General features: G+C 34.8%; 1 protein-coding gene and 3 long non-coding RNA genes across 5 annotated transcripts; 3 read left to right on the top strand and 1 right to left on the bottom strand.

Moving 5' to 3' along the window:
- Positions 1-10,201: 10,201 nt before the first annotated feature.
- Positions 10,202-13,131, bottom strand: LOC132302226 (uncharacterized). The gene is made up of 3 exons (XR_009480779.1): positions 12,927-13,131; positions 12,064-12,155; positions 10,202-10,417 (listed from the first exon to the last, which is right to left on the bottom strand). It is a non-coding gene; the product is annotated as an uncharacterized LOC132302226 (long non-coding RNA).
- A 6,422-nt stretch (positions 13,132-19,553) lies between these two features.
- LOC132303217 (uncharacterized) lies at positions 19,554-25,323 on the top strand. Of its 2 annotated transcripts, none has more exons than XM_059800381.1 (5): positions 19,554-19,895; positions 20,111-20,356; positions 20,649-20,730; positions 24,645-24,883; positions 24,976-25,323. In XM_059800381.1, exons 1-5 carry the CDS (start codon positions 19,651-19,653, stop codon positions 25,094-25,096), a joined length of 933 nt encoding a protein of 310 aa, XP_059656364.1. In that variant the 5' UTR covers positions 19,554-19,650; the 3' UTR covers positions 25,097-25,323. The 2 variants fall into 2 exon arrangements, with proteins under 2 accessions (XP_059656364.1, XP_059656365.1); XM_059800382.1 differs by having other exon boundaries at positions 19,557-19,895; positions 24,669-24,883.
- Positions 25,324-29,831: 4,508 nt separating this feature from the next.
- LOC132303216 (uncharacterized) lies at positions 29,832-33,662 on the top strand. The gene is made up of 2 exons (XR_009481134.1): positions 29,832-29,969; positions 33,196-33,662. It is a non-coding gene; the product is annotated as an uncharacterized LOC132303216 (long non-coding RNA).
- A 669-nt stretch (positions 33,663-34,331) lies between these two features.
- Positions 34,332-52,349, top strand: LOC132303215 (uncharacterized). The gene is made up of 2 exons (XR_009481133.1): positions 34,332-34,638; positions 51,872-52,349. It is a non-coding gene; the product is annotated as an uncharacterized LOC132303215 (long non-coding RNA).
- The last annotated feature ends 19,740 nt before the right edge of the window (positions 52,350-72,089 follow it).

Raw genomic sequence — 72,089 nt, 5'->3', positions numbered from 1 at the left:
ATTATTTCTACCATTATATTACCTTAGACGTTTCATATATATATATATATATATATATATATATATATATATATATATATATATCTTATGTGTATGGTAATTAGAAAGAGTGATATATGGTAGAGTGATATGCTGTATAATTTCGTATATAAGGCTATGAGCCTATTTCCTTGAGAGTACTTTTACATATTGAGTTTATGAACAGTAGACTTATATACACTTGAACCTAGTCTTTCCGTGGTTGTGCACATGGAGGAGACGTCACTGTGAGTTGATTGGGTTATATCTTAGAGCTGATTAGTTTCGCTAATACCCGCACGAAGGGGAAGACTATCAGCTTTAGGTTAATGTATTTACACATGTCTCAACAATCAGGCCATCACTTTCTTACCCATTTTTAATATTATTTTCATTTCATAATTTCTATTATTATATTAGTTTTCTATTACAGAATTATTATGTTGTTAAATCCTTGTTTATCATTACATTCATGTTGTTCAATTGATGTATTATACAGTTTAATAAAAGAATTATTCTTTGATTATTCATTGGTGTTGTTGTTCATTATTTGAATAATTGTGTATGAGACTTTATATATTTTTATAATTATGTGGAATTTTCACAACAGTCTAAAGCTGATATTTCCTTAATTTATGTATTCCCTTATTTGATTTAATATTTGTCAGGCAAGTTACTTATTAGTATATTTGATCCATGGTATAGAATTTTATTTAAAAGGATTGCATTCATTTTGTGTGACTGTTTTTCATATATGGATGGTGTTATCATATATGGTTAGTCTTTCCTTTAATATAAAACGAGAATACTATTATATTATGTTTTCTATTTATATGTTATTACTATTTCATCATTGTAAATAATGAGTTACCTATTAATCTCTTATGAGTAAAATTGGTAACGGCCATTATTTATAGTAATTGAGTTATTTACATTTTCTTAAATTATATTTAATTCTATTTAATGTTGGTATGCTACATTCTGACCATGCATGCAATGTAATACTCCTACTTTTAAAAGGATAGTCTCAGCATTTTAATTTTAATTTTATTGCATTTTTATTTTTGTTTAAATTGTTAATTTTGTTGGTTTAATTGTTTATTTGCATTTATTAATTGATATTTGAATTAAATTGATTTAATTGTTTTTAGGTGAATTATGTTACTTATTTAAATTGTTTAATTATTGTGTGTTATTTTCTTTAATTGTTAATGGTATTATTTTTATTTGTAATTCACTGTTTTAATATAATTCTTTTAATGTTAAAATTAGGTTATTAAATTTAAGTTACGGTTATAGTTTTAAATTACAATTCACGTATATCTAGCCGACCTATACTATAACTTGGCTGCTCTATGGGCCAACTAAGGTTTACATTAGGGCTCTATCTCTAATATTAAAAGGATTAGGGTTTTAGCGTTAAGCCTATAAATACACCATTATGTGTTAGCCTAGGGTTTACGATCATAACACATAGGACATAAACGTAAAATTAGTTCTATAAAAATAGAGGGTAGAGAGAACAGAGCACCGTAAGGGCTGTCAAGGAGGAAACCAGAGAGGACCAAGGAAGGGTTGTGGTGGATTAAACCAGATCCATAGGAGGCTTGCAAGGATTCAGTGGTTGCCAGAACTTTAGAAACGAAGCCGAGATTTCATAACTGAAATCATAGGCAAGTTCTTTTCTTCCTCTTTCCCGTTGGCTTGTGTTCTGTGCACCTAGATAGTCTCTAGGAGATTAATTGGACATTAATTGAACCATGCATGATTATTATATATTATATTTAAGTATCTGTTATCTGTGAAATTTATCTTAAATAATTCTATCATTTATGGTTTTTATCGTCTTTATTTTAGCATAAAGAGTCGCCACTGTTTTAATCTTGTATTGCATTTTACTGTATTAAATCAAGATTTTAATTAATACTAGATGAGATTTAAGACCTTTAATTTCAATTTAGAGGAAGAATAGTAAGGTTGGAATGGCCGGAGACGGAGCAGTTGGGCTAAAACGGAGCGAAACGGAACTGGAAGCTCTTAAAGGAGGTGAGAGCCGGCTCCATGGAAGTGGGAGCTGGCTCCCACACTCATAGAGCCAGCTCCAAGGTCCTTGGAGCCGGTTCCTAAATTCATGGAGCAAGCTCTCTCCAATTTACACTTTCTGATGTTTATTTTTATGCACTGTTGGTACTGTTTGAGCATGGGAACTGTTCTGATGGTTCTAAGTCTTCACAGAGGGATTAAGAAGTTGTTTTTGGGTGTTATTAAGACCTTAAGTTGATTAAAGTTGACCTCTAAGTCAATGGGACAAATAGTATAAAATTAAGGAACTTTCTATACTGTTAACGGATGGAAGAGAAATTAATTGTTTAACTAAATTTTAGCAATTTAATGGGATCTGGTATGTTTATAAATCTTATTTCAAATGCATGATAGGGTCATTTATGTATTATTTTTGATCTATGCATGCTCTGGATGCTAATTGTTGAAATATGAAACCTTGTCTGCAATTACATGGATTAACGCTTGGATTCTAGTTGCTGAAATATTAAATACTCTTCTCCAATTATTTGGATGATGGTTTTGGACTGTAAATTGCTAAGCTACTAGTTATGTGTTGTAATTTATATGGATATGGAGGATTGTATGCACCGGTATGGAACGGTGGCATATTAGGGGTAATTTAGCTCAAAACGCTAAAACCTAACCTACCGAATTAAAGGAATGGATTGTAAAATATTGAATCCTATTTGTGTTTAAGTCAGATCAACTGGCTAAGTTGAATGACTTCCTAGATTAGTGGGTTGTAGTTAAGTCATATCAACTGAATAAGTTGAGTGACTAACTAGACTGTGTTTTGTATGTCACCTCAATAAATAATTGAATGACATACTCTGGTTTTGGGATGGACTTTAGATATTTGGTTATGATACCACGAGTTGAGCTTAAGTTTCAGGCTCGTTGGTTAGGGTGCGTATATGCAGTGGATACGTAGCTGGTTATGGTAGGTTGAGATGTACTCTTTTAGGTCTAGGTACTCATGCCCACCTTTGGTGAATTTTTGCATATTGTCTTCTATTCAAGTTGAGACCCCTATTGTAGTCCAGTGAATGTCCCTTAGTGTGGATATATATATACTTATGGACTAGATAGCTAATGTGAGCTATCTAGGGTGTATTTGCGTATTGGGTCACTATATGGATTGCAGTTAGATTAGAACTTGTTCGTGGGCCTAACCCACTCTTTTATTCTTTTCAGGTACAGGACGGTTCCAGCCTTAGAGCTTAATCGTGCTTCTCGAGGACAGTCACTTTTTCATCTGCTTATGTAGGACTCTCTCAATGTTCTAGTTTAGTTTTATTTTCTATCATTCAGTTCAGTTGGGATTTTTATTTAGGGGTCCACTAGATGGATTCCCAAGTTGTACTCTTAGAGGTTTTGGAGAATTGGAATATCTTTATTCAGTATTTTTTGAGGATTTATATTTCATAGTTCTTTTCAGTTTTGTTATTTAAATTCTTAAATCTTTATATTCTGTGTTCGCTTTAAAATACTACTATTGTTTGATATTCCCTCGGGTTTGGGCCTGATCCTGATCAACCCGTGTCTCAGATCCGAGGGGTATCACATGCAAGTGGCAGATAGTATAAATCGTTCTTGATTACATTGAATGAATTAAAAAATAAAAAATAAAAAATTGAAACTGACGAGTAAAATGTTTCCATTCATTTTAAAATATGTATATATATAATTATATATTAGCATGTTAATTTGTGCATCTAGCCGTTGCTTTGGTTTTAATACCTATTTTTCATTAATTGTTTATTTGAATATAACCATGTAACTGATTGATAGTTTTAGTTTTTACTTTAATTGCATTGCAAATTATATTTAAAAAGATGTTACGAAATTGAATTAACATAAACTGGTCTGTAATAATATTTGACATCTTGATGATGTTATTTTAGTAACGGTCCAAATTTAAAAGAGAAGTAAATGCAATTTAAATGTAAAAGGATTTGTTTCTCATTTAAATTAGTTTATATAGCAGTTTTTAATTAAATGAAAATTTATGGATACCTATATAATTCTTTGACCATTATAAAGTGAGAAACTAATTGCATCTTTAAAGAATGAAATTAGTACATACATAACATATCATTAATTCTTTATTATTTTGATTATATATGTGATTTATTTTTATAATAAGGTTTTCTAGAATTGGGCTTGTTGTTTAATACCTTATAGAAAACTGATATAATAAGTTTTTATTTTTATGAGGTACAATGTTGAAGCACTTCGAGGAAATTATTAAATCACTGTGTAATGAAGGCTTCAATCTTTGAAGAGAAAATGTTCAAACTCGGTTTAAAGAGAAGCTGTTGTATTGAAGACTTATGGAGCCACATGGAAAGAGAGAAAAAGAAATATGAAATGGAGATCTGATTGGGAAAATAAAATAAAAATGAAGGTGCTAATATTCTGTAATTGGACCTTTACTTAAGACAGGTGCGCTTGCATGGTAGGTCAACTTATAAAATTAAAGTTTAGTATGGTGGAGGGAGATCGCACGGGCTTATCCAGGTTCTCTCGTTGGATGTGTGGTGTGTGTGTGTGTGTATGCTTGCATTCTCTCTTATGCTACTTCTAACAATTGCAATCTTGCAACCAAAGCATATACTAACATTCTATCCAGATAGAATAAACAAAGCTAACTATCAATCTCAAAATTGTCAAACAAGGTGTTATTCAGTGATGTATTATTTTGTGAGAATATATATATATATATATATATATATATATATATATATATATATATATTGAGATTGATAAGAAGGAAGTGGTGGGGTAAAAAAGAAAAAGAAAAAAAATTATAAGAGAAGAAAAATATAAGGAAAAATAAAAAATAAAAAAAAATGAAAAATGAAAAATATGAGGAGAAAGAAAGGATAAACCTAAGAGTTGAGTTGTGAAAAAATATATATATATAGAAGACCAAGAGTCTTCTTAGGACATAATCCTATATAATGTCGAGGGGGATGGGCCTAAGCCCCAAGGGAATCACCTACGGAAGTAATCCAACCTTCTGATTGGCGATTTAATCACATGACAAAAGGTTCAATGGGTAGAAACTATGATGACAGTGTCATCTTTTTCCTTTTTTCTGGCAGAATTTTTTTTATTTTATTAAATATTTAATTATTTTAATCATTTAATTGATTATTTGTTTATTTATTCATTTCCTCTTTCGTTGCCTTAGGGTTTAGTGTTTGGAATTATTTTCTAAGCACCGCATACACTTATATTATTTTAATTTAATGTCAACACATGATTTAATTACCTAGAAAAACATGCTTGTTTAATTTTGTTTTGTATGGGTATGGATGCATAGTTTATTTGTAAACATTTTCATTTCTCAAGGTGCTTTGTATAATTAAGTTCTTGGGATATTTTGTATAATACCCCTAATTTTAAAAGGATAGTCTCGGTATTTTTATTAATTATTTTCATTTATGTTTTAATTCATTAATTGATTTCTTGGTTGGTTGTTAATTATTTAGATGAATAAATTAGTTATGTGTATTTGAAATACCTGTTTAGTTGAATTATGTGTTAGTTAATGTGTGTTTGTGTTCTTAAATGTTAGGTGTTTTCTTGTAATAAAATGGTTAGGAATTAAATGTCTTAAATGGTTGTTTTATTTTATTTTATTTTATTTTAAATTTTAATGGTTATGGATAGTAGTCATGGGCCAACCAATTGGGTTCCATGGATTACTTGAATAAGGGGTAATATGGGTACGGATAAATACCCATGGATAGGGTATATATATATAAATATAATTAAATATACATATATTTATTTAAGGAAAGTCCTTTGGTGATTAATCGAAGGTATTTATTTTACGGAGATAAAAAAATAATATATATAGACTATACGTAACTTATATTTTTTTAGTTATTTTTTTTAGTGTTTTAAATTTCATTATTATTTTCTTTATTAATTGAATGTGGGTGGGGAAAAAGAATAGGGTTAATATGTAGCCTGTAAATATACAACTATAGGGTTGGGAAAAAGGGCTAGAAATATATCACGTATATTTTAGAGAGAGAGAGAGAGAAAGAAGGAGGAAGAGGAAAAAGAAGGAGGCTAGGGTTTTATCAAATCCTAAAGGTAAGTTCTTTGTTCTACACTTCTCTCTTAAATCTGTAATCTATATATCTCTAGTATAACTTTAAGGATGTTTAAAGGATAATTAAAGTTGGAATCCATGTTTTAATTAAATCTAGAACTAGGTTTCATAAATTAGTTTGTTCATGTTGTTCTTGTGTATAAATTGATAAATTTATAATTTGATTGGATTACATTATGTTTTGTACATGTTGTATATAATGTTTTTCATATCTATATATTGATGGAACGTAGAAACATGCCTAAGATTCCTGAAACAAATAAAGAATGAATGCACAGTGAAATTCAGGGTTGATTCGCGTAATAGTGTTCAGACCGCTGTTACAGTGCTCGAGCCTTGGGATGAAATGCTCGAGCTTGTAAGGAAAAGCTCGAGCAATTGGATGTAAAGCTCGAGCCTGAGAAGAAAAGTTCGAGCAATTGGGATTAAAAGCTCGAGTCTAAAATAGGATGCTCGAGACCTGGATAGGGTGTTCGAGCATTTAGGATAAGAGCTCGAGCCTTACTTGGAGAAGTTTCGTAAACAGAGTTGTTTTACTAATCAGTGATTTTGAGGAGTCCTAAAACAACAAATAAGGACTAGGAATGAGTTTAAATAAATCTTAAACAAACTTGAAAATATCAATGCATGCTATTTGAATCTTTGAGGAAGGAATGGATTTAATCTTTAGTTTGTTCTAACAATTAAGATTAATTGTATAACATGAATTGTATACGGAGAATGCTCACTTAACTGTATAATAAAATATCAGTCTATTTAAGATTCGGTATGTGAAGGATATGTGATGTAGGAAGCTTAAATAATTTTATAAGTCATTCTTAATTTGTTATAACATGATATCATACTATTATATTTGTTCTGGATTATTTGATGTACTCCTTTAAATTATTACATCAACTGTTGGATTGTGTGGATGTAGTGCACCAGTATGGGATGGTGGCACTTTAGGGATGGATTAACTTATCAGTTAAGTCCTACCTATTTTATAAGGGATTGAATTAACTAAAAGGTTAAGTCCTGCTTATATTTGTGTCAGGTCAACTAAACAAGTTGGATGACACATAGTAGACTAATTTAGATTAGATATATATATATATATATATATAGACATGTGCCATGATATGAGCTTGAACTTCAGGATCAGTGGATAGGGGGCGTATATTGCCAGGGATGTGTAGCTAAATATAGTTGGTTGTATGCCCTGGTAGGTCTAGGTACTCATGTCCACTATATGTGCGTTTTGCATGTTTGGTATCCCTTGGATCTATGCTCGGACTTGATCACCCGTGACTCTAGAATTGAGGGATATCACATTTTGTCTTACAGACCTTTTTGTAGGTGACAAGTGTAGGGTGGAGATTCACCCATTTGTTGGATCTTGGTCGGTACACATGTTGGCTTAGGATTGTGACAAATGTAGACTTGTGATTAAGCCTAATGAGAAGGCCTTAGCTTGTGACAAGTGGAGGGGTGAGATTAATGTGTGTGTGTGTGTGTGAAAGGTAGTGCTAGTGTAGTGTAATGTGTGTGTGTATATGCCTTAGTGGAAAATTTCTAACTTCTTCATCTTCCACCTTTCCTTTCACCTAAACCTCCATTGTAGACTTGAAACCTAGCATGGTAAAGCTTGATTTCAAACCTCTTCCTCTCACCATTTGGTCTTGCACTTGGAAGACAAAACCTTCCCCACTTCATTGTCTACCTTAACTAGTTCTTGGATTCCCATTTGCTTGCTTTGATCTTGGATTCTAGAGATACATTTCTCTAGTGAGATAGGGGGTGTCTTATGTTTTTACCCTTAGTGTTTTAATGAGTTGTTTGAAGTTAATATTTATTGTATGCATGTTATTTAATTTCTAGGGTTACATATAGATGAATCTTGTATATAACTAGCCTAGGGTTTCATATTGTTTAAGGATTGTGTATAATTTATCACTTGTGTTGAAGCTATTTCATTTTGTGGTAGTTTAAAATCTAGAGATTTATTATAGTGTAACTATAGACATTTTACATGATTCTTGTCAAGGATTAAATTGTGAAATTTATACTATGTTGTTGTGTAATCAAGGATTTGAAACTCACTTTATCTTAGCATGAATAGATTTCTTTAATTTACCACATTGTATTAGTGAAGTATCATTTACATTGTGAATTTGTAATTTCAAATGCCATTGTAGTTTTGAATGACTATTGAGTAGTATGCATTGCTTTAGTGTTGTGAACTTTTTAGTACATTGTCTGTGTGAGTGAACCATAGTGCATGTGTGCCTTTTTGGCCTTAGGGGCATGCGGTCATTATTTTGTTCATAAAGTTCATGAGGTTATAATTTGTACGTTACGACATGCATAACAAGATTGAAGGATAGTCGTTATCCATGCCTTAAAAAACAGTGGACATCAAGTCTGGTGGGTGGGAGCTCCCATATATAGAACACTTGGCCAGTGGGGTGCGGAAGTGCACCAATTTCTTTTTCATGTTCGGGATTTGATTCCGGCATGTTTTATCATCACATTACATCATGGAGTTATATGTATGAGTTGCATCATAGCAAGTCTATGTGTGGGTTGAGTTATAGCTCTTGGAGTGATGTAAGCTTTGTTGTTCAACTAGTTTTGTAGTAGTTATTCTTACAAGTATATTTCCTTGGTTTGATTTCGCATTTGTTTATAAGTTAAGAAGGTTAGGTAATTATAATTTGTTGTTTTGCGTTAGTCATTTCAATATTGTTAAAATGTGTTTCTTGTTGTGGATTACTCTCAATATATTTCAATGATAGCTTTAGGATGATCCCTTAGCTTTCCCTTAAAATTAGACGTTAGGGAGCATGATCCACATGTTGTGCCGTTTATACTATACTTGCAAAGACTCTTAAAACTTTAGGTTATCCGTATGAGTATCATCTTACGAGTAATTTCAAATTACTCACCCCTAGTTGATTGGGTTATTTTCAGATAAGGTGACTCTATTTTTGGATGCACAACATCCTTAGTTTGGTGTGGTAGCAACTAGATATCTTTTGTGTACATTATCATGTAAGTGTTAGCATGTTTTGGTTTATCTTTAGTTGATTATAAAGTGTACATTGTTTAGAAGTATGGTATGCTTCCTTTTGGCAATGTAATATTTACTCAAGTACTTTATTTTGATGTAGTTTCAACATATATGTAATGTACCCAAGAGCCAAACATCTTTATGCAATGGAATGTATACAAATTTTCAGCTTGTTTTAATTACCATAACATAGTTTTTGTTGGGGCATTTTGGGTATTTCACTTTACATTTTAAATTTGATTCAAACAATAATTGATTAGAAGACTTAATTTTAGGGGCGTTTACTTCACAAACTTTTTCTAAAAAATCGCATCTTGGCCCTCAAAACAACACTTTTTTCCAAAAATTCCTGGCAACTGCTTGTTTAACTTCTATGACATAGTTTTTGTTAGGGGCATTTTTGTCATTTTGCATTATTTTCCAACTTTGGTTTAGACCATGGTTGATCAGAAAACATGATTAGGGGGGGGGGGGGTTACTTGACGAAAATTTTCCAAAAAATCTCATCGTGGCCTTTAAAAACCCACTTTTTCCAGAAAAACCCTTGCTGACAGAATGGATTTTGAGTTAAAGTTCATCTGATCGAGTGGATGGATCTTCTAACCAGTTAGATGGCCTTCGGCAGTTTTGCATCCATTCTATTTTGCCATCTAATCAATTAGATGACATTTGGTAGTCTTGTGTCGATTCTGTTTTGTCATCTAATCGGTTAGATGGTCTTGTGTTGCTTTCTTTGTGTGACGACCCTAGATTTTTTAACCCAGTGTGTCCTGTGATTAACCAAAAGAATGACCCGATAACGGATCCGAAATGTGAAAACGAAGAAAACTAAGTGGCCACTAGAGATGTACGTCATCCGTAAGGCATCAAAATAACTCCCAATGGTATGATCAAATTACATTATATGCTATTGTATGATGATGTGAACATACACGCAAGTGTAAAATGGTATTTTAAACATGCTACAATGGCCCATGGCCTTATTACAACTCATTTACAACATTTGACATGTCAGGCCTCCAAGTTAGAAAAATTACATTTCATAGACAAATCATGAACATGCTAACACTTGCATGTGAACAAGAATGCTTCTAAAGAAGCTCAACTCAGCAAATCACCCAAGCAATTGCAATCTCCAATCTTGTATCCTGTACCTGAAATATGCCCCAGTATCGTAGGGGTGAGTAACATAAAGCTACTCGTAGGAAATGAGTATGCATCGACCTAAGTTTTACAAGTTTGCATGATTTAATCATTACGGTTCATTCCACCTAACGTCTATGTCGATGTGAGACTCAGGGAGCATCCTAAGCTACCTAAGATCATTTCTAGCACAAATCACATCCTTTATGCAGTTTCAACAGCACAAGAGCATGCTACATATAGCAGCAAGATATACATGCTTACACAAGGCAACTAGATAGTAACATACTTAGACAAAGCAATTAGATAGAAACATGCTTAGACAAAGCAATTAGATATAGATTCTCAAAGTTATCAATTTGAAATATAAAATGCTAAATCAACTAAATATAGCAATTTAGTATAATTAGAATATCTAATACAACACATCAAGACATAGATTCTCTAGACTATCAACTAGAAATCTAAAAGTATGAAATCAACTAAATATAACAATTTAGTATGGATGTACTTAACAACATCAAATCGCCAATAACCAAAATCACAAGTCATAATTAAACATTTATTGTCAACTTGGAATTGAATGCGAAAACATATATTGGAAGACTTGGACATCAAAGCTCGGATTTCCGCCGAGACAAGGCAAATTTGGAGCTACTAACGCCCAGGCAGCCTACCCAACGCGCGAACTCCTTTGGGCTAATTTGGAGCTACTAACTCCTAGGCGGCCTACCCAACGCGCGAACTTTTGACTTAAAGGACTCACGTCCCCGTACTAGAACCAAACTCTAGCCATCTCATAAAACAATGTCCCAAGACTCCAAAATAATCCAAAAAAGTTCACAACTTATACATAATTATACAATACACGAATTTAACTTTCATGCACAAGTAGGTTGTAACCACACAACACATGCTCCAAATCCATAACTACTAAAGGATGACAAATGTCGAATCTTCAAGTGCAATTCGTTACACGCTATAACAATATAATCCAATGTTGAAAGACAAACTCATAATTTCATTATAAGTCCAAAATCATACTTTAAACATATTATCAATGTCAATTTCATGATTCAATCAATAACGCAAAAGAAACGAAAATTAATTACATAGCCTAATTAATTTCTCTAAGTTTCATATCTCAACCAAATGGTCCTTTATTTATACATGTTATACAACATAGCATAGTATACACATACATTCACTAAAACCTCAATTTGACCAATGGTACAACAAAGTAGAATTTAATTAATCAATTTAATTAAAATCTCTAGATTTTTATACTTGTTCAAATGCCCTCAAATTTAAGTATGTTAAAGAACATGCCAAGACTTAACTTAAAAGCATATTGCAACTCAATTTTATGCAAGGTACGGCCATGAACCTTAATCTTTCACAAAAGATAAATATTAAATAAAAAGTGCAACTCTTATTCAATTAATCCCAATTTAATATATGTTAACAAACATATTAAAACATGATTTTCTAGCATGCCTCAATTCCATTCTAAGTTATACACATCCTTGTGAATTAAATTTTATACAAAGAATAATTAATTCTAATTTTCTAGAATTGATACAAGACATGCAATTAAGTCGTATAATCATGCCAAACACTCAATACAACACACACAAAAGCCTAGAATATCCCCTACCTCAATTGGAATGAAAATCCCAATTACCACCGAAGTGAAATCGCCCCAAATTTTTGGTCCGCAAGACAGATATTTTAACTTGTTACCTTCAACTTGGGAAATTCATAAAAAATTCAATTCTAATCCAAATTGAATGAATCCAAAGCCCAATGAAAGCTTAAATACTGTAATTTGATAATATCAATTTAGTTTAACAAAATATTTTCCCATTTGAAACAGTTTTGACCCATAATTTTGAAACAAATTCTGCCCAGAAAACACATTTTCAGCCTGTAGCTTCCAATTTTGAAAATTCATGAAAAATTCATTTGACATCCAAATTGGGCAAACCTAATTTATTTTGGAAGTAAACATATGAGAGTATAAAACTGAAAATTTAAGTCATGATCCCATGTCAAAAGGTTAGTGAAATAAATCATCTAAAAATATATTTTCCAGCTGCAATAAAAACAAGGACAGCAGATAGTCTCGGATTTTTAAAAAAATTTAGAAATGCTCTCAAATCGTGAAAAAATTTTGCGTAGTGTAAAATCCATGGGGAAAGTTCCAGTAAAACTTTCAAGGTAATTGAAGCACCACAGCTCCATATAAAAATTTGTTTCCGGACCGGATAAGAAAAGATTTAAATTTTCAGCAACTAGCTTGCAACTTCAAAAATTCATAACTAATTCATTTTAAATCCAAATTACATGAAACCAAAACTAAATGGAAGCTAATTGATTATATTTTCATGTTATATATTTAATTTGACAAGATTTATTTCAAGTTAAAACAGTTTAAGGGAAGAATACAAGTCCTTCTCTTCTATGCATGTAAAACACTCAATAATGACATAAAAATACTTCAAAATAATAGATCAATACCTTACTGGAGAATTGAATCTCTAGATACCAAAGAAAAACTAGGAGTTAGACTATATCCTTCAAGGGTTTTGAAGAGAAGGATGAGGGGAACAAAAAGTATTTCAAGCTTTATGGTCTAAAGTAAGTGGAATGGCCTCAAAGATCAAGGTCAATGCCTAAAGCTTCAAGCTTCATCCATGGAGGCTAGGGTTTTGTGGTGAGGAAGAAAGAGATGAAATATGAAAATGTGTGAGTGGAGGAAATAGAAATCCTCCACTCACTATGTGATCCTACACCATGGTCAACACACACATCTATGGTCAATTGCACAAAAACCCTCCTTTAAAACCATAATCCCAAAGTGGCCCAAAGATATTTGCAAGACTAAATTGTGAACCTACACTTGTCACCAATCCATGGCTCCTTCTTAGGCTTAATCCCACACCTACACTTGTCAACTATCCAAGCCAACAAGTGCACCAATCCTAGGCCAACAAGTGGGTAAATCCTCACCCTCCAAATGTCATCATCCAATGCATCAAAGTGTTTCCACACAAATGCCAACAAGTGGACCAATGAGAGAATAACACTTGTCACACTTTTTAAAAATTGCAAAAAGGTCCTTTTTGAAAATATCTTCCAAATTTAATTACAAAATGGTCCCCAAGATGAAAAATAATTACTTTATTTAATTACACTAAAACCCCACAAGTTAAGAAGAATTACACTAAAGTATGCATTAATGCCCCTTTATAAAGGAAGTAAGCAATCAACATGTTTTTCTAGAAAAGTAAAAATACTACTATCATGGAAATCAAATATCATGAATGCATGCAAAACCGGAATCAAATCCGAGCACAAAAAGTGAGGTTGTGAAAGGAAAAAGGATAAACGAGAAAAAGACAAAATGTGAATAGTGTTCAGAAAAATAAAATATGGAAATGACACAATCCCCAAAGGAAGTTATCAATCCAAGGTAAAGAGTCTCAAAAATCATTCCAGAGCACTTGAGACGACATCAAGTGATGAAAAACCGAACCCAAAAAGGAAAAGACAACGGAAAAAAAAATATCCGTTAAAATCTAAGAAAAAGAAAAGGAAGAAAAATGACCAGGTCATTACACTTTGGACCTTTTTCTTCCGTTAGCCATATCTTCTTCGTCCGAACTCCGAATCAGGTGATTCTTGAGTCTAAATTTATTAATTTTTCATTGTCTATGCAATGGTATGCATAGCAGAATCCATTTTAGTGTGAAAAGACCATTTTCCTCCTTTTGGTTCATTTTGTCCGTTTTAAAAACCTAACTTCCGTATTTGTTTTCCTTTGAGTTCGACTTTGGTGTCTTAGAGATGATATCCATCTCTAGAGACCACATCTCTTTCATTGCTTCTGCATTTGGGATCCGTTATCGGATCAGTTTCGGGTCACTTGCTAACGCACCGGGTTTTGTAAAACTTGGGCCGTCACAGAAACAATTTGCACTGCATGACTCATTGACAACACTCTTTTTAGGAGGTTTCTCAAGGAGATTCTTTCTTGCACATCTCTAAGGCATTAGTGTTATGATATGACGTTAAGGAAGGGCTTTGCCCTAAATAAATTCGAGGCGAGCATACTCTCGCTAGGTATAGGTCACATATACCCTTGGAGGATTCACCTAAGTGAAAGTCATCATGAGGCCGCAACAACAGGAGTTGGGTTGCTCCCTAGAGCTTTCATGAGAATCAAGATACCAGCGCATGGCCATTAATCGCGCTAACCCGCCAAACCAAGTCTATTGTCAATACTATGTGTGAGGTATGTTAAAGTTTGGCTCAAGGGACTGAATTCAAGACTTAGTTCATTTAGGTTCCTCAAATGGAGACTATCACACAAATTGTAGGTTCAAGCCTAGAAAGCACCTACGTCGATTGCAGAGTATAAAGTTGCTCAATATTATTTTTCTTATTTTTATTAAAATAAGTGGGGACTGTTATGGATATTTTAATAAAAATATAAATAATATTTAATATAATTATTTATTATAAATATTATTATATGAGTTACATAATATTTATATTAATCACTATTACATGAGTTAAATAATATTTATGGGGTGTATTATTTCAATCATTATTTATACTATTATATTACCTTAGATGTTTCATATTTACTCTCTAGATATATCTCTTATGTGTATGGTAATTAGAAAGAGTGATATATGGTAGAGTGATATGTTGTATAATTTTGTGTATAAGGCTGTGAGCCTATTTCCTTAAGAGTACTTTTACATATTGAGTTTATGAGTAACTAAATTTATATAGACTTGGACCTAGTCTTCCTGTGGTCGTGCACATGAAGGAGACACCATTGCGAGATGATTGGGTTATATCTTGGAGCTGACTAGTTTTGCCAATACCCGCATGAAGGGAAGGACTATCAACTTTAGGTCAATGTGTTTACACATGCCTGAACAATCAGGCCAGCACTTTCTTACCTATTTTTAATATTATTTTCATTTCATAATTTCTATTATTATGTTGTTAAATCCTTGTTCATCATTACATTCATGTTGTTCAATTGATGTATTATACAGTTTAATAAAAGAATTGTTCTTTGATTATTCATTGGTGTTGTTGTTCATTATCTTGAATCATTTTATATAAATATTATACTTTATATATTTCTATAATTATGTAGAATTTCCACAACATGAATCAGATGTAAAGTTGGTGGTGGACGCGTTGGTTGGGGAGAGTTCTTGCTCCATTGAGATTTCCTCTCTGTAATATGACATTTATACATAAGTAAACCATTTTTCATGGGTCTCGACTCTCAATCTCTCATGTTTGACGTAATGGTAATCGGGTGACTCATACTCTTGCAGGATTGTCGAGAGGTGAAATGGATTAAGATATGGTTTTTTATTTGATCCATCCTTTAATATATTGGTTACGTCAGCAAGATGTTGGTGTTGTTAGTTGTTAGTTTTCCTTTGTGTGTGTGTGTGTGTGTGTTTTGTTGTTGCCAAGGAAAAGAAAAAAAGACTACTAAAAGAGATATCTATAATATTAGTGATGCCTCAAATGATGGTAGTTTATCGGTCAAAAGCGTATATCAAGTTGCTTTTTAACAAACTTGTTTGTTTCCCAATGAAGGCTGCATTTTTTATGCTGATAGGATTTATATGTGGCGAAAGTTGTTGTCTGTTAAAACCCATTGGAAAATTCTACTTCTTTTTTATTTTTTATGGCAAAGTCTTCGTAAGAAAATCCCAGTAAATAAGATGCTCTTCTTGCGAGGTTCTTCAGAGATGTCTTGCTATTCCGTTTGTGAAACCTTTGTTGAGACTGTAAACCATCTTCTTTGTACATTCCTATTTGTTCGTACAATATGGAAGCTTTTGTTAAATTTAGGCTGCAAAAATATAAGATGTAAAATAGGAAGATGGAAGAGAGAAAGATAGAGAATACAACATATACATAGTTCGGCACTAAGGCCTGCATCCATGGATCAAGAGCCACTGAGCCTATATTTCTCTTATTGCTTGTAGTACTTGATATGCTTACATTATATTGATATGCAATATATAGAAATAAAGTTGCAGACAAAAAACAAATAAATCAAGGAGGAAAGAAGGGAAAAAGGAAACAAAATATAATATATATATATATATATATATATATATATATATATATATATATAAAATATATTTCAATATTCTCCCGCAAACTCAAGATGGATTTCTCGAAGCCAACTTGAGTTTGGAGATGAAATCTTGAAAATGGTGGTGGAGCGAAAAGTATCCGAAAGGCCGGAATAATGCCGGAACAAAGTTGGGAAATGGGTTGGAAAAAAGCCGAGAAATGGGTTGGAACAAAGTCAAGAAAATGGTCAGAACAAAGCAGAGAAAATGGGCGGGTTTTTTTTTTTTTTTTGTTACAAATTACAAACTCAAAAACAAACCCCACCAAAAACAAACCTAGTAAAATAAGGCAAACACTGCCCCAAAATTTTTCAGGTGGTGGAAACCAACTAAGGAATGAGAAAATAGTCGTTGTGATGGAAGAATGAGATCGCCAGCATGAGAGGTGTCGCCAACGGCGACTGTAAGTAAAGCAAAGGAAGCCTTTACAACCAAAGGCGAATTCGGAGATAACGCCAGATATTCGCCAAATTGAGCATACGTAACAATGGCAGCAAAATGCGTTAAAACGTGGAGAGTGGCAACGAAGGACTTGGCTGGAGATTACACACCTCACAACGGCTAGAACACAAACAACCTCTTTCTGACTAGGAACTGAAATGATGGTGAGTCGGTTACCGTTTCGGAGGGTTGACTATTGTCGGTAAAGGAGGAAAGTGTGGGCGTGTGTAGCGCAAGTGAGATCTACTCACAGGAGCGTGCGGCGCGTGTAGCGTGAGTCAGATCCGTGGGCAGTGATGCACGAGTCAGATCTATTTCGCAAGAGCGTCAGCGCGTAACGGTGCAGGACGTCGCTTGGAAACGCGTGGTTGATCGAAAAAGGAAAAAAAAAGAAGAAGAGAGATTTGAACTAGAAACGGATTAGATTTTACTTGTCTTCTCCTTCACTGCTCTCTGCAATCAGTAAAGGAAAGGGAAAAAAAATGGCAGATCTCCAAATAGAGCCATAGAGAAGACAAGTAAACTTTGGTGCAAACGATCTAGGATCGTTGCTCTGATACCATGTTAAATTTAAGATGCGAAAATATAAGATGTATAATCGGAAGATGGAAGAGAGAAAGATAGAGAACACAACATATACATGGTTCGGCACTAAGGCCTACATTCATAGATCAAGAGCCACTGAGGCTACATTTCTCTTATTGCTTGTAGTACTTTGATATGTTTTCATTGTATTGATACACAATATATAGGAATAAAGTTACAGACAAAGAAATAAATCAAGGAGGAAAGAAGGGAAAATAAATAAATCAAGGAGGAAAGAAGGGAAAATAAATAAATCAAGGAGTAAATCAAGGAAGAAATAAGGAAAAAAGGAAACAGAATATAATACATATATATAATATATATTTTAATAGCTTAATCCTCTTAGGATCAATTTCGATGGTCAGAGTCCTACCTTTTGGCCAAAGCGTTCGAACTCTTCAAAGGCTCATGCAGATTATATAAGCCTAGCTACATTTATTTGTTGGACCATTTGGAAATGTGGAAACAATTTTATTTTTAAACAGAAAAGATGGGATCCATTAACTTGATGTTGCCTAGAAGGCGTTCATAGATTTTCAAGAATTTCAGGAGATTTCTTGCCAACACCGGTTACTCTCTCTACCTCTCTCTTCTATTGCTTCTCCCTCTTCGAGTTGGGTGGTGCAAGCAGTAGGTTGCTTCAAACTTAACTTTGATGCTGCTTATAATTCTTCAAGACAGACCTTGTGGTGGTGCTAAGCTCCTTCGAAACCATCTTGGGCAGCCTATCAAAAATTGCTTAGATTTTTTTTGGCTAATGTCAATGATCTTTCGCTTGTTAAGGGCCTGGTTTTAGGAGAATGTCTGGGTCATCTGAGGGGTTATCTTGACGTTATGATTGAAGGGTATTATCAACATGTGATGAGATTGTAGGCCTCTGTTAAAGCATTGATGGTGGTTTTTCATGATGTCAAGGCTCTTCTTAAGTAATGTATGGGTTCTTTCTTTGCTTGAGTTTCTCTCAGAGGAAATGTAGCTGCTCATTTACTGAGCAAGAAGGCTCTTTTAATCAAATTAGGGGTGGCCACGGATCGGATCAGATCGGATTAGGCATCAATCCTAATCCGATCTGCTCACAACGGATTGGGAGATTTTGAATTCACCACCAATCCGTTAGCCAACAGATCAGATCTGTGAAATGACGGATCGGATTGGATCCAATCCGCGGATTGAATTTTTCAAAATAGTCTATTTTCACCAATTTCATATCCACTTACAAAGCAGTATAAATGTATAACAGAACATAGATAAAACCAATTTAAATGCATAATAGGTGAGGCGATCGCTTTTCTCTCAGCTCTTCTTTAGTGCTTTGAGTTCTTTTATCTTTGGCTAGGTTTAGGTTTTGTTTAAATGAAAAGTCGGTGGTCCATTGCTATTGATTGACTAATAAATATTATAAAACTAATTGAATAATACTTATCAAAAAACAAAAAACAAAAAAAGTAGAGTATGGTATGTTAGGAGATCATATATATATATGCTAGTTACGAAAAAGTAAAGATATTACTATAATATTAATATTATATATATATAGTACAGATTGGCCACGGATCGGATTCACGGATCAGTTCGGATTTTTGACAGCCTAATCTGTGATCCGATCCGTAAACTACGGATTCAATTTTTTTGATCTGATCGGTACAGATTGGACGAATTGGATTCATGGATTCACTATCCACCCCTAAAATGTAACAATCTTGAGTGGAGTATTGACCGTTAGATACACTCTTCCTCCTGTATTTTTTTATTATTATTTTTATTTATTTTTTTATGAATTATATGGTTTGTTTGTTGGTGTTTAAAAAAAAAAAAAAAAAAAAATTGAAAATTGAAGTCGGAAGTCTCTAATTATATTGCCATTAAAGTAGGCAACCCATTTTTTATTTTTATTTTAATACTCATTGACTAGATAATTTATTTATTATTATTATTATTTTTTCATAGCACTTCAGATATCTGAGTTCCCCTCCATAGCACTTCAGATATCTGAGTTCCCCTCCATTGAAATTATTGCACCGAAACAGTGAAAAATGTTCCAAACCTTTGCTTCCAGCACTACACCTCCATCTTCTCCACACCCATCTCTTTTTCCACCTACAAACCCCAAACATGTCCCCAAATCCTTCTCATTCATTGACCGCCGTCACCTCCTCACTTCACTTTCAATATCCATCACCCACTTCTTCACTCACCTCAATTCTCCAAACCCATTTTCCATATCCATCGCTCAAGCTCGCGGTCTCTTCCAAATGCCTCCAGTTCGACTCACCAATCGGTAATTCCTATATATATATATATATATATATTCATACACAAACAATGCATACCTGTATATCTATATATAAAAGTTTTGTCAACAGCACCGAATCAACGTCTTGGAATGGGAATTGGATTAAATTCAACCAATTGCAATTCTAAACCGCCGATTTGGTGCTCCAAACGCAACCTGAATGGGTTTGAATTTTGATTGTTGTGGGTGGACGGGTATAGGTATTTTTTGGTTAGAGCTGGTGAATCTGAATTTGAGAGCTTGGGGATAATCAACACCAACCCAGTTGCGAAAACGTCTATGGACAACGGATTATCGGGGAAAGGGAAGAAGCAGACGGTGAGAGCGGCTTTTGATCTGAAGGCAATGGGGGCTTGTGAAGGAAGTTGTTGGGTTTGGCCTTCTATTACTCAGAGAGCTTATCAGGCTGCTGAGATTATTGCTGCTGTGAATGGGGTTAATCGAAGGTAAACCAATTACTACCAATTTCAACCAATTGAATGATTGATTCATTAAAAGGGGATAATTAATTATGGGTTTCTAAGGATCAGTGGATTTTTTTGGACATGAATGTGTGAATCTTAATTTTTAACTCATTTGTGTACTATAGTTTCAGATGTTAAATTTGGTTAGTGAGGACTATAAGTCTATAATAAGTTGTATGACATTGTTGATGTTAGTAATTGCAATATATATTTAACATATGATACTTTTACTTGCTCTAATTGTGACGAGTGTTTTAATATCTTTTTATCATAGTCATATAGTTCCAGAATACAGCTTTCTGGATGCTCGTGGATTGGGAGCTTATGAAGGAAAGAACTTGGAATCCATTTCCAAAGTATGATTCATATCTCTCTTTAAAATGTAGGATTATTAATCAAGTTTCTTAATGTTTTTGAAGCAAAGGGTTTTTGTGTGTTTGATAAGTACATAATCGCTAATGGCTTTATATATGCATGTTATTATTTTAGTAGATGGACTATTGAGTATTGTGACAATTATATGTTCATGTCTCTCTCTACAATGTAGGATCATTAAATTTCTCACTGTTTTTGAAGTAAGGGGATTTTTTTTTTTTTTTACCTGGCAAAGAGAAATAATATTAATATTAGACAAGAAAATTACAATAGCTTGAACCTCCAAAACAACATCCTGCAGGAGATTCGTAATAGAGTCACAAATAAGTAAATTATGAATAACATGAGCAGCTAATGAATGCGCTGCCTTGTTACCCAAACGTAGCAAACACAATAGACTTGGGCATCTGACTCAAACTCTATTTTCAAGAAAGACCACTGTCGAAGAAGACTGGAAGCCCTACGCATAATCATTGCCTCCGCTACAATGCTTCACAAATATATTCCAAGCAAAAGGTGGCTGCCCGGAGAATCCCGCCAGAACTGTCACAAACAATTAAACTTGGAATGCTGCATCAATATTACGCTTTAGAGTACCCACCAGTGGAGCCACCCAAACCGCAAACCGATCCTCCAATTCTTACCCAACAAATCCAGTGCTATATAACCTTGGTTTGGAAAACTCAGAGGTTCTCTCCACAGCCAGAGGAATTACCTAGTTTACCTGTAATGGTTCCCACCTTCGTTTATTAAAAATCCAATCATTTCTCGCCTTCCAAATGCACCATCACATGTACGCTAGAAGTTCTCAACGCGAGTCACAATCTTCCCCATCTCCAGCCAAACTTGACACCTCAATCCACCACCGTTCAAAGGTTTGATATTGAGAAATATGACCCTCCAACGAGCAGGGGACAGCTTCCAAACGAGTTGGGCATATATGCAGCGGAACAACATATGTTCGACAGACTCCACCTCCTCACCACTGCTTGGACAACACTCTTTCAACCATCATACCTTTTTTTTCTCAAAATTTTCATCACTGGAATTGCACTCATCATACATAACCAAAGGAAATGGTGAACTTTCCCTAGTACTTTACAACACCACAGGTTGTGCCAAATCTGGTGACCTTTGCTTAAATTACTTGATACACCCATGCACTTTTCATTCACCATCCCATGCCGCTGCTATAAATATGCTTTAGCCAGATGATATGGGGATCAAACAAGGAAATTCCCATCTTTACTAGCCTCCCACGCTCTCCTGCCCATTAATTGGTGATGACCCATAAGAATGCTTAAAATTTTTGGCGCAATCACTGGTCCAAAAATTCCCTTTACAACGTCCACTTTACAGCATGGCTGTTCTGCGTCAATGAGGTTGGCTACCCAATTTACCTCCGAGAGAGTATTGGTTGGTCTCATTATCAGTCTTTCCCACTTTGGTATCCAATGATCTTCCCATATTTGAATGGAATTTCTGGAACCCACCGACCATATGCAACCCTTCTTAAGCACTGCTTTCGCTGAGAAAATACTAGGCCACACCCAAGAAGATCTCTTTTGCTCCGGATCTTCCAAGAACGAACAATTTGGAAAATGTTTTCCCTTGAAAAGATGATAACAAAGTCCTTTTTGTTCGACCTCAAATTTTCATGCTTGCTTAGAGAGGATGCTTAATTATTGCTTCTAAATCTTGAAAGCCCTAACCACCAACATCTTTTGTAGAAAACATTCATTGCCACTCAAACCAGCAAACCCGTTTCTTGTCCCCAGTGCCCCACCAAAAATCTCTTATCACCTTGGTTAAACGTTGACAGACTATTGAAAAGATTCGGTAGCATTGCATGGCATATGTCAGCATTGCGGATCATACAACCTTGATAAGAACTTCCTTCGTGGCTTGTGATACATGCTTTTCCAGTCCTTTAATTTAGATAGCATCCTCTCTTCTGTAGTTGAGATTTTTTTCTCCCATATTCTCTCTTACGAAATGGACACCTTTCCAATTTTCGTTTCCGCAGCAGACTCCCCTTTGCCCTCTACCCACATTGCCACATCCCTTGATTTACGGCAGGAGACTTCCAGCAGCACCACAGGTAGTTGGCTATATTCTTCTCTGGCACTGGCGAGCTATCATCACCATCCCGGAGCACTTGCTTTTGACAATTTAGGCTAACCAAAACCTTAACCACAGAACCTAAACTTCCTGATGCTCAAAGGCATGATCCATAGCTATCCTTTACAGTCCCTTGTTTGTTCCTTCTGTCTTTGCAAGAGCTAATTTGATGTCCGATTCCACCGCATTGAAAGCAAAATTGGCAACTTCTCGCAACGAAAAGATTCACGCACATTCTTACAACCCAGAAGGCGAAGTTTAATAACCCCCCTTAGTGGAGCATTCAGATCCACCTCTACGCGAAGACGGAAAATTCAGCCACCATCAAAACCCAAGTCTCTCACTTCCACCTTCTCCCAGCAAATAAAAGAACCAGCAATCTTACGCCCCACATCCAAATATGACATCTGTATTGGCAATTCTGTCACTTTAATCCATATGGAAATGCTGAAAGCTTCATCCCCCAGACGCAGATCCTTTTTCCGCTCCCTCAACACCAATAAGTTATTGTCAAACAACCATGGAGTATCGCCCAAAACCCGGTGCTTGAGTTGATCATCGAGCAATTGAAATTGAAAACAATTTCTTCCTAAATTCAGCACTTGTGATTTATCACTTCCACATAGCTTACCAAACAGATTTTTCAGAACAGCACTATGTACTGGTTTTTCAGTCCAAATTTTCCCAACAACACTCCGTTCGCAAGCCTCAATAACCTCCTGGATGTCATCATTAGACAACTCCAGTTCTTCCTCCTCGACACCAGTTAGAGAGAAGTGCTCTAACTGTTCAAGTAAAGAGCACTCCATAAGGATGCAGGAAGAGGACCCTAAAGACAAAAATTGCAGAGCCTATGGTAGGAAGAAAGAATGGACAACAAAAAAACGGAAAGATAAACAAAAAAAAATCTAAATAAGAAGGATAAAAAGATGATCGGGGGAAATTTACAAGGAAAATATTCGTAAATAAAGAAACACAAAGGAAAGAAATTTACAAGGTAAGCCATTAGATGCCCTACATGACAAAATAAAATTGGAAGGAAAGGAAAAAAGAATCACAAAGGACCCTAACCTAACCTACCAGGAGAAAGGAAGGAAGGGAACACTGAAATATGTGATTCCAGTAGAAGGACCAGCCTACAAAACCTCTGAACTAAGCCCGAGACTTCCCGCGGCACAGCCAAGGAGAAGAGTTATTTGTTTTACTTGTGGATTTTGTGTGGTTGACAAGTACATAATTGTGAATGGTTTTATTTATGCTTGCTAGTGTTATAGTAGATGGACTATTGAGTATTGTGAAAATTATGCTGCTATGATTATATCTCCCTCTACAATGTAGGGTCATTAAATTTCTGAATGTTTTTGAAGTAGGGATTTCATGTGGTTGATAAGTACATAATCGAGACTGACTTTATATATGCATGTTAGTATTTTAGTAGATGGATTGTCGTCGGTCGAGTATTGTGACAATTATATCAAACCCTGCTATGATTCATCTCTCTCTACAATGTGGATCATTAATAAAATTTCTTCATTTTTGGAAGCAAGGGGTTTTTGCGTGGTTGATAAGTACATAATCGCGAATGGCTTTATATATGCATGTTAGTATTTTGGTAGATGGACTCTTGCTTATTGTGACAATTTTATTAAACCCTACTTCATTTCAATTAGCGGGCCTTTGCATCCTACCCGGAAATATTGGCATGTTCGCACTCTTTAGGGTGTAAATTGTTCAGTCAACCAATTTTTTCATGCCAGTAACCTTGTGAATGTAGTATTGTTTACATGAAATGTCTCAGGTATATGCATCCGATAGTCTTTCTATGAACATCAAGCCACCCCCTATTGATGATGGAACACCAAATGAGAGTGTTGCGGATGTGTTTGTCCGTGTGACTCAACTCATGTCAATTCTTGAAACCCAGTACTCCGAGGACACAGTCATTATTGTCTCACCAGATTCTGACAACTTAACAATCCTACAAGCTGGTTTAGTGGGACTTGATCTCCGAAGGTAACTCATAATCTGTAATGTTCCTAAACTTTGAATTAGCTTCCTTTAATTTTTGGCTAAACATAATTTCTGTTTGTTGTAAATTTTTACAGGCACAGTGATCTTTCTTTCAGTCCCGGTGAAGTCAGATTTGTTGATCCTAGTAGCATACCTACTTACAAGCGACCTGCATCTGCTGTATATAAGTGTTTAAACCCACCAAGCTGTACTTGAATTTATCTACCTAGGAATTTTTTGTACAAATGTATAACAGGCATTTAGGGCATAGTTGTTAAAGGCTTAAGGCGCACTAAGGCGCCAAAGGCCTTCTAGAGCTTAAGCGCAAGGCGCAGTATAAGGCGCGAGCTTGATCGAAGTAAGGCGCGCGTATATAATAATGTATAATTAACAATATATTATTATATATATTCATAATCAAGCAATAATTGCAGTTAATGTTAGTAGTGAACCATAAATTTATGAATTTTGTCAAATATTTCTCAAGGTTAAACAATATGATATATCACAGATAACTACTCTTTCTCAGAGTTAGGAAGAATCTGGATAATCTGGAATCCAGACATCATCAAACTCTCAGTTATTGATTGTAGCAGACAAGCAATCCACTGCTCTCTCACAATCATTGGTCAAAATGTATCCTTTTTCACTGCATTAATTTATGCTGCTAATTGTGTCTCTTAAAGGCAGTCTCTGTGGGATGATATCACTCACCATGCTGAAATCTTTGCCCAAGCCCCTTGGGTGTTAATAGGAGACTTCAATGTCATCCCTAACATAGGAGAAAAACATGGTGGTTGTAGAAAATGGAGCAATGCTATGTCAGACTTTAAGGATTGCCTTCAGAATGCTGAACTTGAAGACCTGAAATTCAGTGGTAGACTCTATTCCTGGTCTAATAAAAGCATGGGGGATGCTTGCATTGCAAAGAAGCTTGATAGGGCTCTAGTGAACCAGAAGTGGACATCTGCATTTCCAGTCTCAGATTGTTGCTTCCTCACTCCAGGCATCTTTGATCATAGTCCAATTCTAGTTACAATTGACCTCAATATCCTAAGAAGACAAGTTCCATTCAGATTCCTCAATGCTTGGACTTCACACCACAAATTTAATTCCTCAGTCCAAAGTGTCTGGAACACATACATAAAAGGTACAATAATGTTTCAAGTTGTCCAGAAACTTAAATTACTAAAACCTGTCCTTAGGAACTCTTGTAGTAGAGAATCTTCATAAATTGATTCCAAACTACATGCAATTCAACTTGAACTTCAGGCTTACCAAATGGATCTAGATTCAACCCCTAGTGACACTACACTCAGAGAGTTGGAAAAGGCTCTCACATCAGAATTTCTGAGGCTGGGGAGAATTCAAGAAGATATCCTAAGGCAAAAGTCAAGAATGACTTGGTTAAAATTGGGGGATTGCAACTCTTCCTTCTTCCACAGGTCACTTACCTCAAGGAATAACAGGAAAAAAAAATTGTCTCACTCACCTTAGATGATGGACAAACAATTCATAACATGAATGACATCAAATTGCAAGTGGTTAATCATTTTCAGTCCTTGTTAGGACAACCTCCATCTCCAACCTACCATATTTTTTACTCGGCCCCTTTCATAACCAAGCAAATTTTCCCTGACCTTCATTACTATCTTGAAGAAATGCCATAACCTTTGGAGATTCAGACCTGTATGCTGAGACTTAACAAAGATAGAGCCCCAGGTCCAGATGGCTATAACGCTTTATTCTTTCAAAAAGCTTGGAGTACAATTGGCAGGTCAATAATAAAGGCAATCTCAGAATTTTTCAGAAATGGCAAGCTCCTAGCAGAGGCAAACAATACCTACATTGCCTTGGTCCCCAAATGCCAGAACCCAACCACACTTCATGATTGCAGACCCATTTCCTGTGTAAACACCATATACAAATGTATCTCCAAATTACTTGCAACAAGGTTACAGTCAACACTACCCCACCTTATCAACCAATCCCAGTCAGCTTTTGTTCATGGAAGGAGGATCTCAGACCTCATTCTCTTAGCACATGAGTTGCTTAGAGGATATCATAAGCATGGAACACTAGCAAGATGTGCAATTAAAGTTGACCTCAAAAAGGCTTTTGATTCAGTCAGGTGGGATTTCATCATCAACTGCCTTACCTTACACAACTTCCCACCAAAATTTGTTTCTCTGATCAATGCTTGCATCTCCTCTTCCTCATTCACTATTGCTCTTAATGGTGAATTCCAAGGTTTTTTCAAGGGGTACAGAGGTCTAAGACAAGGAGATCCAATCTCTCATTTCCTTTTTGTAATAGTTATGGATGTTTTTTCCTCAATAGTCAGTAACTACGTGGAGAGAGTGCCATCCTTTAAGTACCATTGGAGGTGCAGGCAGCAAAAAATAACTCACTTGTCCTATGCAGATGACTTGCTTCTTTTCTGCCATGGGGACATTTGCTCAGTTTCAGTCCTTAAGTCTGCACTCAACCTCTTTTGCTCAATGTCTGGCCTGGACATAAATCTCTTAAAAAGTGAAGTTTATTTCTCTGGAATCAATGACCATTCTCAGTATGATATCACTTCATTATTGGGAATCAATGCAGGCACACTTCCAGTGAAATACCTTGGTGTACCTTTGATCTCCACTAACTTGAAGGCCCAACACTGCAGCTTATTGGTGAGCAAGATCACCCACAGGATCACTAATTGGACCTCTAGATCCCTTTTCCTACGCAGGTAGGCTACAGTTGATTAAGTCTGTTTTGATCTCTACACAAAATTATTGGTGCAATATTTTCATTCTACTAAAGGCTATTATAGATGAACTTAACAAGATTTTCAGGAGATTTCTCTGGTCTGGCCCAGAGATGAAATCCACAGGCTCTAAAGTGGCTTGGAATAGGGTATGCAGTCCTAAACATGCTGGTGGGTTGGGAATCCCCAACTTGGAAATTGCAAACAAGGCTGGGATCATCAGATTTATTTGGGAACTCCTAACTGATGAATCAAATAGGCTCTAGGTATTATGGTGCCACTCTCACCTCCTTAAGTCAAGGAATCTCTGGACATTAAACTATCCTCAACCTTGCTCATGGAGTTGGAGGAAAATCTTTCAACTAAGGCACACTACAAGATTACTCATTAAACACTCTATTGGCAATGGTACCTCAACTTCATTCTAGTGGGACAACTGGGCTCCTGGAGGTCCATTGCGTTCAAGGTTTCTAATCAGCTTGCTTAATGAGGGTGGAGCCACTGAGGCTACTACTATGGATTTTTTCATTGAGAACAACAATTGGAACTTCCCTCCAATTCTAACAAACTTAATCCCTGAATTGCTAACCATTTCGGCTCCTGCTGTTCACAGATCAGACATCAAGAGATGGATAGCTTCACCAACAGGCATATACTCCTTTAAGCACACTCTTGCACACCTTTCAGGTGAGTTCACCACTGTCCCATGGCATGATCTTGTTTGGCACTCTCCCACCATTCCAAGAATGAAATTCAATCTTTGGTTAGTTGTTCAATCCAAATTGCCAACTCTCGACAGCAAATCAATGGCCTCTCATCATAATATTTGCCCTTTGTGCAATTTGTCTACTGAGTCTCACAGTCATCTATTCTTCAACTGCTCTTTCACGTCGCCTCTTTGGCGTTTCATCAAATACAAGACCAGCATTCCCACGACAATCGACAATTGGGACAACTTAGTGATGTGGATCAGCAATCCGTGTAAAGCTAACACTCCTATTAATCTACATAGGAAACTATGCTTTTCTGCTTTAGTGTTTCATACCTGGGAAGAAAAAAATGCAAGAATCTTCAAAGGTCAAAAATCTTCGCAGAGAGTGGCTTGTGCAAAGGTCTCATCCACAATCGCTGCATTCTGAAATTGGGTTATTTGAGGGACTGCTCTTCCTCTAGATCGATTCTTCAAGGTTGGAATCTCTTGCCGTCTTACTGCAGGCCTCCTCCTTAGCCGCCGGACTAGTTCGTGTCGGCCTCGCCGTTGCTGTTCATCCACCGGAATGTTTAGTGACTCCATTTTCAACTTCAGTTAGTGGAAGTTACTTTGTTTTTGGTTTGGCCCCTATTTTGGGCTTGTTTGCTGCCTAGGCGCTTCTGTATTTTCTACTTTGGGCCAAAGGCCCTCCTCTTGTAATTTTTACCCATTTATGAAAATTGCTTTAATTTTCGAAAAAAAAAAAAAAAAAAACAATATGATATATGTTATAGAACCTTTTAATTTAGTAGTCATTAAGTAAAAAAAGAAAATGATACGAATAAATGATTAGAAATACAAGGCGCGCCTTTTTTGAGCCTACTAAAAAGTGTGAGCCTGAGGGCTTTATGTGAGCCTGATTGAAGGGGCCTGACCTATAATAGGTTGAGGCACTCTAGCTAAGCCTTGACGAGTCTGGGGCTTTTTTTGAGTCTAAGCGCGCCTTTAACAACTATGATTTAGGGAGATCCTCTTTTCCTTTTTGTATCAATTGAACATCATCATTATCATAATCATCAATGTATACAAGTTAAATTGCATGTTGTTGTCAAGTTATTTAGATCTTAGTGGAAGTTTTGGCTTATATTGTTGATATTGGTACCTAAGCAACAAAAGACCAAATATTGTTAATGAATTTTTCTGTTGCATGTTGATACAACTGCAAGTCTGCAACCAAATTTAGGCCCTGCTTGGAATGGTTCTCCCAAAACAGTTTTCTGCTTTGGGAGTTACAAAGAATAGTTCTTTAATTTTTTTATCTACTTGGAACCTGTTTTATGAAAACTGTTTTCATAAAACTGAGTTCAATGAGTATCAGTTTTGTGAAAACAACAAAATATTGTTTTGGGAGTTTCTGAAAACACGGAGAAGCAATGTGGAGAACACTGTGCACTTAAAAAAAAATGGGATGCGGCTCTCGGACATAACAGACCTACGGCTTCTCTGCTTTTCTCTCCTCTCTACGGCTTCTCCGCTTCTCTCTCCTCTCTACGGCTTCTCTCTCCTCTCCACCGCTTCTCTTTGCAATATCGCTGCGCGCACTTCTCTCCTCTAGATCCAACTCTTGCTCAGATTTTGTTGAGGTAAACACAAATCACACTCCTTTTTCTCTAGCAAGTTTTCGTGGTTATGGATTTTGTTTTCTTTGTGAATCTGGTTATAGATTTGGTTGGTTGGATGAGTTGGTATCAAGATTTGATTATGTATTTTGTTGGTTGTTTGAGTTTTGCTGTGGATTTGATTTTCAGTTTAGGGATTTGGGGTTTTCAGTTTAGGGATTTGATATGTGTATGTATAAATTAGTCTATATATATATATATATGGTCCATCTCTGCAGTAGCAGAATGAAATTATGTAGTGGCCATATTTAACTGTGACTTGTGTTTGATTCTTACTGATTTTTTTTTTTTTTTGTATAGCATATTTTACTGGGTTTGAATTGAACTATATATATATATATATATATATATATATAATATCCCACTTTTAAGTGGCCATTGCCTATTGCAGTGGTTAAAGGCTTGGTTGTCAAGTGCGAGGATGTGGGTGTGTATCCTGAGAGTAGACAATTTGTGAAAAAAAATGCCAAAGGATAGGTTTGTAGTTAGTTTTCCCCTACCAGCACCCTTGAACCGTCGATTAACAGGGACCACACTTGATAATGACCTCTCTCTCTCTCTACATTTGATATCCCACTTTGTGGTATCATAGTGGTGAAAACTAGGAAAAAAAAAGTATATATAATTATATATCGTAGCGGTGAAAACTAGGAAAAAAAAACGTATACATAATTATATATCATAGTGGTGAAGCCTTAAACTGGTACCACATAGGTGTAGAACAACTTGTGAAAGATAAAAGAGATGGTAAAGATAAAAGAGTTTGATTAAAAGGAATTTAATCAAGTAAGAGGGAAAAGGCAAAGAAATAGATGGTGAAGGATTAAAGAGTTTGATTAAAAAAAGGGTTTAATAAAGTAAGAGGAAAAGAAAGCAAAGAAATAGATGGTGAAAGATAAAACAGAGGAAAAAAAAAAAAAAAAAAACAATGAGGGGTTCTATATAAACTTACGTAGTGTCTTTACTTTCAGCACCAAAAGAATGAAAATCTTAAAAGATGTGAAGGATTGAAATTTGAAGGTTATAGAAGGAAGAAAAGAAAAGATTAAAAAACAGAGAAGGTTACACAATCACACCCAAGTTCTTTGGCAGTCATTGAGAAGATGCATCAATAATTGAATACTGGCTCAAGGGGCTTTTCCATTCGAAGATACAAAACTGACATATTGCTGCTTAGAAGATTTTTGTTTAGAGACCAACTAATGTTGGAATTGTATGAAGGTTAAGACTTGAGACTATTTAGAAGCCGCAAACTAGTAGACCTATTAGTACAATTGATTGGAGACATTTACAACCCTGTTCAACAAACAAAACCAATAGCAGTTCAATTATCATTTCATTATCTATCCTTGCACTTTCAATTGCTTTAATTTCCTACACTTTACATTTCAGCACTTGTGCTTTCAATTTTTTTAGTAATGAAGTTATCTTTCCAGTCCTTTACTTTCAGTCCAGCACTTACAATTCATACTCACTTTCAGTTAGTTTTCTAGTCCTTTCAATCCAGAAGTCCTTTGTTCTAAAGTCAAAAAGAACCTTAAGGAAAGTCATTCCCGATCCTCACACAATCCCCTGATCATTCAAACCTTCCAACAATCAGAATTAAGTTTTGGTAGTTCTTTTCTTTCCCTTTTTTTCCTTTTCTTCTCATTTAAAGAATACTAGAACAGCTCCATCCTCTTTAAGCTTTTAATTCCTTCAGCCACAACTTTTAATTACTTAAATATTTTTTTTTTTTGAAATCTTTGTTAAGCCTCTGAATCTAACCAGAAGATATATATGCGTGTGTGTGTGTGTGTGTTATAAACTGATCTAGTAACGCTTCTAAATACAACAATGGATTTTCATTTAGACAGGCCACGTTGATTCATCAATTGCACCCATAACACTCATGATCCATTGCAAAGCCATGATGATGATCTCAAATAGTTTTTTGTTTTGGGAGCTACAAAAAACTGTTCTTCAATTTTTTAGTTTAATTATAGCACATCAACTTTGTTTTGTCTAGGTTCTTAGAAAATCAAGATGGACACAGATTGGAGTGACACATCATCTTCATCGTCTAGTGATTCAGATGAAGATTTTGATACCATCGTATATATATTTATATAATTATATAATTCAGATACACAAACCTTCCATGGATGACTGTCCTGTTCTTTGTCTTTTAATATAAATTTACTGGTTTTAAAAATAAAGAAGCTAATTTTGATGATGGCATTCACTTTGAGTAAGCTCTACTGAAGTGAGAATTTTGCATATATCCATTGACACTTGAAAGAACCAAAAAGAGAATTTATAGGAACTCTCTGATGTAGCAAAGCTTTAGTTTTGGAGACCTAGCTGGTTTGTGTATCATTTTGAGTTTAGTAGCTAGTTTCCTCTCCAAAATCATGTTTGGATGGAGCATACATTGGGTAATGCACTTAAATAGTAGCAGCCAATTTCTTTGAAAAAGCTAGTGATTGTTTGGAGCAGATTCACTGCCACCATTTCTTCATTTCGTAACCATGCTTTAGAGCAGTGTGTGCCCAGGATTATTGAAAACTTCTATTTAGTGGTTAGACTTGGTGCAATGGTAAGATTGCTTCATTACAAAATGTCTACCTTTTATTTTTGGCTGAACCAAAATAAATGTTTCAATTGGAAAGTAAAAGTACTAAATTTTTTTTTTTTTTTCTGTCTTAGTGGTAATGGTGGGTTGGGTGATTGTTTTCTCTTAGACATGGGTTCACTTTTCTGTCTTAGTGGTATGTTGCTTTTCAAGCTCTGCAGCTTCTTGCAATTGTCACACACACTAGAATATCAATAACCATCTTCAATTGTCACACACACACACTAGAATATCACCTCTGTAGCTTCTTGCAATTGTCACACACACTATGTAGCTTCTTGCAATTGTCACACACACACACACTATATATATACACACGCACACAGTTGAAACACCTTTTTGCAATTGTCACCTTCTTCTTAAACATCCAATTTCAGTTCAAATTCCATTGACATGCCCTACACTTGAATAATATCAATAATTTATCTTCCTAGTTGCTAAAAAAAATAATGGTTGTCCCAAGATGCAAGTACTATCATATTAAAGCTTGTTTGATTCTTATTTTCTTTTTTTTCAAAAAAAACTATTCTTCAATTTTTTAGTTTAATTATAGCACATCAACTTTGTTTTGTCTAGGTTCTTGGAAAATCAAGATGGACATAGATTGGAGTGACACGTCGTCTTCATATTCTAGTGATTCAAATGAAGATTTTGATGACCTTGTAGATTGTATGTATTTGAATTTGATGCAGAAGTATGAAGATTCCTTTAAATCCAAAGTACCAAAAAGAACTTCGGGGTTAACAGATCATGAGTATGTTCAGGAATTGTTGAATGACCATGCCGCTTGTTTGATGGTGTAGCACAAATGGGAGCCCTTAGAACTCATCTGACAAATCAAATGTGGGCATCATTCAGAGGCAATGCTAGATGAAGTTATTTTTATAATTCTCCAATGTTTTGCTTTGATTACCTATTTGTGTAATTCTCTAATATTTTGTTTCGGTTATGTATGACTAAAATTAATGTTTGTACAGCTAAAAGTGTATATGACATTTGAAGTAATTAATGTAACTCTTTTATTGTATTTCAATTTAGTCAAATTTTAATTAAATTTGATATAATGTATTTGTGCAACTTTTATTAAGTATACTTGCTAAAATGAATTCACTTCCAACACTTATATATATATATATATATATATACACACACACACACATTAATAATTAATATCTTCATTTAAAGAAATAAAAAAGTGATATACAATATTTTTATTTATTTTTTTAGTTCAGAAAATTATTTTCAAAAACTCATACAACCAAGTAGTTTTATGAGTTTTTGTTTTTCGGAAACTATTTTGTAAATTCTCTTAACTAAACAGGCTTGAAATCTGAAAAAATTAAAAACTGTTCTCTGAAAATTGTTCTTGAGAACAGTTTTCATAAATCCATTCCAAGCATGGCCTTAGAATTTAAGGATTGCAATAATTTGTCTATCAACTTGTTTTGAATAATGAAAACAGTTTAATTGTACCAACAGGCCAGTGGCCTAGTGGTACTAAGTCCCTATTTTTCAAAGAGAGGTCAACGATTTTAGTTTTAGTGGAAGTATGTGTGTGAGTATCAATTAGGAAAAAAAAAAATACATGAGTCTTGGGCAAAATAAAACAGTTTTATTTATTTATTTTAAATTCTCCTTTCTAAAGGTTATAGAAAGAAGGTTTTGAAGCAAAGATAACGTACAAGTTATAACAAGAAAATACACTTAAAACATATATATATATATTCAATGGGCCACAAGGCATCATATTGGACTGGTTTCTTCCTTTGTCTAAAGCCTATTGGGCTTAATTGAAACACTGATACCAATTGCCAGATGGATCGACATATAAACTAGGTTTTGTTCGATTTATGCGGCTCTCATTATAAACTAGGGTTTGCTTTGTTCTCTGCTGCCGCTCTCTCTTTTTCATTATATTTTCAAGGGGTTTAATGCTCAGATTGATGCTATTTGGTTTTTAGGAGAGGAAACAAGGACTTTGAAGAAGAAATCAATGGAAGATTTGATGCAAATCACGCGGTATTGAATCTCATCATTTGTTCTTAATTACATATTTTTGTTGATATATTTTGGAAATGTTTCAGAGTTTTAACAATCTGAAATTGTACAAATCTGATGGGTTTGAGTATGAATATGAATGTCGGAATGGAGGGTCTTGGGAATTTTTATACCATGAGGTGTTTTTTGGAACCGCTCAGTACAAGGGTATGAAACTTCCATCTTCGCCCTTATAGACTCAATGATCTGGTTCGAGATTGCCTTCTCACACCACTTCTCACACTTAGATAAGAAGATTAGTCCGGCACCGTTCTGAACGACAACTAACAGAGTCAGCCAAAGATATCTTATTGTCTTCTCACACTTAGATAATTAGTCCGGCACCGTTCTGAACGACTTTGAGACTGAACTAACAGAGTCAGCTAAAGAAATCTTCCTTCACCCCGAAGATGAGATTGTCTTCCCACACCTAGATAAGAAGATTAGTCCGGTTTGAGACTGAACTAACAGAGTCATCCAAAGATGGAGATATGATGAATTGGTGGCTTAAATTTAAGAATGAATTGGTGGCTTAAATTTAAGAATGAGTTGATGTTAGCTTATTATTGGTTGTGATTTGCAGCACAAAATAGATTATCTGCACATCAATGAAATGACTATGTATCATGATCTCTTTAGAGACTTTGAGGAAGTAGAGAGTCTGTACCATGATAATCAACCTAACCAACCGAACTTCCCTTGAATTGTTATCAATTTCTCCAACTCTTCTAATTTCTCAGGCCCAATTATTGCAAGGTTCTTGAATATTAATTAATCAGTGTAATTTTTTATTTTATTTTATTTGAAACCATCCCATAGTCCAGATTTGAAAAAAAAAAAAAATAAAGAAAAAAGAAAAAAGAAAAAAAGATTTCCAAGAATTACAGCCAAAAGTATAAATATTATAATTTTATTATTATTTTTTTTTTTCGTTTTTGACTCCTTGGTCCGAACTACTTTTTTGGAGTATTTTCAAATTTATGACCATATTTTTTGCCAAATTAATGAAAATATCAAATTTTCTTTCCAAATAATTCCTACTTTTCTCCACGAATGGCTGAATGATTATACCCTTTTCCCATTCAAATCTGGGTGCGAATCACCTGCACTGGGGTTCCTATGCGGTTTCTGCTGTAACTTTTAAGTGGTCTATATTTAGCCACATCATTCTTCACTTAATGGACACTAAGGTCGTGTTTGGCCAATTACACCACTATTTATAAGTAACATTTCACCACCATTTATAAGTAACATCACTGTGTAAACTAAGTAATGTCACAAATAAACATAATTCAATTCAATATATCATTTATGTATTCACTCAACTAAGAAAATTCAAATAAAATTAAGAAATCAATCAGGTTAGAATAATTTTTAGCATTTCCACAAATAAATTAATCAAATTAAGCATATATTTTAACAAATTATGAAATTACTGTAGTGCTTGTATTTTCAAAAAAATATAAGTAAATGCACAAAATATGGAGCAAGTAAATGCCGTGAAGCAGAGGTTGCTCCATCCACTAATATGGCATCTGCTGGTTTGCCTAAAAGTGAGAGTGCACACGTTATGGCATCTACTACCTTGCCTGAAAGTGAGGGTGCACGGACTTCGGCATCTGCTTCTATTCCTGAAGGCAGGAGCAGGCATGGCCGTAGCATTACTTCTTCCGGTGAGAGCCAAAGGATTTTATTAGCCACTCAGCATCTGCTGCTTCATTGTAACACTACCGCAGAAAGGAGCAATGTGGACGTGCAAGATGGGACAGATCCTAATAAAGCTTGACTTCTTCATTGTCATGTAAATTTTTTTTTTTTTTTTTTTTAATTCATAAATCTCGAGTTGCAGCAAAATTGCCCCATATGGGTATTCTTGTGTATTGTAAAAGGAAAAAATGTAGTTGCTCTGTTAGGTGGAATAGCTTCTTTGAAATCAGAGAGCCCGCAGTTTGTATAGTTTGTGTTGATATAGCTGAAAATTTGGAATCATTTCAGTTTTCATATTTACATGTTACAAGAGCATTTATAGCATTGTATACTTGACTAGGGTTATGGTGGTGAAATCTAAAAATATATATACATCTAAATATATAACACCCAATTCAGCAAATTCAAGTTTTGGCCTAAATTTTAGACACCCAATTGAAAATTTTAGGCCAGTGTTAAAATTGCATAATTAGATCGATTTTTTCAATTGGGTGTCTAAAATTTAGGCCAAAACTTGAATTTGCTGAATTAGGTGTTACATATTCAGATGTATATATATTTTTACATTTCACCACCATTTATAAGTAACATCACAGAAGTCTAAAAGTAATATCACATAGTCTAAATACATAAATGATATGTTGAATTGAGTTATGTTTATATGTGACATTACTTAATTTGCACTGTGATGTTACTTATAAATGCTGGTGAAATGTATTCCTTTATTGAATTATTGTAGTTAATGCCTCTAAAAAAAATTGTATTTTTTGAAAATGCAAGCACTACAAGTAATTTCATAATTTGTTGAATATATGCTTAATTTGATTAATTTATTTGTGGAAATGCTAAAATTATTCTAATCCTGGTTGATTTCTTAATTTTATTTGAATTTTCTTAGTTGAGTGCTCAAAATAATGTCTAGTGTTAAAATTGCACAATTATATCGATTTTTTCAATTAGGTGTCTAAAATTTAGTCCAAAACTTGAATTTGCTGAATTGGGTGTTAAATATTTAGATGTATATATATTTTTACATTTCACCATCATTTATAAGTAATATCAAAGAAGTCCAAAAGTAATATCACATAGTCTAAATACATAAATGATATGTTAAATTGAGTTATATTTATATATGACATTACTTAGTTTGCACTGTGATGTTATTTATAAATAGTGGTGAAATGTTACTTATAAATAGTGATGTAATTGGCCAAACATGGCCTTAGCGTCCGTTAGCTGAAGAATGATGTGGCCAAATATGGACCACTCAAAAATTACAGCAGGAAACCGCATAAGAACCTCACTGCAGGTGATTCGCGCCCTTCAAATCTGTCATTAGTTCGTGTAGGCCGAAAAATTGATGCGCATGCAGCATATTATAATATTAGTTCATGATGTTCCTTTTCCGGATACGTATAAAGCATTAAAAATAAATGAAATATATAAAAAGGTGAATTGCAAAAAATCCTCCTCGACTTTCACCCGTTTGCAAAAAACCCCTTTATGAATATCTTTAGGCCTTGTTTGGTATGTGTAATGTTTTGTGGTGTAATGTTTCAGCCCACTACAGTACCACTATTGAGGCCCAAAATATGTTTGGTACGGCATGTGTTGGTTTCAACAGTGTTGGAACAATTTCTAAAAATGGGCCAAAAGTTGGAACAAGAATATAGTGTTCTGGCTTGTTCCAAAAATTTGATCGGCTCAGTTATCACTGTAGCAGGTGCAACAAATGCCAAACTTGTTCTGATTTGAGAACATGAATAATTACAAATTGTAACAATGTTCTAGGGTTAGGGTTTATATCGCGCAACTGAGGCGATTCGGCGACTCCAGTATGCACAACGTCTTCTACAAATCGACGACCCTATTTCATGGTGGGCTCCTCTAGTTCTTCTTATTTCATGTGTAACATACTTTATCCTTTTTTTCTCTCTAAAATTTCGACGATGTCTGAAGATTGGGCTTGAAATCGACGATTGTGTATGAAGATCTAAAGAGTTCTCTCTTCATCGCGTCTCTCTACACTCTCGAATTCTCTTCTCTCTTTCTCTGGCCTATTTACGCCAACGAGAAACGCCAGCAGCCCTCTGCAACTTCCAGCGAGCTCTAGCCTTTTTCTCCGGCGACGGTTTGCGAAGAAAATTTCCAGAATCTTCCCAAGCTCTCTCTATTTCCTCATCTCTCTCATCTCTCTCATCTCGGGTATATTGAGTTTTCTTATAATTTTGTTTTTAATTTTTTTGAGAGAATTTTGATTCGGGCACAACCAGTATAAAAAGAGTCCAAAAAAATATGTTTGTTATCTATCATCCATTTTGTTTTTATATATAGTATAAATGCAATAGTTAGAATTTTTGGAATACAAATGGGTATAACTTTAGAATGTTTTCCATCCAAAGAAAAGTTTCTATAATTATAGGTAATCTCATAAAAATATAAGCTAATATTATAGTAAAAAAAAAAAAATGGGCTGAAGGAATTCTAATTCCTAATTTTATATTTTATTGACTCCAATTCCCTCCAACCTAAATAATAACATTTTTTTTAGGAATAACGCAATTCAAATCACGAATCACACACACAGTCTACTCTACTCTCAATCTCTCATTAACCATGATCCAATTGTTAGGATATGTGTGCCCTAGCAAAGCAAATTCTAATTTTGGATTGTAAAAGTCATGGTTTCTTGTCTGGATATTATTATTAAAGCATTATACAATTGGTGAATGGAATGCATTATTTTTCGATTCTTTATGGAATTGATGGTGTCCGCTTGATTACAAAATATATTTATATATGTATGTAATGGCAATTAATACTATGATATAAATTAGTAATCATAAATGGTTTAAAGTCGGTAATTATGGATGGACATTTAATTAGTTAAGACTTAAACCGAGTCCACGATAGATTGAAATATATTGTGAGAGCTATCGTATGCAATTGCTCTCTATCACAGTCATGGCTTTTGACTCTCAAGCATGAGAGAAGTATAGACTCTTTTATTAATTAATAATTACTTTGATTTGTTCGGCGGATACCTCGGGATCCTTAGATCGACACTTTGGGTAGTTATGTAATTAATAATTAGAGGTCTATATTCTCAATATTTGCATCAGTGCTATTTGTATTTATTTTGTTTTGATTATGGTTGATCACAAATTAAATTCGAAGGCCTTCGTATGTTTTAGACAAATGTTTTATATATATATTTATTTAATAAATTATAATTATTTTTTGTCAAATAAATATTTTATTGTGATCGAGCCGGAAATAATCAAAGGTAACAAAATAATTATATTAATTATGTTGTCGGATTGATGGCTTTAATTATCCGATAAATAATTAAGGGGTCAAATTGCAACATTGACTTAGAGGTTATTTACTATTTAATTGGAGTGCAATTAATTTCTTTTAGTGGAATAGAAATTAATTTATGAATTAATTGAATTGGGTCCATGGTTTAATGGACCGGACCAATTATTAATTTATAAGAGCCAAGAAAATAGTAAGCCCAAAAGGATTCTCACCAATAGCCCAAGTTGATATTGGAGTCATGTTAGGATTGAGAAAGTTGAATTAGAGATGGAGAATGATTTATTGTTTCCTTATTCTTATTTTTATTTTGCCTATATATACATGAGTTCATGTATATTTTAAGGGTGACTTGGAGAATAAGAAAAAGGAATACACTTTCTCTCTCTAGATTTTAGGGTTTTGTTTCTCTTCTAAAGGAGGCTACCACCAGCCTAGATTCCAAGGTCATTCATCAAGGCATATTGGTGATACCTAAAGGGAAAATAATAATCAAAAAGAAGGAGAAATGATCTTGCTAAAGGGATCTACAATAAGTGAGAACATTCACTTTAGAGGAAAGTTCAAAAGGTTTACTCAGACCTTTGATGTAAGTATTCAATCTGTTTATTGAATTATGCATCATCTTTTATTTATCTTTGTATAAAACTTGTCTCCATGTAATGAATCAAGATCTATGATTGCAAAACCCTAAAAAAGTTTTAAAAACTTGCACGTTTCCCAATAGTGGTATCAGAGCACATGGTTTGATTCATTACTAGAGAACATGTGTTTATAAAAATCATATTCATGGATCCAAATTATATATACATATACAAAATCATTGATATATGTTGATGTATGATTTATTATGTTGGTATATATTAATACATGATGATGTATGTATAATTGTGAATGGATGATAATATGTGTTTGGGCCATGGATGAAGCTTATAGGTATATAGAATGTAATTTTATTTTTGGATGAATGTAATTAAGGCTTTGTTTTAGCCGTTTGAAAATTCAATGATGTAATTTAATTTTTTCCATTGTATTTCAAATTGTAAGTATTTATTAAAGCCATGTAATATTCATCAAAGGATGCTATGAAGCTTCAAGAGGGTCCGAAAGGGTTAAATTATGCTTCAGTAATTTTCTGGAATTTTTCCTGAATTTTTTGAGGCTTAATTTAATTTTCTGGGATTTTTCCGGATTTTTTTTGAAATTTTTCGGCGTTTTTCCGGTGGCCGGAGCTTCGCCGGCGGCGAGAAGAGGCGTCGGAGGTGGCCCGGATCAGGTGTGGCAGCGGCTAGGTGAGCCTGGCGCGTGTGGAACACGCGCCAGGAGTGGGCTGGTCAATGACAAGCTGGCGCGTGGATCTCACGCGCCAGCCAAGGAGTTGGTACTCTCCACGCGCGGGAAGGCGCGTCCCACGCGCCCCAGGAGCGTGGGAGCGTGTGAGGGTGCATTCCACGCGCCCCAAGCGCGTGGGGGCGCGTGGGAGCGCGTACAGCTTGCCCTAGGCACGTGCCAGCGCGTGTGGGGTCCTCCGGGCTCGTTCCAAGCGGTGTTTTGCTTCTCCTGACGCGTACAAGCTTCCTATGAGTGTTTACAGATAGTTGAAGGACGCCCGTACAACAAGAATAGTTTTTAAATGTTAAAAGCTGAATCCATTGGCCATTTATATTGCTTCTGTCTATTATTTGATGCATGGAATAATTTAATGCTTATTATAATTGTTCATGCATTGGATCCATGATTTTTAATTAAATGGCTTGATTTATATTAATTAAATTATGAAGATAAATTGGATTAGATTGCTAATTAATTTGAGAGCATTTATTGGGAAACAGAAAAATTATTTTTGTAAATTATTTTTTGCCTCAAATTAAAGATTAGTGAATCATTTAAAATTCATATATTTTCTAAATTTAATTGGATTAAAATTAAGGCGTTTTGCATGCATTAAATCATGAATTGAAAACCCTAGTTTAATATTATTAAAAATTGAGTGGGAGCGGAGATTTTTTATACATTACCCCATGGCCTTCGTAATTATAACCATTATGATTAGATCTTTAAAAATAAGGCTCCACGCATGATTTAAAGAGTCTAGATTACAAGAATGGTTGTCTCACGAAAATATATTTATTAAATAACCATTATAGTTAGATCTTTAAAAATAAGGCCCTACGCATGATTTAAAGAGTTTAAGCTATTAATGGCAATATATTTAATATTTGTTTTCCGTTGGAGCATTAATTATGTTATACACTCAATCTAAAATCAATAGTATTAGCTCCCCAACGGAGTGGTCTATACTAGGTGATTTTAGAAAGGCTAAATCTAATCGGGAATTATTTCATATTTAGATAAGGCATTGTCTAAAGAGATATGGAAATAATGAGTTATTCTCGTCAATAAGCAATAATGAATTCCGCCAACCGGATAAGTTATTGGCATATTGATTGTCCGATTTTTCATGCAATGTGGTTAAGGGACCCACAATTAATTAATTATTTTATACTTGCATGATTATTATTATTCACTTTATTTATTGTATGAATGCTTTTATTTTCAGATTTATCATGACTAGTCCATTCAGTCCACTTGCAAACATACTAAAAGAAAATCGATTAACTGGACCTAATTATATCGATTGGAAAAGGCAACTAGATATTGTACTCACATATGAGGGGTTGAATTATGTGCTTACTACTCCTAGACCTTCTCCACCTTTGCCTGAGGATCCTCCTGAGGAGCATGAAGTATTTAAGAAATGGAATAAAGCAGATGAGATGACTAGGTGCTACATTCTTGCTTCACTCTCGAATGTACTCCAAAGTCAACATCTTCAATATCTCACTTCTGCAGACATCATGCTTAACCTTAAGGAAATGTTTGGGCAAATTGGTAAGAGCGCACGCCAAAATGCTATGACAAATTTGATGACCATTAAGAAGGTCCAAGGTACTTCAGTTCGGGAACATGCTTTAAAAATGATTGGTTTTTTAAATGAACTGGAGATCCTTGGATGCAACTTGGATGGTGAACTTCAGGTTGACATGATTATCGCTTCATTGCCAGACTCATTTAACTCTTTTAGGGTTAATTATTATATGAATAAGCTTGAGTACACACTCGCTGAACTATTGAATGAGTTGGTAACCTTTGAAGGGATAAACAAAAGCAAGGGTGTATCTATCAACTACACTCAGTCTGCTGGACCATCCACTTCTAGGCCCAAGAGGAGGGGCAAGAAAAAGAAGAAGGATGGTGCCAAAACCGTGGTTGTGCCAAACAAAGTAATCCAAAAGGATAAGGGAAAGAAGAAAGTGCGGGTTGAAGGCGAAGGAAACTGCTTCCATTGTGGTCAACCGGGTCACTAGAAACCTAACTGCCCAATACTTCGCACACAAGGCAAAGGAAAAGGTATATTCATTGTTGAGGCATGTAATGTGGTTGAATCTATAGATTCCTGGTGCATAGATTCTAGAGCCACTAATCATGTTTGCAATTCATTGCAGGGATTCCAGGAGTCCAGAAGCCTCAATGAAGGAGAGATATACTTGCATATGGGATCTAATGCCAAGGTGGAAGCTAAAGCAGTGGGAGTGGTTCATATGCAGTTTGACAGTGGGAGGAGTCTTATTTTAGAAGATTGTCTTTATGCGCCAAATGTTAGGCACAATTTAATTTCAGTTTTTTCGTTGGTTTGCAAAAATTATATTTTTACTTTTGGAAAAAATGTTTTAATTAAATTAAATGGTTGTGTTATAACTTCTGGTGCATTGAAAGATAATCTATATGTTTTAACTCCTAGCTCATATCAAATGCAAAATTATGAATTAAATGCAACTTCATCTAGATTGAATGTTAAAAGAAAAGCAGTTTCTCTAAACTCATTGTATCATTGGCATCTACGATTGGGTCACATCAATCAAAATAGGATTCAAAGGTTGGTTAAAGAAGGTTTATTACCTTGTGAGGCAGAGGAGCCTATGCCAACTTGTGAATCCTGTATTGAAGGAAAGATGACTCGAAGGGCTTACTCAGCCAAAGGAGATAGAGCCAAAGAACAATTAGAGTTGGTGCACACAGACGTTTGTGGTCCCATGAACACCCAAGTGAGAGGAGGGTTTGAGTACTTCATCACTTTCATTGATGATTATTCACGTTTTGGATATATTTACCTAATGCGACACAAGTTAGAAGCTTATGGAAAATTCCGTGAGTTTCAGGCGGAAGTGGAGCGTAAATTAGGTAAACTTATCAAAACACTTCGATCTGATCGAGGAGGTGAATACCTCTTGGGGGAGTTCAAGGATCATATGGTCAATGAGGGTATTGTGCGCCAGTTATCCGCACCTGACTGCCCTTAACAGAATGGAGTGGCAGAAAGGAGAAACAGAACTTTACTTAACATGGTTAGATCTATGATGAGTTTTGCTACATTACCTCTATCATTTTGGGGATTAGCCTTAGAATCAGCGATGTATATTTTGAACTGTGTTCCATCCAAGTCTGTTTCAGGAACGCCATATGAGCTGTGGTTTGGACGTAAACCTAGTTTAAATCACATGCATATATGGGGGTGTCCAGCACACGTGCGAAAGAAACAGGCAGACAAGTTGGAAGCAAGATCAGATGCATGCTTATTTGTTGGCTATCCTAAGGGCACTAGAGGTGGATTATTTTATGATCCAAGGGACAATAAGGTTATTGTCAGCACTCATGCTGTTTACCTGGAGGAGGATTATATTATGAATCACAAACCTAGTAGCCAGATAGTGTTAGAGGAGATGGTTGGCACGTCAGATATACCCCCAGTGGACACACCTAATATAAATACTGAGAATGATGAGACACAAGAAGTCCCTGTTGAATTACCATCATCTAGTACATCGATTCCTGCACCGGTCCTTCGGCGTAGTGGGAGGACTATCATCCAACCCGAAAAACTCACTCTTTTGGGTGAGGTCTATGAGGCCGTCCCCGATAAGCATGAGTCGGACACAGTAAGCTATGCGGAAGCGTTGACTGATATAGATGCGAATCGTTGGAAAGATGCCATGAAATCAGAGTTGGAATCGATGTATTCTAACAAAGTCTGGGATGTTGTAGAACTTCCTAGTGGGGTTCAGCCCATTGGTTGTAAGTGGATCTACAAACGAAAGAGAGGAATGGATGGGAATGTTGAGACATTCAAAGCTAGACTGGTTGCCAAAGGCTTCACTTAACGTGAAGGTATTGATTATGAGGATACATTCTCACCAGTTGCAATGCTTAAATCTATTCGCATTCTTTTGGCCATTAGTGCTTATTATGACAATGAGATATGGCAGATGGATGTTAAGACGGCATTTTTAAATGGCCATCTTGAACAAGACATCTACATGAGGCAACCAGATGGTTTCGTGGTTAAAGGTCGTGAGGACTGTGTATGTAAGTTGAATAGGTCTATTTATGGACTTAAGCAAGCTTCACGTACATGGAACATTTGTTTTGATCAGGCAGTCAAATTATTTGGCTTTGAACAAAACGTGTTTGAACCTTGCGTTTACAAGAAAAAATAGGGTAATGTCATCATGATTCTCGTTTTATATGTTGATGACATCTTGCTCATTGGTAATGATGTAGAAGCATTGTCATCAGTTAAAAGGTGGTTGTTCAATAAATTTGAGATGAAAGATCTTGGAGAAGCAAGCTATATTCTTGGGATCAAGCTTATGCGAGATCGGGTTAAAAAGAAAATAGGCTTGTCTCAAGAGTCTTACATTGACAAAGTTCTGATCAGGTTTGGAATGGAAAACTCTAAGAAAGGGTTTTTGCCATTTAGACATGGGTTGGCTCTTTCTAATGACCAGTCTCCCAAGACTGATAAGGAAATTGAGCAAATGAGGCGGGTACCATACGCTTCGGCAGTTGGTAGTCTCATGTATGCCATGGTCTGTACCAGACCGGACATCTGCTACTCTGTAGGGATTGTTAGTAGATATCAGTCCAATCCTGGACTTGATCATTGGTCAGCTGTGAAGAATATCTTAAAATACCTTAGAAGAACTAAGAATCTAATGCTCATTTATGGAGGTGATGATCTGGTTCCAGTCGGATATACGGATTCTGATTTTCAATCAGATCCTGATGCCAGGAGATCTACATCTGGATATGTGTTCAAGTTCAATGGAGGGGCAGTTAGTTGGAAGAGTGTCAAGCAGGGTTGTACTGCTGACTCAACCATGGAAGCAGAATACATTGCAGCCTCTGAGGCAGCAAAAGAAGCTGTTTGGTTGAGAAACTTTCTAATTGAACTGGAGGTTGTGGAGCACATAGATCGGCCTATAACGCTTCATTGCGATAATAGTGCAGCTATAGCCCAAACCAAGGACCCAAAATTTCATAAAGGAACAAGACACATTCAGAGGAAACATCATGTGGTTCGTGATATAGTAAAGCGAGGAGATATACTTATGGCCAAGACTGCATCGGAACATAACCTTGCTGATCCATTCACAAAGGCTTTACCGATCAAGATGTTTGATCGTTATATGGAGAACATGGGAGTTAGATGTGATTTGAATTGGCTATAAGTGCAAGTGGGAGCTGTTAGGATATGTGTGCCCTAGCATAGCAAATTCTAATTTTGGATTGTAAAAGTCATGGTTTCTTGTCTGGATATTATTATTAAAGCATTATACAATTGGTGAATGGAATGTATTATTTTTCGATTCTTTATGGAATTGATGGTGTCCGCTTGATTACAAAATATATTTATATATGTATGTAATGGCAATTAATACTATGATATAAATTAGTAATCATAAATGGTTTAAAGTCGGTAATTATGGATGGACATTTAATTAGTTAAGACTTAAACCGAGTCCACGATAGATTGAAATATATTGCGAGAGCTGTTGTATGCAATTGCTCTCTATCACAGTCATGGCTTTTGACTCTCAAGCATGAGAGAAGTATAGACTCTTTTATTAATTAATAATTACTTTGATTTGTTCGGCGGATACCTCGGGATCCTTAGATCGACACTTCGGGTAGTTATGTAATTAATAATTAGAGGTCTATATTCTCAATATTTGCATCAGTGCTATTTGTATTTATTATGTTTTGATTATGGTTGATCACAAATTAAATTCGAAGGCCTTCGTATGTTTTAGACAAATGTTTTATATATATATATTTATTTAATAAATAATTATTATTTTTTGTCAAATAAATATTTTATTGTGATTGAGCCGGAAATAATCAAAGGTAACAAAATAATTATATTAATTATGTTGTCGGATTGATGGCTTTAATTATCCGATAAATAATTAAGGGGTCAAAGTGCAACATTGACTTAGAGGTTATTTACTATTTAATTGGAGTACAATTAATTTCTTTTAGTGGAGTAGAAATTAATTTATGAATTAATTGAATTGGGTCCATGGTCTAATGGACCGGACCAATTATTAATTTATAAGAGCCAAGAAAATAGTAAGCCCAAAAGGATTCTCACCAATAGCCCAAGTTGATATTGGAGTCATGTTAGGATTGAGAAAGTTGAATTAGAGATGGAGAATGATTTATTGTTTCCTTATTCTTATTTTTGTTTTGCCTATATATACATGAGTTCATGTATATTTTAGGGGTGACTTGGAGAACAAGAAAAAGGAATACACTTTATCTCTCTAGATTTTAGGGTTTTGTTTCTCTTCTAAAGGAGGCTACCACCAACCTAGATTCCAAGGTCATTCATCAAGGCATATTGGTGATTCCTAAAGGGAAGATAATAATCAAAAAGAAGGAGAAATGATCTTGCTAAAGGGATCTACAATAAGTGAGAACATTCACTTTAGAGGAAAGTTCAAAAGGTTTACTCAGCCCTTTGATGTAAGTATTCAATCTGTTTATTGAATTATGCATCATCTTTTATTTATCTTTGTATAAAACTTGTCTCCATGTAATGAATCAAGATCTATGATTGCAAATCCCTCAAAAAGTTTTAAAAACTTGCACGTTTCCCAACACCAATGTCAATTTCACACACTATGAACGCAACTGAAGATAGAGAGAGAGTAGAGAAAGTGTGAAATGTTATATTTGGTGGATTTCCATTTATCTATTCTGAGAGTGTCTTTGTTTTGTGCTTTAATTAAAACAAGTTAGTGCTACGTCTTTAATTGATGGGATTGGGGTTATGTAACTGTCAAAATTTTGTAGACCAATTAGAAAGAAGGGGGTGACTTTACTTATGTCCACCACATTTTCAATGCCTAAAACAAAAGTAGAGATGAATGTCATGACTTTGCCTTGATCTTTGAAATTCTCTTTACTTTTGTGCAGGTTAAATGACCAATTAACAAGTTTTTATTATATACAGTATATTACAACAATTGTAACCCACTTTATTTTTATTCTCTCTCTTCTATCCCAAAAGGTTAGTATTATGATTTAATTTCTTTCCTATCTTTGATTACTTCAAAGGGCAGAAACTATTCTCTCTTTTCCCTTTTATATATGTATATATATATATATATATATATGTATATGTATATATCTTTTTCTCATAACTAACACTAGGTCTGCCTCCAACTTTAGAATAAAAAATAAAAAAATTAAAGAATAAGAAGTACCCCCAAAAAGTCATGGATTACATACATGAACTACGAGACAAGCATATATATGCAAGTGTAGTCATTATTTAGACCACCAAAATAAGCTTAGATCTTTTTTAGTTTATCAAAATTAAAATCAGAACAAGTACACATGTATATAATCAATATATGTAATGTTCTACACCTAAAGAACTCAGAATTAATTTCTCTCTTCCTGATGCGAGTCATTTTAAGAATCTCACTCAACATGCATAATTTATCTCTGATAATAAGGTGCTTTAATTAAGTGCTTTTAATTTTTAATATGCCAAATATTTTCTGTAAGAGGAAAATTGTATAGTTCATTATGGCTATGAATCATTTATCATTTTAGCTTTAGATACACTTCAGCATAAACTGATATAATATTGGAATGTTATTGTGCTATTGGATGCCATATATATATATATATTTGTGTCTATTCTTCTATGAATGGATGGCTGTTATATATAATATATGCATGTTGAGATGGAAATTAAAAACATGAACTGTGATGTGAATTATGCTTCAAAATTAAGATATGATGTTGAAATTTTACCAAACTCTTTTCATTACATATATGTTTTTGAAAGTTTCGAATTTTGAGATGAGTTTGTGAATTTGATTAACGAGACCACACTTGTGTACTGCTAGAATGATGAAACATGAGTTTGTGAATTTGATTAATGAGACCACAGTTGTTAATGACCCTTTTAACCCATTTTTATTAAAACTATGTAATTAGATGGATATCAATGGTGACAATGTGGTGGGAGAAGAAATAGAGGACCTTACAGACAATACCGATGATGCAAAACTAGTATGTGATGATTCTCAGCTCGAAACTTTCATCATCTATATGGAGGAAGAAGTGAGGGTTAGTAATCGGACTACCGGAACTTTTAGTACAATTGGTTGAAAGAATACAGTAGAGGCATAAGGGTCCGCACAGGGAAGAAGTATGCACTGAAACAACTTAGGAGCAAATTTAACCACGTGAGGGTAGAGTACAAAGACTTTATGAGTTTGTTAGCAGAAGCAGTCGTGAGATACAACGCTAAGATGGGCATGGTTATAGTTGAAAATGAAAGATGGGCTGGGTTGATGAAGGTTGGTTATTCAAATAAATATATGTTGATTTTACAAATGTAGACTTAACTTAATATTAATAGTACTTTAATAATTTGTAGGTGAATAGAAATGCTGGTAAGTTTCGAAAGAAGGGATGCAAGCATTTTGACAAGCTCACCACTATATTTGGAGGCACACACGCTACAGGTGCACATGTATATACTTCGACTAATCCAACCATTATCAACCAAGCCCCCTCACACCATGCAGCCATACATAGCTCATTTGAAATTGATGATTTAGCTGAGTTAGACGGTCATGAGATCAGCTCCTCTCCTGAACCTCGTGGTAAGAAACCAAAGAGAGTTTTGCCTCCACAATGAGCGATGTCATGGATAAAATGAAAGACAATGCTAACATGAAATGTGATCGAATTAAAAAGGCCATAAAAGAAGTTTCATCATCTAATATAAAAACATTCCATGACGAATGTCAGGTTGAAGTAAATTCTTTGGACAAGACAAAAGGTGATTTTAAGTTATGTTGTAGTATTTTGAATCAGTTGGAGGGTGCATGTTAATATGAAACAATATGCTAAGGTCACTCAGATGTTACGTAGTGATGAAATTTGGAGGGATTTATTTCTAAATGACCTTCTTGATGATAAGAGGGTTGGTTGGATCATAAATCTTTGATTTGGTGTGTTGCTTTTATTATGACTTTGGAAGATTGTACTATTAACTATATTTTATTTGGTGTGTTGCTTTTATTTCTTACTTGGTTTTGCTATGACTTTGGATGATTGTAATATTAAGTATACTAGTATTTGGCTTGGGATGATTGTAATGATAATTTCAGTATTTGGCTTGGGATGATTTTACTTGTTGTTTCGCTTTTATTTCTTATTTAGTATTTGGCTTTGGATGATTGTAATTTATGTCGTTTCTTACATTTTGTATTATACAGATGGATATTAGGACAATTATTGAGTTGTATGTTAATGATGACGACGCGAATGAATGTGTCATCATAATGACATGTATGTTGGATTACTATATGAAACATTACCATAAACAACCTTATAGGGATTCAATATTAAGAGGGGAAGCATATATATTGGAGATCTTGAACGGGCATGGAAATAGATGTTTTGAAAACTTTAGGATGTCCACCCCTGTTTTTTTTTAAGTTGTGTGGGGAGCTTAGGTCATTAGGATTGAAAGACTCTAAGGGTGTAAGTGTTATTGAACAAGTTGGCATATTCTTGCTTACTTTAGCTTACAATGAAAGGAATCGTGTGGTAGCAGAAAGATTTCAACACTCTACCTATATAATTTCAAAACACTTCCATTTGGTTTTACAAAAAGTGTGTGATTTAGGGAAAAAAAATTATTGTCCCCCCAGATTTAACTCGAGTTCTTAACCATATAAGAAAGTCAAAAAAGTTCTACCCTTTATTTTAGGAATTGAGGGGCAATTGATGGAACTCATATCCATGCGAATGTGCCTGTGGACCAGCAAATACCATTTCGTGGTAGGAAGGGTGATACCACACAAAATGTAATGGCTATTTGTGATTTTGATATGATTTTCACGTACGTTGTAGCATGATGGGAGGGGTCTACTAATGATTCTAAGATATTGAACAAGACCATTAATAATAAGGATATGTATTTCCCACAGCCTTTAGACGGTAAATGTCACACTACCTACAATTTTTTAATTTATTTTAAATATAATAGTACAATTATTTATAGTTTGTAAAATGGCAGAAAAATATTATTTGGTGGACTCTGGGTATACCAATTAACTGGGCTTCTTGGCTCCCTATAGGGGTCAACGGTACCACTTCCAACAATACCGTAGGGTTTCTAGGCAACCCCGAGGTAGAGAAGAAACATACAATCACAGGCACTCGTCTTTGCAAAATATCATTGAGCATTGTTTTGGGATGCTTAAGATGAGATTCCCCATCTTGAAGTAAATGCCCCCATATAAGTTTGAAACTCAGGTTGCTATTGTTTTAGCCTGCTGCACATTTCACAACTTTATAAGAAAGGAGGTGCAAGTAGATGCAATATTTGATGATGAAACTGTAGAGGCGCTGATAGATGAAATATTTGAAGATGGAAATGATGATGTTCAGGTTAATGTGCCGCAGTCTTGGTCGCGACCAATGGATATTTTATGTGATCATATTGCTAATACTATATGGAATACAATTTAACACCCTTGAAATTGCATTTAGATGTTTATCATGTTTGGATAACTATAATAACTACTTTAATTTAACTCTTTGTTAGGATTTGGATAACTGTAATAACTACTTTATTTTAACTCTCTTTTACAATTTCGATAAATATAATAACTTGTGTCAAATATATTTTAACTCTTTTTTAGGATTTGGATAACTGTAATAACTACTTTATTTTAACTCTCTTTTACGATTTGGATAAATGTAATAACTTATGCGAAGTATACATTACACATTTTACTACTTGTTTATGCAGTATGTATGAGATACAGGGTAACGAGCCACCTTGTGCATGTGGAAGGGGTCGAATGAATCTTTATACGGCTGGAACTTCAAAGAATTATGGACGTTCATTCTATAGATGTCTAGCTTAGGGGGTATACAATCCTTTGCATTAATAATTTTTTATGCGTACATGTTATTGTTACAAGGCCATTATAATAATATGCAAGTCTTTGATGTTTTAGTCACATGCTCGTTCATTTATATGGTTGGATGACATGTACCAACGTCTGCAAGTGGGTGGTCATGTGGAGCAAGAGTTGGAGGATGTAGTTGCTGTTATATAAGCTCAACAAAATAGGCAAAACTACATTATCTATAGTGGTTGTTATTGTCTTACTATAACTATATTATTTATGTTATTGTTCATGTTGTTGTTGTTGGTTATTGTGATTGTTGATAAATGATATAATATATTAGTTCAATTTTACTTCATGAACTTTTATTGTGCCTATTGACAAGTGGGTAATATTTATGAAACTCATGTCTGTAATAACTTCAAACTCATGTAATGTGTAATATGTTGAAAGTTTATTTCAGTTCAATATTGAAACATTGTCTTCTACAATTGTCAAAACAATATGAAGCATTCATAGGTTTTACAATTTATAATATATTTTATTGGTTTTTATATATTAGTTAAAAAACATTGTAAACTAAAACCTAATAAACTAAAATAAACTAAAAAAAAAATATTAAAGTTATATCAATTGTATAATAAAATTGTACAATAATAAAATTTTACTTTATATATATATATATATATATATATATATATATATATCTATTTTTTTTTTCCTAGTTGGTACCTACACACACTTATCTCTTTTGAGACTTGAACCCCTGACCTTCCTTTGGAAAGTAAGAGACTGAAACCGCTAGGTCACTTGGCCCATTGGTAATTTTACTTTATATTTAATAAAAGTTATAAATAATATATTGATGAAAACATTATTTAAAAACACTCTTTACCAAATATATTTTATGTTTTTGTTTCAGTGATTTTGGTTACACTTTCATTCTACCAAACATGTTTTGTTCTCATATTTCTTGAAACGAAATATCTTGGCAAACATGTTCTACCATGTTTGTGTTCCAAAATTCTCACTGCAAATTTTCGTTGCCAAACATGTTTTGTTCTCATTTCAGAACACTCCATTACAAAACACTTGTTCTGTTCTAAGCTAAAACAAAACGCCCGGAAACACAACGCATACGAAACAGGCCTTTAGCAATTAACTCCATCAACTATCATGAGGGGATCATTTTAACTAACCTCTGTCAGAGTGATTGTGTGAGGAAAACTTTCGGACGAAATTTCCCTTAGAATCAAAACAATATATGTATATATTTTTTTAACTGCATAAAACACTAAAACGAGGCCTCTGATTTTGAAACGAGGCCTTTAATTTTTTCTTTCGAAACATTCTTGCATTTGGAATATATATGGTAGTTATTTATCAAATGTCAACTTAAATTGATTTTGGTGAAAAAAAAAAAATCGTACCATGATTTTTTATAAAATAAGATAAAGTAAGAGATATATATACCATAGATCCAAAAATACCAGTACCATGATTTTTTATAAAATTTAAAAGTAGAAATTTATAAGATTCTAAAAAATTATGGATATAGCATACCAAAAAAAAAAAATTCATTGGAGGCGTCCACCATAATATCAAAACAAAACCCTCGTCCCCTACCCCCAAAACATATTTCACACTTGTTTTTTTATTTTTTATTTTTTTATAGTCAAAAGATATTTCCCTTAAATAATAAATATTTGTTTGGACTATCTTTAATTATTTATTTATTCTTTAGAAAAAAGCGTTTATTATGACATAAAATTTGATTTATTTCAACATCATAAATCTTAATCCCAATACTTTTCTATTAAATTGTGATATGCTACACACAGACACACAGACACACACACATATATATAAATGAAAAAAGCAACTTCCTCATATATATATATATATATATATATATATATATATATATATATATATATATATAAATGAAAAAAGCCCTTCCTCCTAATTATGAGATGATTTTGCCACATAGTTTGATAAATTTCTATTTTTAAATTTTATAAAAAATCATGGTACTGATATTTTTGGATCTCTCATATATATATATCTCTTTCTTTAACTTATTTTATAAAAATCATGGTATAAGGTTTTTTTTTTTTTTTTTTTCCCCCACCAAAATTAATTTAAGTTGACATTTGATAAATAACTACCATATTACTATATATATTCCAAATGCAAGAACATTTCGAAAGAAAAAATCAAAGGCCTCGTTTCAAAATCAGAGGCCTCATTTTAGTGTTTTATGCGTTTAAAAAAAAAAAAAAATGTGGTGAGTACTTTAATAATAGTAATGTATTGTTTTGATTTTAAGGGTAATTTTGTTCGAAATTTTATCACACAATCAGTCAAATGGATGTTTCATGCTAAGGGTAATTTTGTCAGAAAATTTTCTTCACACAATCACTCTAACAGAGGTTAGTTAAAATGACCCCTCATGATAGTTGAGGGGGGTTTATTGCTAAAGATATTCATAAAAGGGTGTTTTTTGCAAACGGGTGAAAGTCGAGGGGTTTTCTTTTTGCAATTCGCCCTATATAAAATATTGACAATCTTTGAATATGACCAATTAAGCAGACAATTATTTATATAAATATAGATGTTAAATAGTTCATAGTCGGTGATAAATGATAGACCCTTTATCAATTAAGAGATTAACTAGGTAAGGTAAACAAATTGTGAGAGCCATAGTAATAATTGCTCCTTATTATCATGAGGGCGAATAACTCTCAAGCATTAGAGATGTATAAACTATAGTATTAATTAATAATGACTTTGATTTATTCGGTTTAGGATAAGGTAAGCAACTTGTGAGAGTCGTAATAATAATTGCTCATTATTACATGTTATGACGACTGACTCTCGAATATATATATATATATTTCTTAGACCACTTGTATCGGTTTCACAACACATGCACCATTCAAGTCAAGAGTGTGATTCGAAAGCGAAACCTTAGGGACTTACTTCTCGGATTCATGCCAACGCCGCTATGCCCCCGAGGGAGATTGACTCTCAAATATGAGAGTTATAAACTATTGTATTAACTAACAATAACTTTGATTTATTCGATGGCCCAAGGTTCTAATTATTGATTGAAAGTTTAGTATATACTCTCAATTGTTGCATAAGTTCTATTGTATTTATTTGACTTGATTAAGTTGAGCATGAAAAATTCAGGGGCCTTTGTATATTTTTGATAAATTTGTTTAAATATAGAGAGCTGATATTCGCACTTCACAAATGTACTTAGGTGCTCCAATTTCTTACTTTTAAAAATTAAATTACAAAAAGTCCCTCAACCACACAAAACAATTTTAATTTCATATTTACCCTTTTCTATGTTGACTAGGATTCCTTTCTTCTTCTCTCACGTTCCCTCCTCTTCCCTCTTTACCAATAACACAACATCACTGTAACACATCTCCTTATATATATATATATATATGAAATATGTAACTGTCCCTCTCTCTTTCTCTCTCTCAAATTCAAAATTTTTTGTGGAGTCTTCGTGTTGAATGTCAGATTATTTTGTGGGTTTAGGGTTAGTTGTCCTAACATAGATCAATTAGATAGCTTTAAAATATGTTTAACTTCCTATGTCAAAAATTTCTCATAGTAGTTCTTACCAAATATTTTTTACCTTATTTCATTTCTCTTTCTATATAAGACCAGTAGATAGTGGTATTCATCTAATTCACAAAAGGAAAGAACAAAAGTAATAAGGGAAGTCAATTATTATACTAATTTTTGGAGAAGTTGAACAAATGTAATTTTACTAAGTTTTAACAATTTGTGTTCCCAATTATATCAATTTGTGTTCCCATTTGTGTGTTTATTATGCATCTAATGAATTTAATATTGGATACTGAATCTTTAAAGTTTTTTTATGACACAGTTCAAGTTAGGAATGAATTTTGGGGTTTTCATTTGCAAACAACATATGAACACATAAGCACAAATGGTTTGATTGCAATCTGAGTTTGACTTGTGAGAATTGCTTTGCTCCATCGAGTTCACCTCACAACCAACGACAGAATTCAGTCGGCAGTCTCTCATAGTATACTTTCTATCACATACTCTCTCTATGAATTTTCTATCAAGGGTTTCATTCTCTGTGTTTCTATCTTCTATATCTATTTAGATTTTTATTACTCCCTTTCTATGAGTCATGGAAGGTGAGAACTTGAGAGAGAGATTATGCGAATAGTAAAGGGCAATTATGAGAGTAAAAATTATAGAAATGAAACATTGTTTGGTCTAAGGATTTTTTTTTTTTGTAACTCCATTTCAAGAGAGAAGGAGAGTGGAGTGCTTAAGGATATTGGTGGAGCACCAATATAAGCTCCCTATATATATATATATATATATATAGGGTTAATTACAGTGAAGCGGTGTGTTTTTTCCTATTGATAGCTAGATGAAACTTGGACCTTTTTTGGACAATGACATGCCCCTCAGGTTGCTAAAGTTGACAATGACTGTAACGACTCGGGTTTTTATTCACCTGGTGGATCAGTGATGAACCGAAGATTAACCTAATAACGGATCTAGATATGGAAGCAAAAGAAACAAGACAATGGTCTCTCAAGGCATATCACACCTCTAAGACCCTAAGATGACCTTCCATGAGGACACGGAACCCAAAGGAATAACCGGAAGTGACAGCTAGAATGAAAAGGTCACTTGGTACCCTATGGTACCAATGGCAACCAAAGGAGCAAGATCTAGTTCAAACTAGACCATGTACGCCATTAAATGGCTCAAGCAAGATCAACAAGGTCAAGTGGAAATGAATGAAACAAGGTTAACCTGTCAAGGCAACAAACCAAACAAGACCCACAAGGTAGCCCCATTTCGGTCGACTGAAATAGAGCTTCGGTCGGCCGAAGTAAGCCAGGGCAAAGGAGAAGAATGAGCCTTCATTTCGGTCGACCGAAATGACAAACCGGTCGACCGGTTTGTGGCTCGAGATGAAAAAGGCTACTGGAATTGGTAAAACACTGTTCAACTAAAACCACAAGAGAATCGGTCGACCGAACCAAGCCATCGGTAGACCGAACTGGGCCAAACATAAAAAATGGCTACTGGAATTGGAGATTTTGAAGTTCAAACAATTTGAACCAAGAATCGGTTGACCGAAACAGGCTATTGGTCAACCGAAACAGGTTAAAAATGAGGAAATGAACCTGCTATGCACCAAAATGAAGAAAAATCCCTAAGTCTTATTTGAATCCCCCATGGCATGATCAAATTGCATTATATGCAAGTGTGTGATGATGTGAACATACACGCAAGTGTAATATAACATTTTAAATATGTTACAATGGCCCATGGCCTTATTACAATTCATTTACAAAATTTGACATGCCAAACCTTCAAAGGTAGGAAAATTACATTAATAGACAAAATCTAATGCCAAATGAGTACAAGTGCAATAATAAACATGCTTGGCCCTTGGCCTCATGTCATACATGTCAAATACATTACAAAAAGTGTACTTATGTACACATTACAAATATGGAATCAAAGATACAAGTTTTGACATACAAAGCTGCGAATAGGATTTCATGCAAACATTTTCATGAAAATGATACTTCAAGTCTACGAAACTTCCATGGCATAGTGTGCATCCCAAATCAAGGTCCCTGTACCTAAAAATGTCCCCACTACGTGGGTGAGTAACATAAAGCTACTCGTAGGAGATGAGCATGCATCGGCTTAGCATTTTACAAAATTATCACCTTAAGGTGAAACATGTCAAAGGGGCTTATGCCACCTAACGTCTATGTCAAAATGAGACTTAGGGAGCATCCTAGACTACTCATGTAATTTAAAGTGAACAACGACATACAAGTATACATGCTCAAGTATACTAAACAACGTTAAAACATGTTATACGACATACAAGCATACATTTCTAAGTATACTAAACCATATTGAGATAAGTTATGCAATGTCCAAGCATCTCTACACAAGTATGCATTTAATATGGAAACTCGTAAATCAAGTACACAATACAGGTATGCTAAACTAATAGGATTTCAGACATGATAAGTATACATAGCACAAGTATACTAAATGAAGTTTAAATCACGAAGCATGTATACAAGTTCAAGTATACTAAGTAGGATTCAAATATCCAAAGTAAGCATCAATTCTTAAGCTATAAGTAATCCATGATTAACAAATTGAAATTAAATGCAAAAATAAATAGTGGAAAGATTAGGACATGCGGTTACTAGACCAAGCAAGTGTTTCTGGGTAATTACGACCCACAAGGCACTACCTAATGCGCACATGTATAAGTTATTTTGGGTAATTATGACCTACAAGGTATTACATAGTGCGCACTTATGACTTAGAAGACTCTTGTCTCCGTACTAGAGCCATGCCCTAGCCATCACACGGAATATGTCCTTACCAACTTTTCAAAATCAATAAGTTCAAAACTCATACCAAAATTAATAAGTTAGACCAAACTTATATTAAATCCAATAATGCATAAAACCAACTTCCATGCACAAATAAGGTTGAATCCACACAAACCATGTCCTAGAATTCAAGTCTAGATAGCATATGACACGTTAAGTCTCCAATATGCAATTTATACACAAAACAAGAATGTTTTATAACAATTGAACTACATTACCATCCTAAGCCACAAGTACTAAATAACCTTCAAATTAGTAACTAGCTTCCAAGGTAAACAATTGTAATATTCTAACAAATTATATACCTACACAAGATATATTTAAACAAGCCATTCAAGACAATGATATCACATATCATGCTAAGTCAAATTACCATCCTTAGAGACGACAAGTACTAATTCTACAACAAGTTAGTAGCATGCTCACAAGGTAATTAAACATATTACATTTCAAGAGATTATCAACCTACCATGAAAAGTCTCTAGATTTCAAATCAATTCCAACTAGGCTCAAATTAATATATGTTAAAGGTCATAACATGGTCTTCACATATATGATACCCAAAAGCAATTTAAGCGACTACAACACTTAAAATAAAATTAATTAAGCTAATTAATTAATTTTCCTCTAGATTTTCAAACATATCCAAATGTCCTCAATTTAATATATGTTAAAGAACTCACCAAGGCCTACTTTAATATCACATTACAAGTTGATTTCATCCTTGATACAACTATGTAAATTAATCTTTCACAAAAGATAAATATTAAATAAATTTTGCAATTCTCATTCAAATATTCCTAATTTAATATATGTCAACAAGTATACCAAGGCCTAAATTTCTAGCATGCCACAATTTAATTCTAAGTTACACACCTTCATGAGAATTAAATCTTAAACATAGAAAATAATTAAATTCAGTTCTAAAACTTGAACAAAGGCATGCTTACAAGTTGTATATGCTCATATAACAATCAATACAACATTAATATAAACCTAAGACATCCCCTACCTCATTTGAGATGAAAATCTCAAAAGCCACCAAAATGAAACCACTCTGAATTCGACGAAACTTTGGGGTTTTGTCGGGGACAACACGATCTACATGAACCCCCAAGAAGCCCCATCAAAATCACAGCTTGACTTCAAACCTAAACTCAAGAAATGGTCAGAAATGAATTCTAATAAGGGGGAAAGGTAGAGCACGTCGAGGGGAACGATAAACTTTAAGGCCGAAGAGTTTTCATTAAGGAAATCAAGTAGAGGAGAAGAAAGAATGAAGGCAGCCCCTTGGGCTCCCATGGCTACCGGCCAAGAGGGTGAAGAAGATGATGGAAATCTAACTTTTTGACTTAAGACCTCTTATTTATAGAAAATCTCAAAAAGTGCCTCGAAAGGGTCCCGGCGGGTTCGGAAAAGTGGATTTTGAGTAAACGCACTCAAATGACAAAACTCTATGAACAAAAAAGATTCTAAATGAGAAAATATGAGCAACGGAAGAAACGGCGTAGAAAATTTAAGCGACTATCAACCTACCATGAAAAGTCTCAACCTACCATGAAAAGTCTCTAGATTTCAAATCAATTCCAACTAGGCTCAAATTAATATATGTTAAAGGTCATAACATGGTCTTCACATATATGATACCCAAAAGCAATTTAAGCGACTACAACACTTAAAATAAAATTAATTAAGCTAATTAATTAATTTTCCTCTAGATTTTCAAACATATCCAAATGTCCTCAATTTAATATATGTTAAAGAACTCACCAAGGCCTACTTTAATATCACATTACAAGTTGATTTCATCCTTGATACAACTATGTAAATTAATCTTTCACAAAAGATAAATATTAAATAAATTTTGCAATTCTCATTCAAATATTCCTAATTTAATATATGTCAACAAGTATACCAAGGCCTAAATTTCTAGCATGCCACAATTTAATTCTAAGTTACACACCTTCATGAGAATTAAATCTTAAACATAGAAAATAATTAAATTCAGTTCTAAAACTTGAACAAAGGCATGCTTACAAGTTGTATATGCTCATATAACAATCAATACAACATTAATATAAACCTAAGACATCCCCTACCTCATTTGAGATGAAAATCTCAAAAGCCACCAAAATGAAACCACTCTGAATTCGACGAAACTTTGGGGTTTTGTCGGGGACAACACGATCTACATGAACCCCCAAGAAGCCCCATCAAAATCACAGCTTGACTTCAAACCTAAACTCAAGAAATGGTCAGAAATGAATTCTAATAAGGGGGAAAGGTAGAGCACGTCGAGGGGAACGATAAACTTTAAGGCCGAAGAGTTTTCATTAAGGAAATCAAGTAGAGGAGAAGAAAGAATGAAGGCAGCCCCTTGGGCTCCCATGGCTACCGGCCAAGAGGGTGAAGAAGATGATGGAAATCTAACTTTTTGACTTAAGACCTCTTATTTATAGAAAATCTCAAAAAGTGCCTCGAAAGGGTCCCGGCGGGTTCGGAAAAGTGGATTTTGAGTAAACGCACTCAAATGACAAAACTCTATGAACAAAAAAGATTCTAAATGAGAAAATATGAGCAACGGAAGAAACGGCGTAGAAAATTGAGTCCCGAGCAGAGAGATATGCCCCAAACAAGTTCAACGGCAATTGGGTCTAGAAACCCTGAAACTGGAGAAAAATGAGCAGAAGGAAATTCTATGAGTACACGACTAGACGAAATGTGAAAATGAGTCCCGTATGAGGATCCGGCTCAAAACAAAGCATTTAGCAATAACTTTCATTAATTGCACAATGACCCCTCTAAAAAGTGAAAACTGCACTAATGACCCAGAATGAAAATATGTTCCAAAATTTTTTTCTTAGATATCCTTGAAATAAAATATCTTCTAAAGATATTTACAAAAAATACCCCAAGAAAAGAAAAAGATTCTGAAGAACTGTGCATCCATGCCCCTGTGGACACTGGGAGCAACCAGAATACTTTCTTGCAAACGTAAAGATACATATTTCGTGGAAACCACTTAGAACGAAGATATGTGAAGTCAAAACCAACTCCGAACACAAGGAATGAGGTAATGCCAACCAAGTGACAAACGGGGAAAAGACAAAATAGGGAAGAGGACAAACCAGGGAAAAAGACGAAAAGTGAATAGTGTTAAAAAACGAAAAATGTAGAAATGACTCGGTCCTCAAAGGAAGTTGTCAATCCAAAGGAAAGAGTCTCAGAAACCATTTATGAGCACTCGAGACAACACTAAGTGACGAGAAACCAAACTCAGAAAAGAAATTTCAACGAAAAAATTTCATTCGTAAAATTTTAAGGAAAAAGGAAGGGAAGAAAATGACCGGGTCATTACAACCTACCCTCCTTAAAGAGATTTTGTCCCCGAAATCAGGAACATTCCCAACAGAATCGAACATGGACCGTACACAAGGTTATATTGAGGAATAGATCATAAAGTACCCAAGGACAACTCCAAAGGTCTCAAGATTAACGAAATGACACGAAACTACGAACCATGAGACACCTCTCCAACGAATTGACATACCAACCCAATGTCAACCACCCAAAAGGAGATCAAGGCAACTACATAACTAAATAAAAAACACAACTAGAAGCAATATGGCAGCACGAATACTGACTAGAACCCGTCCACAACGTACCCAAGGTGCGGCAGCATCGACTGCATTAAGTGCCTACCCACACTTACATTACTAGCTAGGTAATGCAAGGTAACATCGACGACAACTAGCATTCGCCCACCACACATGACTTGTACGGTAGCATGACAGTATAAAGCCTTAATTCATCACCTGCCCCCAACAAGCTTACCCGTGAAACCTATTGATACAAATGACATCAATGTTAAATAATCATTACCAAAAGCACCATGGAAACCAAGCATTTTATGAGAGTTGAGATATGGTCCAAAGATGTTCGGCTGGACCATTCTAGCCAATCCAAAAACTCTAACAACAATGTCACAGGCACCGCTACACTTAAGGCCTTAAATCCTCAATACTGGAAAAAAAACTGACAATCCCAAGTCTCAAAACATCGTTGTAAACCACATCAGTCACGAATCCAAAGCCTGACAAGTCTATGCCCTCAAGCCAATGGATCGGACTTTACAAAATCAAACAACATCACCTCCACCCTAGTCACAACGACTCTTAACATGACAATGCACCTAAAATCCTCCACGTCATTCTAAAGCTGCCCTATTACAAGGCTATGCCTAGGAATCAATTCATCGGATCAAGCTCACACACACAATCCCGACAACCAAGGTCATACAACCCCAAGCATAGTACGGAATGATAAAAAAAAAAAAAAAATAGAAAAGAAAGAATGAACTAATAAAGCAATTAGTCATGAAACATATGTATATTTATGCAAGTATACATTCACAAACATACTAAGAAATGTCAAAATGGAAACGCAATATGTGTATATGTACAAGTATACACTCATAAGTATACTAAGCAGTACTAAATCCATGGTAAACAAGTATACAGGCTCAAGTACATGAAATCAAAGCGAGATGAAATAATGACGTGCAAGCATACTAGGTACAAGTATACTAAATGTAAATAAAAGTCCACGCACCTTACAACTAAACACATAGTGTACAAGGGCAATCAAATAGGCTACTTATCACATAGGGGTCAAGCATTAGAGACATACTACACATCACCTATGACGCTAGCATGACCAACAGATATAGTAAATGGAAAACACACCATCTACACCTGCACATAACCATCAAATAGTCACATTCCCTAACATATTTCTAAGGCATGCTCAAAACAACAAGGCATATAAACATGTAAGAATGAATATGTAATGACCCGGTCTTTTTCCTCCTTTTCCTTTTTCGGCGATTTTCTTTTTTCGTCTTTTCCCTATTTCGTCTTTCTCCCGTTTATCATTTTTTTTCCTTGCATAACCTCACTTCTTGTGCACGGATTTGATTCCGGTTTTGCATGCATCCATGATATTTAAATTCTATAATATCTACATTTTCACTTTTGTAGAAAAACATATTGGATGTTTACTTTTTTTGTAAAGTGCATGAAAGTATGACTTTTTGGTAATTAACCTAAACTTGAGGGGTTTTAGTGTAATTATGATAAGAAATTATTTTTCGTCTTAGGGACCATTTTGCAATTTAATTTGGAAGATATTTTTAAAAAGGACTTGTTTGTAATTTTTGAAAAGTGTGACAAGTGTCACACTCTCATTGGTCCACTTGTTGACATTTGTGTGGAAACACTTTGATGCCTTGGATGATGACATGTGGAGGGTGGAGATTCACCCATTATTGGCCTAGGATTGGTGCAGTTGTTGGCATGGATGGTTGACAAGTGTAGGTTCAATATTGAGTCTTAGAAGTTTACAAAAGTTGGTAACAAGTGTAGGCTTGAGATTAAGGCTAGGAATGAACCATAGATTCATGACAAGTGTAGGTTCACCATTTAGTCTTGCATTGAGTGTGTGTGAGAGGTAGTGTAAGAGCACTTAGTGAGTGGAGGATTTCTAGCCCTTCCACTCACCATTTTACACTTTATCATTTTCATTTTCACTTGTCTTCAAGAACCCTAACCTAGCTACCATTGGAGAAAAGCTTGGTTAATAGCTTTGACTTCATTTTTGGTTTCCTTTCATTCACTCTAGACTTAAAACCTTGGAATACAAAAGTTTTCTCTCACTTTCCTCTTCATTAACCCTAAACTTGTTTTCCATTTTGAGCTTGGTTACTTGGATTATAGAGATTCAATTCTCTATTGAGGTAGGGGTGGTAGTATATTTATATTCTAAGTGTTTTATAATCCTTTGGGGTTTAATATATATTGTTACATGCTTTTAGAATTGTAGTACTACATACTATAGGAAATCCTTATGATTGATTTAGGATTTCATTGATTAAGTATGTATGTTGTGTATATATCTTGAGTAGGATTGTTGAAATTGTATAGAATTCTTAATGATTTGAGTTACTATGCTATTGTGATGTTAATCCTACATTCTAGTAGATTACTATTGATAATCATGATTGTTATAGAAGCTATTTTTGCTAAAATGCTAACATTTAGTATATATGGCTTATTGTTGAGGCATGCTTAAATTGATAAGTTAATGATATTGTTTTGTGCATTATATCATGTTAAGAACTTGTCATCTATCATGCCATTCTAGACTTGGAACCCTAAGACATGGTTTGTGTGGTTTTGAAGTTCTTGTGCTTGTAAGGTGGTTGATATGCCTTATTATTTATATATCTAAGTTTTGAACTTGATATATATTTTGGATTCTCTTGGGACATGGTTACTAGTAACATGGCTAGAGTTTGGCTCTAGTGCGGGAGGTATGAGTTCTCCCCAATTGAGATAGTGCGCACTTAGGGTGGTCTTCCCTGCGGGTTAATGCCTTAAATAACCGTTGAGATCTCGGCAGAATTCCGAGCTTAGGTGTCCAAGGATTCCACTTTTGATTTCGCATTCATTTCCAAGTTGACAATCAATGTTATTTGTAACTTGTAAATTTTGTTATATGTGATTTGATGTTGTTAAGTACATCCATTTTGATATTGTGTTGCTAAGAAACATTTAAGTTAGCTTAAGATGATCCCTTAGAACACCTTGAACATAGACGTTAAGTGGAATGCTCCCTTGTATTCGTCTATATTGATCTTGCAATGAAATTGAAACTTTAGGGTATACGTATATGCTTCTTCCTATGAGTAACTTGATTACTTACCCTAGTGGTTTGGGTTATTTTACAGGTAAGGAGACAATATTCTTGGATGCTCATCATCTTTAGGGGTTCATGAGCAATTTGAAACATTTTTTGTATATGGACATGCACTTGTTTAGCATGCTTTATCTTTTGGATATTATCTTTTGTATACCATGGATGTATGGTATTATGCAAGCTAAGATGGCTTCTTTGACATGTAATGTGTATCCAAGCATACTTTTGAAGCTTACTTTATATGTATGACATGAGGCCAAGGGCCATTAACTTTAAAGATTACAAGTATGTTTTCCTTAAAATTTAAGTGTTGCCATTGTAGGTTAATTGTGAGAATTTGAGGTTGAGTATGCCAAAACTTGTAAATGTATTGTAATGAGGCCATAGGCCATTGTAGCACATCTACGTTATCACATTACATACACTTGCATGCTCACTTTGGCAAACAATACTCTTCTTGATGAAACAAAAACTTAAGGTTACATTTTTTTGAGTTTTTACCCTATTCTGTTCCAGGGGAATTTTGAGTTTCTCAAAATGCGTTTTTTTTTTTTTTTTTTTTTTTTTTTTTTTTTTTTTTTTTTTTTTTTTTTCACCCGCGTTGCTGAGTAAAAAACTCGATTTTGGGGGGGGGGGGGTGTTTCTTCTTTGTGTTTTTCCCGAAAACATCATATTGGCCCTCAAAAATCCATATTTTTCCAGAAAATCCTTGCTGCTAGGTTTTGCAGATTTTTAGTATAAATGTACTTGGTACTATTCATCGACTTTTTTTTTGAAATTGTCTCGACCGATCTGAAACTTTTGGGGGTCTTGTGGGTGTATTTTAAGATTGCATTTTCAATTTAGGCAATTTAAAAACCTCCCGAAGCCCTATTTCCTTTCCTTGGGCAGTGACTTGGAGTAATTTTTATCCCCTTGACCTGATTTTCTTAGGGGCATTCTGGAAATTTTATAATACATTTTTTTTTTTTGTTTCCATCCATGCTCTGGGGTAGGAAACTTGATTTTAGAAGGGGTTTCTTCTTTGAGTTTTTCCAGAAAAGTCCGTTTGGATGCCCGTTTTTACTCTCAGTTGCAGCAGTAGTGGGCTATCCTTGTCGGGCCGCCACGACATCATTTTTGTTTTTGACCTTTCTCCTTCGTCCGGACTTCGAATAATGCAATTTTTGAGTCCATCATGATTAGTTTTTCATTGTCTTCCCAACGGTGTACTCGATAGCACCTGAATCCACTTTTTTGGAAAATAACCATTTTGCCCTTAGGTTCCTTTTTATCCGTTTTGAAACGACACTTCCGCATTTGTTTTCCTTTGGGTTCCGTGACGTCATTGAAGGTCACATTGGTGTCTTAGAGATGCATTGTATCTCTAGAGACTGTTGTTTTACCTTTCGCTTCCGCATTTCGGATCCGTTATCGGGTCATTTTTTGGTCATCACTGAAGCACCGGGTTTACAAAACTTGGGCCGTCACAGACTATGCAAATAATAATCCCACAAAATCAAAAGCAAGAAGGGATGGAATGCCTCTCGAAAGGACAAACTCACCGAAAGTGAATCCCCAAAACCTGGATGAGTCAAATCCCCCACCGCGAGGAAATGAATCATCTCTTAGAATGAACACTAAGGTCCCTGAAACAAAGAGCCTACAAGTCTTTCCCAAGATTGGCCTCAACACATAGTGGAATCCTAACGCCATACAAAATAGAACAATGCAATGGATAGTCCCAATACTAACCATTACAAGACACCAACAAGAGAACTCAACTCAAGATGCCAACGAGTTCGATGAGAACTCTACAGGATCCTATCGGAACCTTAAACACAACCCCAAGACTCCAATGACGCGGAAGAGTAATTAATTGCACTAATGCAATTAGTTACACGGAAACACTTACACCCTAACCTTAGCTCGTAAGAGTTGTCCAAGGCAAGACAAGAAGAATCCCAGGTCAACATGCTTATCAAATCCCTAACCATCACTCTAAGAAGAAAAGACACGAGAACCTCGCCGTTGAGGCTCAAGAAAACAAACCTCCTAATCCCCAAGGAAGGACTCTAGTCAATCTGACTCATCGTCCCATGACGCTAGAAAAAAGACCCTAATGACATCTTCACATCAAGGTCACCATAAAACCCCGAGAGATGACACCAACACCCCAGACACTCCCCGACCACGTCGTGAAGCCACGAAGGAAAAGGGAAAATGAAACGAGCCTCCCTAGCCAACGTCTCATTTCACCAGACAAGGACTGTGACTCTACGCTCACATGAGCCTTACTCGCATCAAACGTCAGACCAAGGTCTTGGAACACCCAAACCAACAAAACAGACAAGAAAGTTCCCGACACATGGTCTTTACAGAATGAATTTCTCCTACCCAAGGAAGAAACTCCTCAAGATAAGAATATGTCTAAGGGATACAACAATTCTAAGAGACAATGCCCTAGCATCCATCTCCACCAACCAAACTGGGACAACCCACAATGCCTAAGCAAGTCACAGGAATAAATAGCTACTAAGTAACATAGCAACGGACTACATACTCACACAAGTAGTAAGGAATCATATAAGGCATGTCAATGTATACATCATATAGTCATTCTAAGATGGACAAGCTCATATAACACGCAAAGCAAACAAACATATCTAACATACTAAGACCTATAAGTATATATAATGTACTCAGACAGACTAGCACATATAATATACTAGAGCAACCACCACATATATCATGCTGAGACAGTTAAGGTAAACTTCTAAACATACGTCCACATAAGCACGTAAACATGTGATCACATTCAACAGGTTATCAAGAAGCAAATAAAAACACAGAGCATGGCAACACAAGTATGATATGCACCCAAAACCCGTCATCCTAAGGTTTTCGAACCTAGGAGCTCTGATACCACTTGTAACGACCCGGGTTTTTATTCACATGGTGGGTTAGTGATGAACCGAAGATTGACCCGATAACGGATCTAGATGTGGAAGCAAAAGAAACAAGACAATGGTCTCTTAAGGCATATCACACCTCTAAAACCCTAAGATGACTTCCCATGAGGTCACAGAACCCAAAGGAATAACCAGAAGTGATAGCTAGAATGAAAAGGTCACTTAATGACAACCAAATGAGCAAGATCTAGTTCAAACTAGACCATGTACGCCATTAAATGGCTCAAGCAAGATCAACAAGGTCAAGTGGAAATGAATGAAACAAGGTTAACCTTTTTAGGCAACAAACCAAACAAGACCCACAAGGCAGCCCCATTTCGGTTGATCGAAATGGAGCTTCGGTCAGCCGAAGTAAGCCAGGAAAAAGGAGAAGAATGAGCCTTCATTTCAGTTGACCGAAATGACAAACCGGTTGACCGGTTTGTGGCTTGAGATGACAAAGGCTACTGGAATTGGCAAAACCCTGTTCAACTAAAACCACAAGAGAATCGGTCGACCGAACCAAGCCATCGGTCGACCGAACCAAGCCATCGGTCGACCGAACTGGGCTAAACATCAAAAATGGCTACTGGAATTGGAGATTTTGATGTTCAAACAATTTAAACCAAGAACCGGTCAACCGAAAAAGGTCAAAAATGAGGAAATGAACCTGCTATGCACCAAAATAAAGAAAAATCCCTAAGTCTTATTTGAATCCCCTATGGCATGATCAAATTGCATTATATGCAAGTGTGTGATGATGTGAACATACACGCAAGTGTAATATGACATTTTAAACATGCTACAATGGCCCATGGCCTTATTACAATTCATTTACAAAATTTGACATGCTAAACCTTTAAAGGTAGGAAAATTACATTTTTAGACAAAATCTAACGCCAAATGAGTACAAGTGCAATAATAAACATGCTTGGCCCTTAGCCTCATGTCATACATGTCAAATACATTACAAAAAGTGTACTTATGTACACATTACATATATGGAATCAAAGATACAAGTTTTGACATATAAAGCTACGAATAGGATTTCATGCAAACATTTTCGTGAAAATGATACTTCAAGTCTACGAAACTTCCATAGCGTAGTGTGCATCCCAAATCAAGGTCCTCGTACCTGAAAAATGTCCCCACTACGTGGGTGAGTAACATAAAGTTACTCGTAGGAGATGAGCATGCATCGACCTAACATTTTACAAAATTATCACCTTAAGGTGAAACATGTCAAAGGGGCTCATGCCACCTAATGTCTATGTCAAAATGAGACTCAGGGAGCATCCTAGACTACTCATGCAATTTAAAGTGAACAACGACATACAAATATACATGCTCAAGTATACTAAACAATGTTAAAACATATTATACGACATACACGCATACATTTCCAAGTATACTAAACTATATTAAGAAAAGTCATGCAATGTCTAAGCATCTCTACACAAGTATGCATTTAACACAACACAAGTATGCTAAACTAATAGGATTTCGCACATGACAAGTATACATAGCACAAGTATACTAAATGAAGTTTAAATCACGAAGCAAGTATATAAGTTCAAGTATACTAAGTAGGATTCAAATATCCAAAGCAAGCATCAATTCTCAAGCTACAAGTAATCCATGATTAACAACTTGAAATTAAATGCAAAAATAAATAGTGGAAGGACTAGGACATGTAGTCACTAGACCAAGTAAGTGTTTTCGGGTAATTATGACTCACAAGGCACTACCTAATGCGCACATGTATAAGTTATTTCAAATAATTATGACCCACATTGTACTATCTAGTGCGCACTTATGACTTAGAAGACTCTTGTCTCCGTACTAGAGCCGAACCCTAGCCATCACATGGAATATGTCCTTACCAACTTTCCAAAATCAATAAGTTCAAAACTTATACCAAAATCAATAAGTTAGACCAAACTTATATTAAATCCAATAATGCATAAAACCATCTTCCATGTACAAATAAGGTTGAATCCACACAAACCATGTCATAGAATTCAAGTCTGGATAGCATATGACACGTCAAGTCTCCAATATGAAATTTATACACAAAGTAAGAATGTTTTACAACAATTGAACTACATTACCATCCTAAGCCACAAGTACTAAATAACCTTCAAATTAGTAACTAGATTCTAAGGTAAACAATTGTAATATTCTAACAAGTTATATACCTACACAAGATATATTTAAACAAGCCATTCAAGACAATGATATCACATATCATGCTAAGTCAAATTACCATCCTTAGAGACGACAAGTACTAATTCTACAACAAGTTAGTAGCATGCTCACAAGGTAATTAAACATATTACATTTCAAGAGATTATCAACCTAACATGAAAAGTCTCTAGATTTCAAATCAATTCCAACTAGGCTCAAATTAATATATGTTAAAGGTCATAACATGGTCTTCACATATATGATACCCTAAAGCAATTTAAGCGACTACAACACTTAAAAATAAAATTAATTAAGCTAATTAATTAATTTTTCTCTAGATTTTCAAACATATCCAAATGTCCTCAATTTAATATATGTTAAAGAACTCACCAAAGCCTACTTTAATATCACATTACAAGTTGATTTCATCCTTGATACAACTATGCAAATTAATCTTTCACAAAAGATAAATATTAAATAAATTTTGCAATTCTTATTCAAATGTTCCGAATTTAATATATGTCAACAAGTATACCAAGGCCTAAATTTCTAGCATGCCACAATTTAATTCTAAGTTACACACCTTCATGAGACTTAAATCTTAAACATAGAAAACAATTAAATTCAATTCTAAAACTTGAACAAAGGCATGCTTACAAGTTGTATATGCTCATATAAAAATCAATACAACATTAATATAAACCTAAGACATCCCCTACCTCATTTGAGATGAAAATCTCAAAAGCCACCAAAATGAAACCGCTCCGAATTTGGCAAAACTTCGGGGTTTTGTCGGGGACAACACGATCTACATAAACCCCCAAGAAGCCCCAACAAAATCACAACTTGACTTCAAACCCAAACTCAAGAAATGGCCAAAAATGAATTCTAATAAGGGGGAAAGGTAGAGTACGTCGAGGGGAACGATAAACTTAAGGCCGAAGAGTTTTCACTAGGGAAATCAAGTAGAGGAGAAGAAAGAATGAAGGCAGCCCCTTGGGCTCCAATGGCTGCCGGCTAAGAGGGTGAAGAAGATGATGGAAATCTGAATTTTTGACTTAAGACTCCCTATTTATAGAAAATCTCAAAAAGTGCCCCGAAAGGGTTTCGCCGAGTCCGGAAAAGTGGATTTTGAGCAAATGCGCTCAAATGACAAAAATCTGTGAATAAAAAAGATTCTAAATGAGAAAATATGAACAACGGAAAAAACGGCATAAAAAAATGAGTCCCGAGCAGAGAGATATGCCCCAAACAAGTTCAGCGGCAATTAGGTCTAAAAACCTTGAAATTGGAGAAAAATGACCAGAAGGAAATTCTATGAGTACGCGACTTGATGAAATATGAAAATGAATCTCGTATGAGGTTCCAGGCTCAAAATAAGGCATTTAGTAATAACTTTCATTAATTGTACAATGACCACTTCAAAAAGTGAAAATTACACTAATGACCCAAAATGAAAATATCTTCCAAAAATATTTTCTTAGATACCCCTGAAATAAAATATCTTCAAAATATATTTATGAAAAACACCCTAAGAAAAGAATTTTTTTTTGAAGAACTGTGCATCCATGCCCCTATGGACACCGGGAGCAACCAGAGTACTTTCTTGCAAAAGTGAAGATACGTATTTTGTGGAAACCATTTAAAATGAAGATATGTCAAGTCAAAAACCAACTCCGAACACAAGGAGTGAGGTTATGCCAACCAAGTGACAAACGGGGAAAAGACAAAATAGGAATGAGGACAAAATAGGGAAAAGGACAAAAAGTGAATAGTGTCAAAAAACGAAAAAT

This window comes from Cornus florida, unplaced genomic scaffold (assembly GCF_030987335.1).
Source record: "Cornus florida cultivar Cherokee Brave unplaced genomic scaffold, ASM3098733v1 CherokeeBrave_3.0.0_Hap2_Chr04, whole genome shotgun sequence".
NCBI lineage: Eukaryota > Viridiplantae > Streptophyta > Magnoliopsida > Cornales > Cornaceae > Cornus > Cornus florida.
This window is presented reverse-complemented; position numbering and strand designations above follow the sequence as displayed.

Bases quoted from the DNA above. Each gene is read 5' to 3' on its own strand.
- LOC132303217 (XM_059800381.1), top strand. From the start codon at position 19,651: ATGTTCCAAACCTTTGCTTCCAGCACTACACCTCCATCTTCTCCACAC. The intron at 19,896-20,110 runs GTAATTCCTATA...GGACGGGTATAG, and splicing joins CCAGTTCGACTCACCAATCG to GTATTTTTTGGTTAGAGCTG. The intron at 24,884-24,975 runs GTAACTCATAAT...AAATTTTTACAG, and splicing joins GTGGGACTTGATCTCCGAAG to GCACAGTGATCTTTCTTTCA.